This window comes from Podarcis muralis, chromosome 5, assembly GCF_964188315.1.
Source record: "Podarcis muralis chromosome 5, rPodMur119.hap1.1, whole genome shotgun sequence".
NCBI classification, from domain to species: Eukaryota; Metazoa; Chordata; class Lepidosauria; order Squamata; family Lacertidae; genus Podarcis; species Podarcis muralis.
Genome location: NC_135659.1, coordinates 24,120,767 through 24,192,090, shown reverse-complemented (window position 1 = coordinate 24,192,090; position 71,324 = coordinate 24,120,767). Strand labels below are relative to the sequence as shown.

The 71,324-nt window shown below is 42.7% G+C and overlaps 1 long non-coding RNA gene across 1 annotated transcript; it reads right to left on the bottom strand.

The window, feature by feature from the left end:
• Positions 1-10,621: 10,621 nt before the first annotated feature.
• Positions 10,622-52,204, bottom strand: LOC144327688 (uncharacterized). The gene is made up of 3 exons (XR_013392763.1): positions 51,638-52,204; positions 48,607-48,755; positions 10,622-11,003 (listed from the first exon to the last, which is right to left on the bottom strand). It is a non-coding gene; the product is annotated as an uncharacterized LOC144327688 (long non-coding RNA).
• Between the last annotated feature and the right edge of the window lie 19,120 nt (positions 52,205-71,324).

The window sequence follows — 71,324 nt, the reverse complement described above, 5'->3', positions numbered from 1 at the left end:
TAAAAACTGAATTTGAAACAGCTTTTGAATGGCAATTACAGAGACACGAGCTGTTTACAAGCAGACATCGAGATACAGAGTATCTATATATTCATACACTATATATTTAGAGATGTGGAGGTCACTTCCATGCTAACACGCAAAAGAGATTTCCTTTTGTGGATTAGCAATAACACATCCTATTCCCTGACGAATCAGTGTGTGGCAGAACCATTTTCCAGTTTCTGGATTTTACTAGTCTGCAAAAGGCTTGAATATGCTTTGCTTCATTCACAGACATGGGACTACAACCTTTCTTGGTCGATTTGCCTGGCCCAGCTGAAACTAGTAGTGACCCTGTGTTAATCTGACTCAAAAATATTTCATACTTTTCAATTTGTTTCTCTGCATCTATGTTGTGAAGACCAGGGCTCATGTCTTCTAAGTTGCCCCACAAATTATTCACACAGCGTCAGTTCTGCATTGTGTAAATTCTCTGCACATAAAACAAATCGAGACAGTCTTAACACTTCACAGAGACAAAGAACATATGCAGGGTGAAATGGTATTGAGGAAGACGTCAATGTATTCATAAACCTAGATAATGTGTATTTGAAGTTTAAAGCTTCCCTTTGAAATTTCCTTGTACAGAGATATAACCAGATGAATATAGTTACAAAATACAAGCACTTGCATCATCACGAGAGGAATAAAATAGCGTGTGCCTCTCTCTCCCCCTCCTCATTTTGTTTGCATGTTGCTTTTGAGCAAATGTTCATCAAGCAATTTATATTAAATCGCTCAGACATAATGCTTTACAAACAGCTGATGAAAATTATAATGAGTATTCCTAATTAGTCAATCATCAAGCTATAATCACTTCAGGATAAATTAGGCTGTGGGAATTAGAGAAATTCAATGCACTGAGGTTGGCAACCCCCCTCCTCTTCTTTTCAACATTGGCTGTACATAGAGGAGACATGAAAAAATATTTCATAGGCACACTTTGAGCTCAACTCTGACTTGTATCTGATAAGTAAACATGAATTGTCCAGTTCCCAGGAAGAATGTTGTACCTCCAGCCTCAATCTGTTGGTTACAAAAGGTATATCTAGGGCTTTCCTAGGATTAGTATCATTCGTCTTCATCTTTTTGAACAAACTCGCAGAGTATTTTTCATCAGCATCATATACGATCGGCACACATTCATAAATCAAAGCCTTGCACAAGTTCAGCCAATTTGATTCTTGGAGCCTGAAAAAGTTGTATTGACCTGTTATTTGAGTGCTGAATCATTCATAGGATCACAATCAGCCTGGTTTCTCACTAAGTGCTGGTTTTAAAAGTCAATGTGGTTGTATAGGAAGCTACATAGTTATAAGCTGCAGACCAGCTTAGGCTCACCTGACATCTTTTAGTTTATTATACATGTATTACTACTTTTTTCTATGTGTTAAAACTATACAGTGGTACCTTGGGTTACATACGCTTCAGGTTACAGACTCTGCTAACCCAGAAATAGTGCTTCAGGTTAAGAACTTTGCTTCAGGATGAGAACAGAAATTGTGCTCTGGCGTCGCGGCAGCAGCAGGAGGCCTCATTAGCTAAAGTGGTGCTTCAGGTTAAGAACAGTTTCAGGTTAAGTACGGACCTCCGGAATGAATTAAGTACTTAACCCGAGGTACCACTGTATCCTGCTTTTTTTCCAAAGAGATCAGCATAGGATGCATGGCTGATTTCTCTTACATTTTAATTTTTGAGGTTGGCAGAAATATGATGACTTTTCTAATGTCATCCAGTGAGCGTCATTATCGTGTGAAGAGTTACTTCACAAGTTGTTAAATTTTCTAGATGTTTTAAGTATATAGCTAAAATGTAAAGAGTAATTATACAGGTACATTCACCAGGGTAAAAACAGTAATAATGAGGGACACACACACACACACACACACACACACACACTCCAACATGTTTCAGATGACTAAGAAACAGAGGAGGCAGCACATCTGAATACTGAACCAATATTCTCTGAAGAAGGACCATTAGGGTTCAAAATGTGTTGGATTAATACATATCTCTTGTATATATCCCATTGTTTCTTGCTTCTGCTTTGAGTTCTTTTGGGGGGTTATTATTTGCCCCTTTTTTCTTGCATTGCATTCATCAGGGGGCCTGATTGCAGTTCCCTACTGAATGTACACAAGGAGGAAATTCTGGGTTTGGATGAATGTGCAAAATTCACCCCTTAGAATGAATGCAAGGACAGGCTGTTAGTAGGACCATTGCATAACCATGCAATGCTAGTTGGGACCACAGAAGCAAAAATGTTTTCATAGAATTGTTGAGTTGGAAGGGACCACAAGTCCAACCTTCTGCAATGCAGGTAGCATTTTGCCCATAAACCCTGAAGTTTACGAGTCTCATGCTCTACCATGTGCACCTATGAGAGCACTAGTATCTCCTTTATGCCATCTGCTGTACTTAGTGAGTGGCATACTATTATTTAAAAATAGGAATAATGTTAAGTAGATTTTTATGCAATTAAATTGTTATAATAAAATAAAAATAGTGGTACCTAGAAGTTTTAACATTCTTCCCAAATGCTGCATGTTTGCCTATGTAATTAGACTGAACATTGTGATATTGGCCAGCTAATATAAAAGGCATTAAAAATGCATAGCTTGAAACACATGGAAGCCTTCATAACACTGGGGACCTTAAAATTAATTTAAAAAAGAAAGAACTAGTAATGTTTAAATGTAGTATAAATGTGTATTCTCTAAAGTCGCTTCTTCATGTTTTGCTACTCAAAGCTGTTTAAGAGAAAAACAGAGACTTATTTATTTGGAATCACCTTGATTCGACTGCCTATTTACACATAATATATGACAATTTCAGTTTCTTATTTCACAGGCATGGGTCTCTTAAAATCTTGGGTTAGGGGTTTCTTCCCCCTCTAAAAGTAATTATGATTTATAATGTATTTGGTTCCTTAAGTTTCAATGAGGTCAGCATTGCAGATTAGCCTCGACTGGCTTTTGTCTCACATATGCATCAAGCATCTTCCATTCTGCCATAAAGTGGAGGAAATTTCAAGGGATGATGAATTTGGAATTTTAATAGACTGCCATTAATCTTTTGTAATTCTTTCTTCCTCCATCCTAACTGTGGATCCAGCATATCTACATTCTAGCCTAATTATAAGGCTCACTATAGCAGTGTAATTTGTCATGCAAAACAGCTGTTTCCAGATCCTCCACTGTCGAGGAATTGAAACAGGGATAGATCTGAACCCTGAGAAAACTGACATGTCATAAATTATTACGAAAAGGGCATTTTCCCTCCTGTAGGCTTGGAAGAAATGAAGGCAGATAAGACCCTTTCCAACCCCCAGCCCCGCCCCATCCGCCCATTATGAATAACCCAAGCCTCTGCTTGTCTAAATCTGCAATGAACTTGCCTAGTCTCTGCCTTAGAAGCACATCAAACATACATCCATGTCCATAAGCTCATATGATTATGATACATTTTTATTTTGCCATAGTTTCTAGGCGACGTTTCTTCATTTTGGAGATGTCATGTGTTGAAGTGGCTTGGAATTTGAAATATGGCTAGGGGAAGATTGCCATACATCATTTATGCCTTTAAAGATTCAGAGCTACACATTCATTAAATGGTAAGGGTGTCGTTCGCACAAGAACACCATTGAGCCTCCAGTGGCACAATGGGTCCATGCGTCTGGCTGTTAACCAGAAGGCTGGTGGTTTGAGCAGGGGGTTAGACGAGACGATCCCTGGGGTCCCTTCCAACTCTACAATCCTATGATCCTATCCTAATTGCTTAGTTGTACTATCATTTTCCTACTCATTGAAATACTGCCCCTCAATGAGGCCAAACTTGGTTTCACAAAATGTTTAGGGGTATGCGTAAACCTGTGTCCCCCCCGAGAAAGAAAGCCCTGGTCCTATGTACTGGTGGGTGGGGCACTGATGGTGGCTGTATGATCTGCTGCTGATGTGTGTGTTGGTCATGCCCCCTATTGTGTATTTGACCAGTTTGGAGGACCTTTATGCACCGTTGGAAAACACAGAGAGCCCCTTCACAGTCCATCGATGATGTGGACAGTGCTGGAGCAGGATTTCTCTCTCTTTTCTCTTTCTCCGTCTCCCCCCACTCTCTGTCTTTGTGTGCAACTCCCCTCACACATTCCTTGAACAAGTTCAAAGGGTCATCTGACACCTCCCATAACATGGTATTATAGATTTGGGAGGGCAATTAAGAAACAATACAGGGTCAATTGTTATGTACTGAGTTGAATAGGATCCAAAATGCAGCAGTCTGATTGGTCTTAGAACAATAGGATCCAAAATGCAGCAGTCTGATTGGTCCTAGAACAATAGGATCCAAAATGCAGCAGTCTGATTTGTGCTAGAACAATGCAGCAGTATGATTGGTCCGCAGGAGCCACCCAATCCAGCTCCAGATGGAAGTGAATCCACAACCTGATTGGCCTACAGGAAAATCCCGGAACTGACCAATCACATGCAGCCCATTGTGTAAATAATGTATATAAAGCAGATACTTTGGGGGAACTTTCATTCCTCCTCACCAGTATGAGCTGAATAAAGAGCATGGAATCCACTCTCGACTCCGAGTATATTTCATCAATGAAGACCATTGGCAATGCAAGTGAACTGTTCTTCTCCCCTGCCCTGAGGTGTGAACAGAGGATGTCTCTGTCCACCCATGGTAACTTGATGTGCGGTAGTTGGAAGAGAGTCCTGAGCAAGGGTAGCTGGGAAGAAGAAGGAGGGAGGAGGAAAGGACTGGGATGGATATCTTGGGCAGGCTGGCTGAAGGCTGCCTGCACTGCTATGGGGGACAAGCTCCTCTTGAAATGACCACGCTGTAAGGTCTGGAGTCCAGTGCAGACTGAAGGTGTAAATAGGTGAATAAACCATATTATTTCTTAGCTATGACAGTCTCCACCGTATCTCAGTTCTCCGAAGGACCAGAGGCCCTGGGTGAGTGCCTGGAACTCCACGGATACTTGCTGCAGCTTGACGGGGGGTGGCACCTAACTTTTGTAACAATATTCAGGTGCTGGTTGTTACTCCAAACTGCAACTCTAAACCATCTCAAGAAATGCTGAATGTGCCTGCTGACCTTTATAATGCATTGTGTAGGCTCTACTAGGTTAAGTTGATATATTTGAGTTTAGTTTAAAGGTAGATCTGGGACCTGCAGCAAACATCCAGCCAACCAGCCATGCCTTTCCCCAAGAAACTCCATTTCATTCTCCATCACAGTGGTTTTCAATTTAACTCCCTGCCCACCCACAACAGACACACAGTATTTTTGCAGCCAATGAACATGCTCAGTCCTCATGCTTGGGTCGTTTACCTTCTTAACATATCTGCCCCTCTTGTTTCACAGTAGACAAGAAAAATGGACTGTGAAGTTTTGGAAACAGACCCATGGGCCTCTGTGTCTCTGGATCACTACTTTCACATGTTACTGCTTCTTCCCTTGCAGAATTGGATATTTATTTTATCAGTCGAGCAAAGTTTCCTCCAAGTTTCGGAAACATCTTTCAATTTTTGCTATGTGGTATGCAGTTACGCCATTTGTAGTTTTAGTTTTTGGTCCATATGAACGCCAATGTGATATCTATCTATCTATCTATCTATCTATCTATCTATCTATCTATCTATCTATCTATCTATCTACCTACTGTATCTATCTATCTATCTATCTATCTATCTATCTATCTATCTATCTATCTATCTATCTATCTACCTATCTATTTCTTGAATGCTCAGCTTCCAGAGAATTATGTTTGTGTGATGGGGAGGGGAGGGGAACTGAATTGCTTTCATCTTGCCTTTCATTTCCACCCCACCTAGATTCATCCCACCTTTCATTTTACCTCTCAGGCGACAGCACAAAATATGGGACAATGGTCTACTGTACCCTTTCTTGAACAGCAACAAAAAAGTTATAAAATATTCTTGAGGAAGAATGATGGGGAGAGAGATTTCATTTATCACAGCACAAGCTATCTGATAGCTATACCCACCGAGAATATTTTGCTCCCTTTTCTCACACCAATATAAAGAAAGCCAAAGACTGCCTGTGTGTGTGGAGAGGACGGGCAGGTTGAATCACATACAGTGGTACCTCGGGTTAAGAACTTAATTCGTTCTGGAGGGCCGTTCTTAACCTGAAACTGTTCTTAACCTGAGGTACCACTTTAGCTAATGGGGTCTCTCGCTGCTGCCGTGCCGCCGCCGCACAATTTCTGTTCTTATCCTGAAGCAAAATTCTTAACCCGAGGTACTATTTCTGGGTTAGCGGAGTCTGTAACCTGAAGCGTCTGTAACCTGAAGCGCGTGTAACCCGAGGTACCACTGTATGAATATTTCCGCATTGTATCAAGACTATTATTATAGCTCAGCACAATCTGCACTGATTGGCAATAGTTCCCCAGGGTTTCAGATAGGAGTCCTTCCTAGCCTCATCTGGGATGGTGGGCACTGAACCTGGGATCTTCTGTTTGTAAAGCAGATGCTCTATCACACTCCTTCCAGTGTGGTGTAGAGCCAGTGTGGTGCAGTGGTTAAGAGCGGTAGTCTCGTAATCTGGGGAACCGGGTTTGCGTCTCCGCTCCTCCACATGCAGCTGCTGGGTGACCTTGGGCCAGTCACACTTCTTTGAAGTCTCTCAGCCCCACTCACCTCACAGAGTGTTTGTTGTGGGGGAGGAAGGGAAAGGAGAATGTTAGCCGCTTTGAGACTCCTTAAAGGGAGTGAAAGGCGGGATATCAAATCCAAACTCCTCCTCCTCTTCTTCTTCTTCCTATAGCACCACTGTGATGGCCTGGGATTCGGACTCGGATGCTGAAACTGAGGGATCCCAGCCTGCACAGGATCCCCCGCCTCCAGAACCAGCTGAGCCGGGGCTGGGGCATGAGCCTGAAGGGTCCTCACCTGTGCTGGATCCTCAGGTGCAGGCATCAGCTGAGTCTGCTCTGGCTCCTGAGGTGATGGAGGACCCATTGCCTGCAGGTGCTCCACTCTCAGCCCCCTCAGAGGAAGCTGAGATTGCCTCTGGGTCCGATAACCCTCCATCCTCTCCTGAGCTGCAGAGGCTCAGGGCAGAGAGGCAGAGGGAACTACGTTCCTGCAGGAGTGCTCGCCTCCAGGCCAGGAGAGGTGAGTCACCAGAGGATCAGGGCCGCCCTGTGCCTCAGGGCAGATAAAAGCCGGCCAGCCCCAGTCCCAAGTTGCGGGAGCAACATTGTTGGTTGCTAGTTCCTGCCTCAAACCTGTCCTGCTCTCCTGCCTGAGCTCCTGACCCACCCTGGCTCCCTGCTTGCAAGCCTGTTCCTGACTTCACCCAGCTCCCTGCCCTGCAGGTAACCCACAGGACCAGCACAACCACATACTTTTGCTTTTCCATTGGGTTTACTATTGCTACAGATGCCATATCTGGTTCTAAAGCTCCAGTACAATGTTTGATTTGGCATATGGTTTGATGAGCTTGCATGGCACATGTGAGTGGGAAGACCCTTTGCTAGAAAAAGGGGCTCAATGGTGGCCTCTTGACTGTGGGATCCATGGATCTTGAGGAACACAGGAATCAGTCTTATCCCAGGAATGAGCCAAAAATTCATCTTTGGCCCATGTCACTTTTGCATGTGTTGACCTACATGTCTATCATGTTTCTACATTGATCAGTGAAATTTTTTTGGTTTGTTTTTACAGCAATCTGCTCAAATTCACATTTGCATATGTATTTTAATATACATTTTCTCTCAACACACATTTCTAAATTATTGTCTCTTAAATAAGCAAATAATTCTTAAGATGTTGATTTTTTGAGCTCAGAATTGCATTTGAACATTGTAGCAAATGTGAAAGTGAGTGGATGACTACTACTACTACTTCTACTACTATTATTATTAATAGAATTTATATACTGCCCTATACCCTGAGGTCTCAGGGTGGTTCACAGAATAAAATCAAAATACAAAACCACAAAATACATAATCAAAATAAAAACAACAACCCAATAACCTCCCTACTAAATTCTGATTGTACATTAGTTTCAGAGATGCAGATCAGATCACTTGCTGTCAGAACGGCAAATATTATTTTTTTGCAAGCATCCCTATGAGTCAGACTGAGTATCATCTAAACTAATTGGCGGAAGTTCCCCAAGGTTTCAGATACAAGTATTTTCCAGCCCTGTCTAGAGATATGTGGGATTAAAGCTGGGTTCTTGCTGAGAATATTCAAACCGTCTTTATTTTCACAGAAATTCACATCTTCCTGCATGGTATTGTATGTATTGACACTTCTTCATGAATGCATGTGTTTTACGCAAAACTGATCTAAGTAACTGTTGCTTGTCACACGCATGTTATACTAACACAGTGCTTGTGCAGACTACAGGCAACCCCCCTATTTTCAAGGTGCTTACGTTCTGAGGCACTGCACACGTCAGTGAAATCACGTATATTTGGAACACCATTGAAAAAGCTTACAAACACCCCTCCCGCCCCATTCCACCCCTTTGTGACATTTTCTGGCTCACTTCCGGGTTCAGCGCAATGCGAATGTGCACATTTGTGCACATATGGAAGGCGGGTAAAATAGCCACACACAACATACATGCAACAAAGAACTGAGAGCAGAGTCAGACAAATACTATACTATTCCACAGAGAAGCACAGACCTGTAAATAATTAACTGTGAATGTGGCGATCACACAGGTTTCCCGGACGTTTAACGGTCTATTGATCCCTGTGCCACCACTGTGCTCGCTTCCCCGCCAACCAGTTACTCTCAGGTAAAACACCGAGTCCAGTCAGTTGTTAAAATTGAACAACAACAAAAACAAGTTTATTTTACAACATTAACAAGTTTATGGTTTCTCAGATAATATTCCTGTCAATATCTTAACTTTAGTTTATTTACTGGCCTATACCTTCCTAATACCTTCTGACTGGTTATCACAACTGTTTGACTGACTCCTCTTAACAAATTCTCTCACTCTCTCACACCAGACTAGCCCAACCCACAGGCTTATCTTTTCTGTCTCTTCTAACTCCAGGCTGTCTTCTCCACAACTCTAACTCCTCCCAAAAACCTCTGTGCTTCAACCTTATACACAATTAACTCTTCCCCCTGGGTTCCCATTGGTTAGTCATTTTACAATTAGTTAACCCTTTCCCTATGAACCCAGTATGATGTCACACACATATGAGGGCAAACGCCACATACCTACCCCCTTAAGAAGATTGACTCAGGAGGGATAACTTAACCTAGTTATTCTCCTGATCAATCAGCATTACATATCTAATGCAAATAAACATTTACTAACCTGTTATTATACCCTTCACATCCCATATAACATTGGTACATTGGCCCCAGATGTACGGCTTCAGTTTCTGTAATGCCCACACATTCCTTCTCGGTGGTTGAAAGATGTCTTTCTCTCAGAAGTAATTTCTTGCTTATGAAGGTACCTTTATTTCTTGTAGATTGCACAGTTGCTCCCCTCTCCCTTCCCAGCATGTTATATCGGCTTTGTCTGGATCTTCACATATTGTATACAGTGTCCAGCCTTCTGGTCTAATATAAGGCTTTAACATGTTCACATGAACCACCTTACGCCCTTCTTCCCCTTGTTGGATTACATAATTCACATCACTCATTTTGGACACGATTTTGTACAGTCCCTCCCATGCTAGTTGCATTTTATTTCCTTTGGTTGGCCTCAACAGCAACACTTCACTATCGGGTTCAAAAGTTCTTACTCTGGCCTTTTTGTCGTACCAGGTTTTCTGCTTTGTTTGGGCCGCTTTTAAATTTCCCCCTGCTATCGCTAAGGATCTTTTCAATGTATTTTGCAGATTGTATACGTAGTCTATCACTGACTCTGGATCTCTGTCTTGATACTCCTCCCAAGTCATACGGAGCAAGTCTAACGGTCCTTTTACTTTTCGTCCTAGTAACAGCTCAAAAGGACTAAACCCTGTACTTTCTTGGGGTATATCGCGATACACATAAAGAAGAGGTTGTAATTTGCAATCTCAGTCATTGGGGTTCTCTGCTGCATAGGCTTTGATCATGCGGATCAAAGTCCCATTAAACCTTTCCACCAAACTGTTTGTTTCGGGATGGAAGGTGTTGAAGTTATGTGCTTGATGCCACACACTTCCCACAACCTTTTCATTAGTCATGAGGTAAAAGAGGTTCCCAAATCAGTGACAATCTCACTAGCAAAACCTAACCGACTCATATAATTAATTAAAGCATCCGCCATGGTCTCCGTCGTTATATTTCGCAACAGGGTGGCTTTGGGATACCTGGTCGCAAAATCCAAAATTGTGAGGATATATTTGTGTCCTCGTTTAGTGGCTCTAGACAATGGTCCTATCAGATCAAGACCCAATCTCTGGAATGGTGTAGAGATTACAGGCCAAGGACACAGCTTGGCCTTTGTCTTATCCTGGCATGTGTGGGCCCAAAAGTGGCACCTGGCACCCCCTGACTACACCAACTCTCAGGGCTGGCTTTCAGTTCAAAAGCAGTGAACATGCTGCTGGAACTCACTCTATTGGCTTCGATGTGTTGCAACACCTATGGAAGTTGTTTTCTTTCCCATTTCTTGAGCAGGTACATTAGCTTCAAAGAGATAAACTCAGTTTAATGAAACAATGGGAAAGGACAGAAATAAAGTGAAATTACTATCCTAACCCTTCTTCCAAAGGCATGCCAAACGGTTTCTTGAATCAGAGAACTGCCTCCTCCTTATTCAACCAGCGAGATTTTCACTGGTCTCACAATAATGCAAAGGACATTTCCGCACTTCAACTATCTGAAGCAGTCGTGCACATTACCTTGACGTTGAGTCTCTGATAAATGATATGATTTGTGTCCCCTTCACGCTGACTAGGAGATGTAGTTTGGACTGTCGACAGCACATCTTGGAAGAAGTTGCATAGCCTTTCCAACCTAGGACAGAATGGGGAAAATATAAGAAACTGGTTTGCAGTTTCTGTACTGAACCTGGGGCACATGACATCTCCAGGATAGACATGAATTTAGTGTCATGAGCATCTTCTGGATGGGAATAGGACCCAATGGAAAAAAATATTATCAAAAGACCCTCCAAAATGTGGAGATGGCCTTCTTCTAATTATATGCAGAAATGAAAAAGACAAGCCACCTTATCTGAAGCATTGTGTTTCAGTGTGCTATGTGTTCCCTAAGCTGCACTCCCTTTTTTGCTCCTAGTGGGAAATCTTATGATGCCACTGGTCACTGAAACTTGTTGCTAGTTCTACAAATGTAGCTTGCATGGAGGTGTCCAGCCTTCTGCATTGTATTTTTTTTACCGTTTCACTTTATTTCCTTGAAAATTTCTCCCCTTTTCTCCTTTGCGATGTAGGTTTTAAAATCTAGTTTCTGGAAAGTGAGATACCTTTTTCACAGCCGTGCAACAATAGTTTCACTGTTTTAGGAAGTATACAGACAGCCAAATATTAGGGAAGCCATGTCGCACACAAGGAATTGCAGAACAAGAGCAAGAATTTTACCTCCACAGTCTTCTCCCTCCCTCCCTTTCAATCTGATCCAATGCATGCTTATTCAAGTATAAGTGTACATAGGATTGCAGCCTTACAGTGCAATCCTAACCAAATCTACTCCAAAGCAAATAATAATAATAATAATAATAATAATAATAATAATAATAATAATAATAATTTCCCCAGCCACTCCGGGCGACTTCCAACAAAGAGTAAAAATACATTAAAATGTCACACATTAAAAACTTCCAAGAAAAGGGCTGCCTTCAGATGTCTTCTAAATGTCAGGTAGTTGTTTATCTCTTTGACATCTGATGGGAGGGCATTCCACAGGGCGGGCGCCACTACTGAGAAGGTCCTCTGCCTGGTTCCCTGTAACTTTGCTTCTTGCAGTGAGGGAACCGCCAGACACCCTCACACTGAACCTCAGTGTCCGTGCAGAACGATGGGGGTGGAGACGCTCCTTCAGGTATACTGGGCCGAGGCCATTTGGGGCTTTAAAGGTCAACACCAACACTTTGAATTGTGCTCGGAAATGTACTGGGAGCCAATGTAGGTCTTTCAAGACCGGTGTTATGTGGTCTCAGCAGCCACCCCCAGTCACCAGTCTAGCTGCCACATTCTGGATTAGTTGTAGTTTCCAGGTCACCTTCAAAGGTAGCCCCGCATAGAATTGAAATCCTGTTCAATTCAATGAGGTTTAGTCACAGGAAAGTGGGTTTCAGTTTGCCTCTTTCATATGGCCTTGAGTAGTTCTTAGGTTATTTTCCCGCTCATTCGTCCTTCATACAGATGATCAAATGCCAAAGCAGCCATCATTAAACTAGATCTGGTTAGTGGTGCATTTTATTGAACCTGTGCAGTAGACTAATCTTATATGGATTTTCTGCTACTTGCTAATTCCATCACTTCAAGCAATGTAGCAACGGTCAGCTCTTATAAGCAACTTTTGATTGTCTGCTGTTATTGTTGATGGCTTTCTCTCTTCTCCCCACCACCACCAACTTTCTTCAAAAACAAACATGAAAGCAAACCAAAATGTACCAGGAGTGTTGATGGAAAAGAGCAGAATAATTAGCACTTGTACACAGAAATTTTGGGAAGAACTATTTGACACGGCAAACATTTTCTTCCCATGAGGAATAAACATTACAAACAGTTTATTCGCATGAGGAGTGAGGAAATAGCATCAAGTAGAACAAGGGTATTCATGCATTATCTTACAAGCAGTGTCATAGCTCTTATACCTACTGTGGGGAGCTTCCACCTCTACCACCACAATGTCAGGTATCTTGACCCCTGAGTCTTCTTTATCTACACACAAGTGTCTGTATATATGTATTTTTAATTCATTTTCTGCCACCCATTCCTTCAGAAGGCTTTATAACCTCTGAGGAACGTAGTTGCACCTGGATGTGAAAGGGGCTCCATCGCCTGAGACAGGATAACCTAAAAGTAGGCTGATTAAGCGGATTTTATATAGATAAAGAAAAACTGATACACGTATCAGGTGCTGGATTGCAGTTTCCACAGGCTGAGGAGCCACTGTTGCTGGCTTTGCCCTCAAGTCAACTTTCCTAATGCCCCATCCCACCCTCTTATCCTCTTATCCTCTTATCCCCATCCAACTCATCAGTCCCAATCCAAGTCATCTCTCCTTCACAGTTAACCCCCAACAGACTTTTAACTGTCCATTCTAGCTTGAACTGGCCTGATCCAAGCCACACCTACTAAAACTCAAAGAGTCTCTTTCCTCTGCCAGAACCTACCACCGAGTAACCACTGCTAAACAGGCATGTCACATTATAACAAAACGAAGCCTTGTGGCAGACAAAGACATAACACATCTTCCTTTTAAACACAGACATAACCAAAGACATACATAGCGTTTCTCCTCACTGAAAATTGCAGAGGAAGTGTGAGCTCTTCTCAGGCCTTTAACTTTTGTGCATGCCCTGTTTGGGTCTGGAACAATATGCCCTTTCTTTCTTTCTTTCTTTCTTTCTTTCTTTCGCTCTCTCTCTCTCTCTCCATTTTGGTCTGCAGAATGGCTTGCAAACTAGGGCTTCAAGTGAAAAAGATTACTTGAGGAACGTCCCCAAGCTACACACCTGTTTATTCAAAGTGAGTGAAACCCAGGCCGGATACACACATTTTATTCTACAATCAATTGCTAGCTTTTTCTACATAATCCACCCACAATCTAGATCTGTTGTATAGTTCTTGCCCATGAAAAGCACCTCTTGAGAAATGGGCTTCCTTCCAAAAATAAAAGCTCATTGATTCTGCATTATCAAGCAGTGTGTGCATTTGAAAACAGATATAGGCAGTCCCAACAATGGTGTGTGTCCCTGTGTATGTACACACCTGGCAAATCATGCTCTGGATGGGCATCTACCAAAATCATGATTGCCACTTCAGATACGTCAGCCATACATATTTATTCCAGGTCTGAGAGAAGAAGAAAAAATCCTCTCTGTAACGTTTGTGGCTGTATATGGATGCTGCATAACTGTAGGAACATTTTGGATATTTTATGGAAGTGGGTATGCATTTGGAGACGAGAGGGTCATACAGTAACTCACCAGCACTCCTCCTGGCTCTCTAGCCTAGTGGGCACCTTTTAAAAAACACCCCACTTCATTTATTTATTAATAAAATTTCCTACCTGCCCTTTACCACAAAATCTCAAGACAATTTACAACAATAAATTATACAATTATAAAACAAAATAAAACAGTTACATAAAACACAAAAAGTGCAAAAACAAAAATAATATCATATAAAACAATTCCATATATAAAAACAGTTAAGAATAGTTTTAATACAGATGCACATGGGAGGGGGGGATGAACACATTATATCATCAATATGTTCCAAATGGTATCATTTTATAAAACCAGACAAAGGGCTACCCTAAGAATATAATATAAAGGTAAAGGGACCCCTGACCATTAATTCCAGTCATGGACGACTCTGGGGTTGCGGTGCTCATCTCACTTTACTGGCCGAGGGAGCCGACGTTTGTCCGCAGTTTTTCTGGGTCATGTGGCCAGCATGTCTAAGCTGCTTCTGGTGAAACCAGAGCAGTGCACAGAAACGCCGTTTACCTTCCCGCCAGTGCGGTACCTATTTATCTACTTGCACTTGATGTGCTTTCAAACTGCTAGGTTGGCAGGAGCTGGGACCGAGCAACGGGAGCACACCCCATCATGGAGATTTGAACCACTGAGCTTCCGATCAGCAAGCCCTAGGCTCAGTGGTTTAGACCACAGCGCCACCCCTGTCCCTTAGAATATAATATACTGGGCTAAAAATTATTACATCATACAAGCAAAAGCCTGCAGTTGTGATTTCATGTGATTTATTTTAAGTCAATGGAAACCCAAGTGGAACAAATATCTTTCTTATAAAGAAAAGAGATGCAAAGAAAAAAGGAACAAAAGGAAATAAACAAAAACTTACTTAATTTGCCTGACCCCCTAGGACTTTTTCTTTGGCAATGCCACACCATTTCTGCATCTTTCTAAGAACCATGGGGAGCCAGGAACAAATATTCCTCTTAACAACAAGCAAACTGAGGTTGCGATGTCAGTGACATTCGCCCCAGGCCAGCTAGTGAATCCATGACAAATATGTGGTTTGAATCAAAATCTCTCAGGCCCACACCAACTGCCCTGTCTTCTGAAGTACATGTGAAATACTTAATAGAAGCTGAAATCACATTACTATACAATAACTGTTCTCCTACCCTCCGTCAAAAGCAGCGGAAAAACACTTCCAATTCTTTCACATTCACTTATCCCGACTTCTGAACATTAAAATGTTAACATGATGATAATCAGACTTAAATCAATTACTGCATAATTGCTGAGTCAATGGGAGCATGGTGAAATATTGATGAGTCTTAAAACTCCATCAGGATGTATTGACAACCAGAGTGACGAATGCAGCCCTTATTCAAGAGGAAAACTGGACAGCAAAGGGTTGAGTTTATACTTATTGCTGCTGAGAGCATGGGCAATCAATATGGACTGCCTGTGCTCTTTTAAGCATGGGCAGGGCTGGAATCCAAGGGTTATTTCCAATCTTTTTCATCCTGAGATTTACGTGGCAGAGATACTACATGTCATAGGGCAAAGCATTTGACTTAAAAAAAAAAAAAAGAATATCCAATTTGCAGATTAAAAATACGGGATGGAAGCAGGGCATTGTTCTTTCTGCTCAGAAAGGCATAGCTTTTCTCTGCTTAGCATTCTCTAACCATAATAGCCCCAAGCCTCGCTCGCTCCAGTGGCAATGGTTAAAAATTATAAGTCATTTTACTTGGACAGATAGATGCCAAATGGCTGCGAGGATTTTTAGCCACCTGATACAATTAGGTAAAGCTGGGCCACATTTTTAATTATACTGAGCTTTGGTCTGCTTACCATGCATACCCAAGGAGAAAGCATGTTAAATAGCTTTGTGTTGTTGGCCACTGAACATAACAAAAATAAGCAAAAATAGCAGTTAATAGATAATGTGCATCGAACAAAATTGCTGCAGGACTACAAACCCTGGTATGCTGAATGGAGCAAAGAATTAAAATGACACATCTAAAAATAGAGAAAAAGCATCTTCACCAAAAATAACAATTAATGGTTACTTCAGGTATCCCATGGCCCTTCATCTGGTTTCAGAAACAGCCAGGACAAAGTTTGCATGTCTGGTTTTTGGCTCCTCACATGCTCACCAGCATGTGGACAATGCTAAGTAATCAATGAGTTAAGTCTATAGCCTGGTTTGCATGACACAGTATGCCAAATTCAAAGTTCCAGTTACAGATGGGTAGCCGTGTTGGTCTGCCATAGTCAAAACAAAAAAAATTCCTTCCAGTAGCACCTTAAAGACCAACTAAGTTAGTTCTTGGTATGAGCTTTCGTGTGCATGCACACTTCTTCAGATACACTGAAACAGAAGTTGCCAGATCCTTCTATATAGTGAGAAGGTGGGGAGGGGTATTACTCAGAGGAGGGTGGGGATGGGTGATTGGCAGATAGCTGTGACAGCTATCACAGCTATCTGCCATCCCCACCCTCCTCTGAGTAATACCCCTCCCCACCTTCTCACTATATAGAAGGATCTGGCAACTTCTGTTTCAGTGTATCTGAAGAAGTGTGCATGCACACGAAAGCTCATACCAAGAACTAACTTAGTTGGTCTTTAAGGTGCTACTGGAACAAATTCAAAGTGTTAGTGCTGACCTTTAAAGCCCTAAACGGCCTTGGCCCAGTATACCTGAAGCAGTGCCTCCACCCCCATCGTTCTGCCCAGTCGCTGAGGTCCACAGCCAAGGGCCTTCTGGCGGTTCCCTCACTGCAAGAAGTGACGCTACAGGGATCCAGGCAGAGGGCCTTCTCGGTAGTGGTGCCGCCCTGTGGAACGCCCTCCCATCAGATGTCAAGGAAATAAACAACCATTTGACTTTTAGAAGACATCTGAAGGCAGTCCTGTTTAGGGAAGTTTTTGATGTTTTATCGTGTTTTTAATATTCTGTTGGGAGCCGCCCAGAGTTGCCAGGAAACCCAGCCAGATGGGTGGGGTATAAATAACAAATTATTATTATTATAAACTATGGCATACCAAGACTGTGTGAACATGTGAACTCCTGGAGATGCGCTTGAAGCTCTGCTTCTCCCCGGTTCAAAGTTTGTCCTCTGTTACAGCTTATGGTTATTAAGGAGAGGGCTAAACCATGAGTCTCAGCCTACACACACACTATATACATTTAAAGCACTTCACTAAGGATCATAGGAACAATATTTTACCTTTTACAGAACTAGTTTCCCACAGCACTGGATTTAGCATGGCGCAGGTGGTTCCCCTGCACAGGGTGCTGAGTCGAGGGGTGCCAAACACTACTAATATTACTACCACCTATCTTTATATGGGTGTCTACTCAAAGTTAGGTAGGAAACATTTAGGGGACAGACAAATTTTGTCCTCGCTCAGGGCACAGTGTTACCGAAGTCGACCCCTGTTCTCAAGATTATTTGTGCTATAAATGGATGGTGTGTATACAACCACAGTTTGGATGACATGCTAAGCCTAGCACATTAAAACTGGTCAGGCAGAAATTCACAGACTGTTCTCCTTTGAAAGAAAACTACATGAAAATGCTGTACAGATGGTATATAACACCAGTACAGATAGCAAGAATGTATAAAACCAGGTCAAATATATGTTGGAAATGTAAAGAAAAGGGACCTTTTACCATATGTGGTGGGAATGTAGAGAAATTAAAAAATTATGGGAAATGATATATAATGAATTGAAGAAAATGTTTAAAATGACATTTGTAAAAAAAACACACAGAAGCATTTTTGTTAGGGATTGTAGGACAAGACCTGCCAAGGAAATTAAAGAACTTATTTATGTATGCTACAACAGCGGCAAGAGTCTGGATAGCACAAGGATGGAAGAATGAGGAAACCCCGACAAAAGAACAGTGGCAAGAGAAATTGATGAACTATGCGGAGCTGGCAAAACTGACATACAAACTGCGAGAAAAGGACAACTGTGACTTTAAAGAAGAATGGGAACTTTTCACAAATTATTTAAAAAGACAACAAATGAATTGGACTCCTTGGCAGGTTTTGAATAAACATACACAAATTTATTGAGGGTTAATATAGTAGACAGATAATAAAAGGATATATACCATTTTACAGTATGCAGAGAATAACATGAGTTGAGAAATCAGACAGAGGAGCTGAGGGAAGTCTTGGGGGGAGGGGGGAGGGTTCTTTGGGGAGGGGGAGGGAAAAAGGGGGGGAAATAATGAAGATGATTTGTTTTGATAATTGTTATGTTGAAATTGTTAATAAAAAACCTAAAAGAAAACAACTGGTTTGGCAGGAGCAAAGAGGCAGCTCAGTGCCTTTTCAGGAAGGAACATTATGTATGGAGGATCCCTTTGTATGCCTTCTACAGCCAATTTGCCTAATGAGCTCAGTACCCTGAAGCAAACGTCTTTCACTGCTTCTTTCAAAACTGTGACTGGCTGAGTAAACGGTGTCTACACATTTGGGCTCTTTAGACGTAAACCATGTTCATTTTCATTTCTAGACAGCAGCAACAGAATATTACTCCCTCAAAGAGCAAAATCGAATGATGAGCGTCAAAAAGAATGTAGGGAATATGCTGTCACTGAAAAATAAGAGGGAGAACCCCCCAAGATTTGCAGAAATATCCCCCCCAGCCCCCCCACATATTTTAGGGGGAAATCTAAGAGAGTAAAAAACAAAAAAACCCAGAGAGCAGCTTCAGTGACCACAAGAATACCATTATATGCCACCCCATCTCCAAACAGTGTGGGATTCTAGGGATTCTATAGAATTCCAGGCGCTTACCCAAGGTTCATGTTTATTTCAGAAATATGTATATATGCTTTTATTTAAACATATACACAACCTGAACCTACATGGACGGGTTGCAGAGCATTCACATCTTATGAAGGTCAAGCTTCCCCGCTTAGGGGACAGCAAAAAACCATCCTCTGTGTCTCTAATTTTCAGTCTGTCATCCCCAGCTCAAATGGAATTCTGCACCTCCTTCTTCTCGCTGCTGACCAACTCCAAGGACCTCCCGCAGCCTACGTCATTCAAAATTGAAACCCCAAAGTTGGCCTGTGCCTCTGCCCACTAGCACCCAGGAAAGAAGGGCCCCTACTCCCCTTTGTCTACCAGTCTTGGCCTCTGATGGTTTCCTTCTTGCACCATCACTGGCTTTTGTCGCCTGCTAATGGCCCATCCACTTACCGTATTTTTTGCACCATAACACTCACTTTTTTCCTCCTAGAAAGTAAGGGGAAATGTCTGTGCGTGTTATGGAGGGAATGCCTACGGGTGGCATGCCTACGGATTTTCCTCCTCTCAAAACTACATGCGTGTTATGGTCGGGTGCGTGCTATAGAGTGAAAAATACGGTAACTTTGGAGAGCTAGATTGGCTCATTAGCACAACTGCATCCAGTGGGTTTCTGTGTTTGGCAAAGTTTAATCAAACCTTCATTAAGTCTAGCTTTTACTAAATCCAAGGGAAGGAGCAGGCACCCAAGAATTTAGGGGAATCTGCCCCCCCCCAAACCTATAACAATACTCACCATTAGGTAGCTTAATCCAGTTGCATTGAACCATGTGTGTACAGTGATGGACCTACATTTGGGGGGCCCTGAAACTGTTATAGGGGCCCCTTCACAACCAGCAAAAAGGTTTGGGTAACCACTTACAGTGGTGCCCCGCAAGACGAATGTCTCGCAAGACGGAAAACCCACTAGACAAAAGGGTTTTCCGTTTTGGAGGTGCTTCGCAAAATGAATTTCCTATGGGCTTGCTTCGCAAGACGAAAATGTCTTGCGAGTTCCTGCAGGTTTTTTTTCCTCCCCCCCTTTTTCCCAAGCCGCTAAGCCGCTTATCAGCTGATCCGCTAAGCCGCTAAGCCGCTTAACAGCTGATCCGCTAAGCCGCTAAGCCGCTTAACAGCTGATCGCTAAGCCGCTTATCAGCTGATCCGCTAAGACGCTTAACAGCTGATCCGCTAAGCCGCTTATCAGCTGATCCGCTAAGCCGCTAAGCCGCTTATCAGCTGATCCGCTAAGCCGCTAATAGCGCTAATCTGCTAAGCCGCTAATGGGCTTGCTTCGCAAGACGAAAAAACCGCAAGACGAAGAGACTCGCGGAACGGATTCTTTTCGTCTTGCGAGGCACCACTGTATCTTCTTCAATGGGGTTGTTTACAACAGCATCTGAGCCACCAACTCTCAGACTTTGGGATTGTTGAAATATATACAACAAGGTGAATCGTGCAACTGAAATTTACATGAGGCTAAATGGTATTTTGAACAAGTACTCGTGAACACCGTGGATATTCTGATCAGTGTCTTAAGGAATGGGTATTCTGATCTGCCTCCTATTGGCCCCCTTCTCTGCTTGTGGTACCCAGACGTCAAGATAAATTTGAGATCCAAATTATTCACTGGAATAATATGTCTTTCTATGGATAGCTTGAATTAGGTTCTCTTCCTACCCCCTTCAAGGAGCTCCATGTGTTTGCTTTGTTACTAGCCTCACAGTTGTCACTGGTGAGGAAGAGGAGGAAGATGGTTGTGAAGGATTTCAAAACTGGGGCAAAGGCCAGAGTGGCATGGGAGGTTGTTTTGGCTCAATTCCTGGAGCCTCATTTTTAATAATATGAAAAAAGAGGTCAATGAAAAAAGAAAATCATTGTTCACTCTGAGAAATAAAAATAGACAGTGCTAAGGCAGGACAGCTAGTGATCCAAACAATGCCTTTAACACCTACACTGTAATTATTATCAAACTGTTTGAGAAGATAATCAGGAGAAATCATTAAACAAAAGCTTTGGACAACGATGTTCTATCTCTCTCTCTCTCTCTCTATATATATATACACGAATGTGTGCCTGCTGCTTCATTTTATTTTATTTTATTTTTTAATACCAACTGATATTCATGAGGGTAAAGTGAAATCTTCTGCAAAAAAAAACAAAAAAAACTTTCTTCAGGTTTCTCATTTTAAATTGATTCAGGGCACTGTACTTATGATTTCCCTTTGGATGCATAGAATTTCCTTAGCCGTCAATGCCTATGTTTACCCTCTCACTGAAATTCAATTCAGAATCTCCTGCAAAAATCTGTTCAATCAAAATGTATTAGCATTCCTCAGGTTAAGTCAGGATATACCTGTACACTGACCTCTATTTTGAATCAATTTTGCAGCCTTAAATGATTAAGGCCTGAAATAAATGATTGAGTATGCCTTGAGAGAAAATGTATCATGAATAAAAAAGTTGACAGATATTTCATTTCTGGGCAAGATCTGAGCCAGATTTATCCTGCTCCGAAATATTATGAGAGTGATCGTGAGGTAATAATCTGTGTTTTCATTTTCAATTAGCATAACTCTTCATTTATAACCATGGGGGAATCATGGGTCTGCCACCTTCATATCTCCGTGGTGCTTCTTACACTCCCTCCTCTCGATCTTTCATTTCCCAGAAGCAATCACCCCCTCTCCACATGACTTCACGGGAACTAGAGGGCTATCCCAGCAACTGTGGTCCCAGTACATAGCTGTCAACTTTTCCCTTTTCTTGCGAGGAATCCTATTTGGAATAAGGGAATTTTTTTAAGGGAAACATTGACAGCTATGTCCCAGTAACAATTGGGCTCTTTGTGTCTGTGATTAACTGAAGAGAAAGGGGGAACCAGAGACATAGCTTACTGCTTGAGTGTGTGTGCTATGGAGTTTAACCCATAGTTTCACCCTACGGACCAAGAAACAGGGGGAGCATGAAGCTGTACCACAGGCTGTGGAGCAGAGTCCTGTACAAGTGATGTCACATGTGGTAATGGAATTGCAACATTCTTAAGTGTTTGTCCACACATGCATGTCAGACTCTCTAAGTATCCCTATTTTCCAGGGAAAGTCCCTGATTTACAGAAGCCATCCTGGTTTCTGATTTGATCCCAGAATGTCCTACTTTTCCTTAGAACAACCCTATTTTCACTGGATAAATGTTGGAGGGTATGGAGTTATATGACCCCCAAGCCAATGAGATAACCTTTAGAAGACATCTGAAGGCAGCCTTGTATAGGGAAGTTGAATGTTTAGCGTTTTATTATATGTTGGAAGCCAACCAGTGTGTCTGGGGCAACCCAGTCAGATGGGTGGGATATAAATAATAAAATTACTACTATTACTATTACTACTACTACTACTACTACTGCTACTACTAATATGGAATAGAACATCCCTATTTTCATTGGAGAAATGTTGGAGGGTATGGTACATTCATCACTTGTTAACTGCAGCTCAAAGAAATGGCTTGCGTGTTTTTTGTTTTGTGCAGTTTCTTCATGCACAGGTTCTGATACCCTAAGCATTTCATCACAGCCTTTCTACACACACCCTTTATTTGCTTTGTTTGGACAAGAAACGAGGAAGATTATAATTGCGGCTATACAGTGGTACCTCAGTTTAAGAACAGTTTTGTTAACAAACTATTCGGTATACGAACTCCACAAAACTAAAGTAGGTGTTCCGGTTAGCGAACTTTACCTCGATCTACGAATGGATGCTGAATGGTCGAAGGGCACCGGTGGTAGGAGTCCTCATTAGGGCAAGAGCGCCTCAGTTTAAGAATGACTTTGGTTTAAGAACGGACTTCCAGAATGGATTAAGTTCGTAAATCAAGGTACCACTGTATCTAAGGAAAAGAGAACGCAAAATCATATGGGTGGGAAAGCATTATACAGAACTATATTATCATTGATTTTGTCATTCCAAAAGTTAATCTTTATATGCCTCTCTCTTGTCGATTATTTAATATTCTTCTCTGAGGAAGAAATGACTTGCATGTTTGAGCGGGCCATGACACCATAGGCTGCTTTTTCACTTCCCCTCCATCCCCATCACTTTTCATTGGAGCCATCCTACACCTTTGACTCCCAGTCCTCAAGTACTGAGGAATGACGGGACTTAAATGCCTGCACAATTACCCTCCTCTTGAGAAAATCCACCTCTGATTGATCAGCGATCACTCAAAACACTGGAAGACAGTAGGAATTATGTGTGTAAGTTTCAGATCACTTCTGCCAAAAGAATACCCAAGGGCCAAATGCCCCCCCCCCCTATTTTTTTGTTCAAGTAAAAAGGAGGGATCATCTCATAATTACGCGAATTCAAGCTTCTAGCGAAAACTTGCGTGCAGCACTGCCAGGCTAATCTCAGAAGCTGGCAACAAAGGCATGATGTCCTAGCCCTGCCCAAAGCTGTCCTCTTTGAATGTCTTTCACCTCAGACTTCCCAGCACACAGTGTAATTAATGCACACAGCAATTTATCTTCTATCTCTGTGGGAGTTGCTACCCTCTTGCCGAAAATGGAAAGATCACCTTCTTAATAGACCTGCTGAGCACAACCCGAGGAAACCAAAGTCCCTGTGCTCTCTTGAACATACAGATCCACATATGGTGGTGCTGAGGAGCAGCAGCTGTTCCCTTCCAGTCTGCCTTGCTAGTCTCCTTAATTCAATGCAAGCTGCCCCCCCCCCCACCATTCTGAAACAGGGCCTCTGCACTCTCCATTGCTTTCTTGACAACACAACCGATTTACAATTATCTTAAATTTTTCATTGGTGGGTCTAACGAGGATGTTTTCACAGCTTGGGCTTCTATCACTTTTTCCCTCAGCGCTGCCCTGAATTTCTCTCTCTCAGTATGCGAGATACACACACGCACAAATCTCTCTGTCTCTGTTTCTCTCTCACTTTATCTATTTATCTATCATAGCTGGTAAATGAAAGGGAGCCTCATGGAAAGCCAGAATGATCTTTCATAGGATGTTCCCAAGGTGAAAGCAATGCACTGGCTGATCTCACGGTTTGCAAAAACACAGGAGAAGCATCTCTCCCAGGCAAATTTTTTCCGTTCCTAATTAAAGCATTTTCCGTACCTGTGTTCAGGGCAAGATCGACTCTTATGCTGACTGAGCATGGGAAGAGTCATTACCAGATCCCCATCCTCGTTCTCAATTGGCATTTGGTTGCATGCACAGTGTCACATGCTAGCGATTAGAAACAGTGTTTAATAAATCTGACACTAATTTTGCTGCTCCAAGGTCTGAATGTGTAGATCTTTTTGAATCCTAGCCCCCCCCCCCTTAGTTTTTAGGTATTTCTTGTGGCTTGCCTCACCTTCCCTTCAGTCTTCCTGATCTCATTCTTCTTTTCATCATCATCATTTTATTTGTATGGTGCCTTTCCATAGTTAAAACAATGCTCAAGGCGGCTTACGAGACGACCAGATTTACATAATTACCAACGTAACAAAAGTGATAAGCAATACATAAAACACATCAAAAAGTACACAACCAAATGAAAAACAATTTCCACATCAATCATAACATCTAAAACTAAGAAAGTGTGTTCTCCCTCATGGAGAGCACGGGTTGCGGATGGGGATGACAAGACACCTCACTGTTGCTGGGCAAAAGAGTTTGGCCATCTTTAAGCAGGGGCGGGCTGTTACTGGGGAGATTTAAATGTTGCCATTTATTGATTGACAGCCCTGTTTGTTAAATACAATGCACGCAGTGACGAACTTCCTCTTTTCGCTGCGTGCTTCGGATCACCTGCCCTCCCTTCCTTAATTTTAGGCTGTTTGCTTGACCTTGCTATGCCTGTCATGGGGTTGTCTGCTTTGGGGCAGGGGCCCGGTAGGAATTTTGTCCATTTGGCTGATTAGTGTGTGCCATTTGGTTTTTGCCTACTGCGTAGCAAATCGTCACAACTTGTAAGGTTGCGGTTAGGCATTGGTCTGGGAATTGGTTGGTGGAGGGGTATGGATTTGGCTGTGCCTGCCTCTCCAAAATGCTGCTGCTGCTGCAAGGGTTTTATGTTAAAGGAACCCAGGGGCTCCCCATGCTTTTGTCTGAAACCCCCTGGCAAGGGGCTAGGGCCATGCAAGCCCCTGGGAGCATTCTGGGGAGAGATGAGGCATGGTTCACAGTCCCGTCTCTTTCCCCAGGTGACTTACCCTTTCTGACTTCGCGTGGGGTGCGAATGTCAGAGCTGTCCCCGTGCGGGGTCAGTTAGTGCTACCAATGCCTAAGCAACCACTCACATTGCTGTAATTTGAATAAAGTTGTGGCCAAAATTATGCCAAAAACCTTAAACAAAAATTAAGTGTCAATTGTGTTTTTCTTTGGGGGGTGTCTTGGGGACCTCGACGCACAATACAGCATTAATATCAATTACAATTTAAAACGACATAGATAAAAAATAAAAGCAATTTAAAAAAACAAAAACGGAGCCCTCTCTGCCCAGATGGAAGGGGGCAGGCAAGGCCCTTCTGGCCCTCAGCAGCAGGTGAGCCCATCTTTTGCTCCCCCCACCTTCTTTTTTACGTATTAAGAGGATGGGATACATAGTGAGTGTGGGTCCTGCTGCAGGCTTGTTTGGAGAGCCAGTGTGGTGTAGTGGTTAAGAGCGTTAGTCACGTAATCTGGGTAACCGGGTTCGCGTCTCCGCTCCTCCACATGCAGCTGCTGGGTGACCTTGGGCCAGTCACACTTCTTTGAAGTCTCTCAGCCCCACTCACCTCACAGAGTGTTTGTTGTGGGGGAGGAAGGGAAAGGAGAATGTTAGCCGCTTTGAGACTCCTGAAGGGGAGTGAAAGGCGGGATATCAAATCCAAACTCTTCTTCTTCTTCTTCTTCTTTGCATTCTCATTTTCTTTTAAAGTGTTTCGTACACTGAAAAAGCAAACCATGAGGCCCAAGTGGAAATGCCTTGCTTTCATCTAGCTGTCACTCTCCTCCTTATGACTCAAGTCCACAAGATATTCCTACCTGATGCACGTCTGACCTGAGGAGAGGGATGACAGGATGAACACCTGGGACTTTTGTAAGAAGCAAACATTGGTGCTCTATATGGTATGATCCTGCTCCTGCGCCAGCCCAGGTAAGGAAGATGGCTCTGTGGGGCTCTCTGCTGATCCCTTTGTGCAAGGCAGTTGCATCCACATGGATATAATTTCTTTCTGCCCTTTAAAGCCAAACACACACTCTCACCCCACCCCCAAAAGGTAGCTCCCATTAACGAATGAAATACAATTAAGCTGCTCAAAACATTATCACCATCCAATTACACCATGCAACAAGAACAATAAATCACTGAGAAGAAAGCACATAGAGATCCAGTGACAGTGTTGGCAACAGGCCAACCTAATCCCGGCCTCCTAAAAACTGGGTGGTGAGGGGGGGCATCAAATGTTGGCCTCACTCCTCTCCCTCACACAAGACAGTGATAGCCTGTGGGCTCCATGTCAAAGTACTCTTGCAGCTCACTTGGTATGAAAAGTTGGACCATCCTGGTCTAAACAGAGTATTTGAGGTGAGGAAGACTTATAGGAATGGCCAACCACTCTTATTAAAAGCACTGCAAAGCCAGCAGTTAAATAACAACACAGCCCTCAAACTCCACAGCTGAGGAATGAGGGCAGTTATTTAAATAAACCAATGTGAGAAATTTACCTATTTTCTCTCCTGTTCCATCTGTCTTTCCAAGTTCCATCTCCCAACCAAGATCACACAAACCTTTATTTTCTTAAATCCTGCAGGGAAATTTGCCCTCGCCTCCATTTAAAAAATCAAATAAAAACCAGTTCACCTACTGTCTCTGTGTCTGTCCCTTTCTTTACTTCAGTGTAACACACTTCTCATGCAGCATGAGGTATCCCCCCTTGGCCATTTTTCATAAGCGCACACCTAAAATTGAACTGTGCAAAGGAGACGTACAGAGAGTCAGGAGCCGCTCATTAACAAACCCAGGTTAGTTACTTTGTAATGAGTGAAACGCCTGTGCCAATCTTGCAGCGAAGGTAATACACCCATATGAACAATGGCTGTTGAGTCTACCTTGTTACAACAGACTGCTGCTAGCAGGCCATGTGAGAGGATTTGGCCTTAGGTTTGGTTGGCATGGCTTGGGCAGCCAGAGAGATAATGAGCTAGCACACTTATCCAATTCCAAAAAGCCTCTGAACGCGATGGAAGACAGGAAGGTTTAGAGTAATATGCCTGGAGGAGCTTCCTTTTATGTGAAACCAAGTGGTTTGCTTTCCAGATTTAGGCAGAACCGAATGCACTTCCTTTTGCCTTTCAGGGCTTTTTGATCTTATTGGCCGGATCCGGTAGCAGACCCACTCTATTACAGGAAATTGGCATCATCTGGTACGTGTATGCAGAGTACACTTGTCTGCGTTTATGATTACAGGAGTCAAGCTGCTTGCGCGCATATATATATATATATATATATATATATATATATCACATTGAAAATGTGTATCTTTTGATGGGCTGCCAGCAGCGTATAGATATATAACCACTACGGCTACGGTGCATCATAAAATTTTATTTCCTGTAGATTTGCCCTGCCACAGAACATTTACTCGCTGTCAAAGAAAGTAAAAAACATGCTAACAGCCTGAGGTTCCCTTTACAAGCATTGAAATTTCTGAAACCACCCCACAGCTAGTACTTTTTCATAATCCTCCTTGCAACACTTGATGTGTGCGATTTGCGACGTGGGGAAAAGAGAAAGGGGGAGCGGAGCTTATCTTTAAAATACAATATTTTGGAATGGATCTCTGGGGTTTGCAGACTATGGGAGGCATGATTTAATTTGGGCCGTCTTTGTGACATTTAAGCAAGAAGCTGTCAGATGGAATTGTATGCCTCACTTTAAAAAATAATAATAAATGGGAATGAATCTTCCCGGAAAAGGACACTTATGTGGTTTATTAGATCTAGGCATTGTTAAATTCCAGGATCTCTCTTCAGCTGGCATGAATGTGTAGAAACTTTACTGTCAATGTTAAATTTCATTTCATGTCTCCTTTTTTATTCTTTAGTTATGCATTAAAATAAAATAAACTGCCCCATCTAAGAGAGGAAATACAGAGCAAACACTGACACCTAAAATTTGACATCTCCACCAAGTACTATCAAGCAGATCAGTGTGTGGTAGAGAGGAGGGAAATCTGATACATCTACCAGTGTTTTTTCTTTAGAAAAAGAGGTGCCGGAACTCACCACAAATGCCTCCCTTGTTCTCTTGTAATGGCAAAGATGCCCACCTGAGAGGTGCCAGAACTGACTTCTGGCAAGTTCCAGCTGAAAAAATGTCCCACATTTACCAGCATACAGACCTATTAATACTGCGCCAAATTAGATCTCTTCAGCAGACTACAACATTATGAGATATACAAAAGAGCTCTAGAACCACAACTCCCCCCCAAATCAGACAGATCCCTGGTTTCAAGGGATTTCATTGTCACAGCTCTGCGCTGCTTCTAAAAGCTAAAGGTAAAGGGACCCCTGACCATTAGGTCCAGTCGTGACCAACTCTGGGGTTGCGGCGCTCATCTCGCTTTATTGGCCGAGGGAGCCGGCGTTTGTCCGCAGACAGCTTCCGGGTCATGTGGCCAGCATGACTAAGCCGCTTCTGGTGAACCAGAGCAGCACACGGAAATGCAGTTTACCTTCTCGCCGGAGCGGTACCTATTTATCTACTTGCACTTTGACGTGCTTTTGAACTGTTAGGTTGGCAGGAGCAGGGACCGAGCTATGGGAGCTCACCCTGTCACGGGGATTCGAACCGCCAACCTTCTGATTGGCAAGCCCTAGGCTCTGTGGTTTAACCCACAGCGCCACCTGCGTCCCCTCTGGGCTGCTTCTAGGCTGTCACAATTTTGGGATGGAATTTAATCACATACAGGCAAATGTAGGTTGAGCAATTAAGATTGACTGGGAGGTCTTGGGAAGAAACCTGCTTCGCCAAAACAGTGGTCCTTTTGCTACAAGGAAAATGACAGGAAAAAGCACCGGTAGGTGTGAGGTAACACTTGCTTTGACACAACACCATCTAACTTCATGAACCAGTCCATGTTTTCTAATTTCCCGGCAAACAAATCAGGATAATGTTTGTCATCCAGTTTCCACAGAATGAGGGGACAGCTACTACCTACTTCCAAGGGGTGTGCAGCACAAAAATAGACACAAGGGAGGGTCATTCCACATCAAATCAATGCAAAAAAACAATGGTTTTGCCACCCACCGTCTCGGATTTTGATGAAACATGGTGATAGATAGATAGATAAATTTATTGCAGCCATTGGCCCATATCGGAAACAATACATCAGAATTTATCCATAAACAATACAATTTAAACAGTTCCAAGTTAAAACACCCATATAAAACCAATTTTACTTCAGTTAAGTAAGCACTATACACAATAAGCTCCCTCTATGTAAACCGCAATTCAAATCCATCAGATTTTGGGGGGTGATGAAACTTGGTGTACACCCTGCTCTTATGGTTGAAAGAAACCCCCTTAATTCCCCCCCCCCCTATCACAAATGGTATCAATTTTATAGCACTTCAAAGTTTCATGAAATCTGCGTTTCTGTCCCTCTTGAAATCCTCGGCCTTTTGAGAGCCAGTAAGGTGCAGTGGTTAAGAACGGTAGATTCGTAATCTGGGGAACCAGGTTCACGTCTCCGCTCCTCCACATGCAGCTGCTGGGTGACCTTGGGCTAGTCATGCTTCTCTGAGGTCTCTCAGCCCCACTCACCTCACAGAGTGTTTGTTGTGGGAGAGGAAGGGAAAGGAGAATGTTAGCCGCTTGAGACTCCTTTTGGTAGTGATAAAGCGTGATATCAAATCCAAACTCCTCCTCCTCCTCCTCCTCCTCCTCCTCCTCTTCTTCTTCTTCTTCTTCTTCTTCTTCTTCTTCTATTTTTGTACATTTTATTTTTTTTCTCCATAACCAATGATCAGATCTCTTTGAAATTTTACACAGAGGTCAGTAACATGAGGAGGATTTGAGGGGAAAAAACACACCAGCACTCAAAAGATTTTATAAATACCTAAAAAAAATGTATACCGTATTTTTCACTCCATAAGACACACTTTTTTCCTCCTAAAAAGTAAGGGGAAATTTCTGTGTGTCTTGTGAAGCAAATGCCATGGAGGAGGGACGGGCAGCAGCCATGGCTCCCTTTCCTTCCCTCCTCCGTGGCTAGCTTTAAAGCAAGCAAAGGGGGAACAGCTTACACGCATGTAAGCAGCTCTTGCTCTGCTTGTTTTACAGTAAAGCGGGAGGACGGACAGACGGCAGCCCCTTCCGCCCCTCCTCCTAGCTGATTGTAATGCAAGCAGAGCCGCTTACACACTCTGCGCAGCTCTCATCACAGTTGATTACAAGTTCAATGTTCCTCCATTTCTTTGTAGTAGCCTCAGTATCACATGCAAGTTTTTCATTTTTTCTTCCCTCAACACCATACACTCATTGGGAAAGAAGTATCTTCTGCCAGTTATTGTCTGCGGGGGTTGTACAATACCAAGCATATGAGGAAACAAGAATCGGCATGGCATGGCCAGCAGAATGAAGGTGAAGGTCCATTAGGGTGGAGAAATTTTACAAAAGCATCTTCCTCGTCTTGATTAATCTCGGATATCATTCCAAAGTACCACAAATGATCATGCCTGCAAGCGACAAAACATTCAGGATACAGATAATCTGCATTCATAGGAAGTTTGGGGAGGCTCCTGAGGTTGAAAGTGAGGGAGGGTTCTTTATTAATGCTCATTCTTCTTGCTTCAGTTGTGCCTGTAGAATTGAGTGGTTTAAAGTTGTGGAATTTGCGAGTTCCAGTGAGTGTGTGCACATCTCTGAAACGGGTTTCGAAGGAAGAGTGGATTATGTCTATGTCTTGCCTTGCAATATAATGGAATTTGACCTTGTGATTGGGGGGGGGGGGATTAAGGGGTTTTCTTTCAACCATAAGGGAAGGGTCTACACCAAGTTTCATCAAAATCCAAGACAGTGGGTGGCATGACCGTGTTGAACTGACGTGGAATGCCCCAGGAAACAACAAAGCAAGGCGAGAAATACGGAGGAAGGGGCAAGCAGGAAGGAATATGTGATTATGTTAGTTAAGCTTCATATCAAAAGATATACCTGCTGGCAGCTGAAAAAAGTCAGGAGTTCCTGGAAGAAGTCACTTAAAATTACATCACCTGAAAATATCTTGGGTGAAAGGGGGACTGAAATCACTGAGAGGAGGACTGAAAGCCGCACAGAGTGGCTGGGGAAATTCTTGCAGACCAAGAATATCAGGTGACAGCAAGCACGGCACATTTTTTAGCTGGGGCAATTAGAATTAGCTCTACGACATGCTATTTTATTTCTTCATATCTTATGCTAATGCGCTCTGCAATCGCTATAGGAGAAGTAACACATTTCTAAAAGTTGCGGCGTGGGAATGATGTTTGAGTTAACTCTGATTTCAGTTTTCCAGAGAATTTAAAAATCATAATATTTGTACTTCTATTGTCATTGTATCTTCTTTTTTCTTTTTTTAAACAAATCATCGCTACGTACGGAATAAACACATCCAGTTCCCCACCGAGATTTTTCACTGCAATAGACATTTATGACAAGCAAATTGCCAGGAAAACATTTACAATGAATATAATTTTCATGTTAAATCAGCATGTGCGCATATATATATATATATATATATATATATATATATATATGGATTTTACAGTTTTATAGCAAGAGACTTGGGGAGCATGCTTTCCTTCTGAGAAATAAAGGAATGGGATAATTGCTGAGCTGCCGTGAACCATTTGGCAGAAAGCTACTCTCAGTCTCTGAAATCCTCCCTGTGGTGAGTTTTACTTTTTATCCTAAACCCTGAAGCAACTATTAGTTGGTAATAAAGTATTAGTCTGGAAGAAAAGAGGCCCTTATCTTGTCACCGGGCCAGTTGGAAACAGAGATCTGATTGTTCCACGCTGAAGGAGTTGCTGGAGATGTGGGAATGGAAGGCTAATTTCAAAACAACACAGTTGTGCTTTGGAGAATGAGAAAGAGGACGTACCTGGAAGCTAGGTTGGAGAGGATTTTCTGAATGGAGAGACAGCAAATTGAAACCTTCAGACTGAGCTGCTGACTTGGGGAAATGAAGATGGTGGCTGCCACTCTCAACCACTAACCACTTTATCTAGCACTTCTCTTTACAGTGCTGGTTTTCTGCCACAGGGCAGGGGTTGAAAAAAGCACACACACACCCTGAAAAAGCTCAACAATGTAGGGTTGTCCTTCAAAAAAAAAAAGTGGGAGTTCCTGCACCTATTTTTCTAGGGGGGAAAGCACTGCTTCAGGGTATGAGGAATACAGTGCTACCTCAGGTTACATACGCTTCAGGTTACATACGCTTCAGGTTACAGAGTCCGCTAACCCAAAAATAGTGCTTCAGGTTAAGAACTTTGCTTCAGGATGAGAACAGAAATCGTGCTCCGGCGGTGTGGCAGCAGCAGGAGGCCCCATTAGCTAAAGTGGTGCTTCAGGTTAAGAACGGACCTCCGGAACGAATTAAGTACTTAACCTGAGGTAAAACTGTATACAGAATGTGAGATCGGAAGGCAGCATGGAGATATATGAAAAGATGGATTTACATGGTCCTGGTTATTTATCTCTGCTTGCAAAAAGAAAAGGCACAAAACCCAGCACAGCCAATTGCAAACTATATTTATGATTTGGACAGCTCACTAAAGTTTTGTCAGTAGGTAAATGCCTTGCAGTTACTGAGCTGAAATATAGGCACAACAATCTAATGGGAAGGAATCGGAAGAGGTGCTCTTATTTATAGCTAGGGGGGGGAAATGTCAATATGACTGGGTAGGCATGTGTGCAAGGAAAGCTTGAATATATTGTGAGGATTTTGGTAGTCATGTGTTGATGTATGCTTTATGCCCAGAGGTGCATTGCAGGCTGAGACCCTATCTGCCTGCGGACTGTCTCGCCAGAGTGGTGCATGCTCTGGTTATCTCCCGCTTGGACTACTGCAATGCGCTCTACGTGGGGCTACCTTTGAAGGTGACCCGGAAACTACAACTAATCCAGAACGCGGCAGCTAGACTGGTGACTGGGAGAGGCCGCAGAGACCACATAACACCGATCTTGAAAGACCTACAGTGGCTCCCAGTACGTTTCCGAGCACAATTCAAAGTGTTGGTGCTGACCCTTAAAGCCCTAAACGGCCTCGGTCCAGTATATCTGAAAGAGCGTCTCCACCCCCATCATTCTACCTGGACACTGAGGTCCAGCACCGAGGGCCTTTAGCGGTTCCCTCACTGCGAGAAGCCAAGTTACAGGGAACCAGGCAGAGGGCCTTCTCAGTAGTGGCGCCTTCCCTGTGGAACGCCCTCCCACCAGATGTCAAAGAGAACAACAACTACCAGGCTTTTAGAAGACATCTGAAGGCAGCCCTGTTTCGGGAAGCTTTTAATGTTTGATGTATTATAGTATTTTAATATTCTTTTGGAAGCCGCCCAGAGTGGCTGGGGAAGCCCAGCCAGATGGGTGGGGTATAAATAATAAATTATTATTATTATTATTATTATTATTATTATTATTATTATTATTATTATTATTATTACTACTCTTCACCATACCTATTAGTAAGGGCTGAACCATTCATTGTCAAGGCGGGAGGCAAATTTCCCCCTCTCTGCAACAGTGTCTCCAATTAGTATTTTCCTCAATGGTCAATGTTATCTATTAACTGATACTACTGCAAACCTTTTTCTTCATCTGTATAGTCCTGAACTGTGGCCCAGCATCAAAGTCGTACACCTGAACTCACTTTCTAGCTTTTTCTCAATGCATACTTGGAACCACGTGATAACTAACGGTACAGATCCAGGGCCCCTCCGGACTTGTGTTTTATGTGGGTGTGGCGCTGTGGGTTAAACCACAGAGCCTAGGATTTGCCGATCAGGTCGGCGGTTCGAATACCCACAACGGGGTGAGCTACCGTTGCTCGGTCCCTGCTCCTGCCAACCTAGCAGTTCGAAAGCACGTCAAAGTGCAAGTAGATAAATAGGTACCGCTCTGGCGGGAAGGTAAACGGTGTTTCCGAGCGCTGCTCTGGTTCGCCAGAAGCGGCTTAGTCATGCTGGCCACATGACCCGGAAGCTGTAAGCCTGCTCCCTCGGCCAATAAAGCGAGATGAGCGCTGCAACCCCAGAGTCAGTCACGACTGGACCTAATGGTCAGGGGTTCATTTACCTTTATTCTGAAACATGTTTTTGACACAATAATGGTGTATTAGGCTTTTCCCGCCTTGTTTTGTTCTGTACTGCTTCGCCAATACTACTGCTTTCCAGAGAGGACATAGCACAACAGAAGTGGGACAAAAGTAAACTAGAACATGTGTAGTATTAAAGGGGGGCATTTCAGCAGGAAGTTACTGCAACTGGCACAAAATGCTACAGCATGATTGCTGACAGGATTGAGACCTTGTCAGCATGAACACCTCTGCTCAAAAATCTGTATCGGCTGCCCATTTATTACTGGGCCAAATTCAAATTCAAGATTCTACTATTGGAGCAGTTTCCTTGCAATATGTCCCCCCCCCCCCCAGTGTTTTTTTCTGTTACGCATACCCCTAAACATTTTGTAAATCTAAGTTTGGCTTTATTGAGGGGCAGTTTTTCAATTTGAGTAGGAAAATGAGAGTACCCCTAAACGTTTTTTTTAAGAAAAAAGCACTGTACACACACACACACACAACCATTTCAATCTGTGGGATTGGCACTTTTACAAGTGTCACATAGTGTTTGTTCCACGCTTTCAAAGGATCAATATTTCAGTGTGGCAACACCCACACTTTGGAACTCCCTGACATCATCATCACCATCATCATATACCACAATCAAAAGATCTCAGGGTAGTTCACAAGATAAAATCTGGACAAAGTCCCTCCTGCACAAAGAAGCTATATTAGATGGGCTTTGCATTTTACAACATTGAGGGTCATAGTGTGAGAATTCCTCAGAGAATTCCACCACACCAGTCACCAGCCTTTCTAGACAGCAGGAAATATCAGAAGAAGTCATTGATAAGAAGCAAGCCTACCAACACATGAACATACAGTATGTATTTTAATATTTGTTAGTTAATATCCCACAATTTTTTGGGCCGGGGGGCAGAAATAGGCTAATTTGAATGCATGCTGAAGTATGTGTGAGTTTCTACGAGGTGAGACATAGTGATTACAGCAAGATACTTTATTGAGCAAACAGAACAGAGCAACAGGGGCAAAGCAACTAATAATGTACATATTTCTGAAGGCCTGGGCCACTCACACTCTCAACGTGATTGGCTGTCTAAAACCCCAAGCTGCAAATCATAACTCAGAGCTTAAGAGCCAATGCCAGCAACCCAAACCCTGACAATGCTAGATGATTGGATATCATGTATCGAATCAGAACAGAGGGGCACATAATCCTAGTCCGGACCACTGAGTACATAACACATACTTTCTGTAAACTGCTTGGTTTTTTATGATTCAGCAGTATATAAATCCCGTTTAATACATAAAATCAGAGAAAACAACTCAGTACTTGCTGAAAAGGACAACTTCTAGCAGCTCTACAGGGGTCCAACACACTTAGTAAATTGTATACAAATTTGAGCATGCCCCACTAGACAGTTTGTTCCAAGCGAGTTAGATAAATTGCTCTGAATGTTGAGAATGCTTATTTTAAACGGCGCAAGAGTCTGCGCTGAACAAATTGTATAATAAATATGTCAGCACTGATAAATTACAGTGTTTGTGTGTGTTTTGCTTAGCATGTAGCGCTTGCCTCCCATCCCCTTGGATCATCCTCAACATGGGATGCTGCTGTTCTTAAGGATGGGGGCAAAGAATATTTGAAAATCATTCACATGCTACAGTAAGTAACCACCAGCTTAATCCCAAATTAATGAGCCGTATCTGTGCCTGATGTTTGAAAGAGCAGAAACAAAATTGCATTTTGATGTTGGGAAAACCATATCATTGCGGCTAGATAATCCTTAGCAAATCTCAAGATTTTTTGATTTTTTTTAATTCACTGTTATCAGTAATTGTTATTGGCTTTTATCCGAATGTATTACACGTGCCTGAAATGTTATTACAGTGTTTAAAACAGTGGCTGCTTTTTGTGATCTATTCTTGCTTGGCCAGTTTAGCACTCTAAAGGTAGTTACAGGTGTGGCAAGTTGCAAGACTCATTGTGAATCACTGAAGCCAAAAGCTGACCATCTTTATTTTAATAAGGGGGAAATGACCAGGAGGGGAACCTAAGCCTCAAAGTGGTGGGTGCCACCCGCCCAAGAACCCCCCAGAGATGACATGGGACACAGAGGACCAGTCTGGGGAAGGGACAAAGGGACAAGCTGGGAGGTGATAGAAGCAGGAGGTTTGATTGAACATGGGGAAGGGGGGGGGGTCAGAAGGAGAAAGCCATTCCAGGACAAGGATGAGTGCCAAGGGTCGCAGTGTGAGGGCAGACTCTGACAGAGCGGAGCCAGACACTGCTTCAGCAGCTGGACAGCTCCCCTTCACGGAGCTCTCCTCCTCTACTGACAGACAACCAAATCATGAGGAGCCTTGCACATCGCTGAGACAGAACCAGAGGGAGATCCTTTTCCCTTGTAAGAGTCTACGGCTGCTTGGGAGACGGCTAGAGTAGGAAGGAGGGTCCAAATGTCAGCAATGTCTTCAACTAGGGCAGATTAGTCTAGATAAACTCCACTGTGTTTTTTTATTATTTTTGTGAATAAAAGCTAATTGCAATTCGTGTCTTGAGTCCTTTTCCTGATCTGTGGATGAATCTGTGTTCCTGACACTACTCCAGTCTAAACTCTCGACATCCAGTAGGCATGTAGAGTGTTAGAATTTAGAAGCCAAATGAGAGCCAAATGAGAACTTGGCCGTTCCTGTTTATTTGTTTGTTTGTTTTTGATTTGTTTTGTTTTGTGGGTTAAGTGATCTTATGGAATTTTACTGTTACTTGCTCAGAGATGCACTAAATAAACAACCACCTGGAAAGGGCCACTACTTGTTTCCTAGTAACACACATTCCATCATTACACAACTGAATCACAGTTGTATAAGCATACCTTTAAAAAGGAAGCATGAATCATGCATCGCAAGGTGTAGGTTGTTAACGGCAAATAGCCAGGTTGAAGTCAGCAGAAAGCTGTTTGTGATACCTTTAATTCTGGCAGAGAGTGGGGTGAAGGACCACGCTTTTCTTTTGGATGCTGAGAGTGGGAGAGATGGGTAGCTTAATCACAGCACTTTAAAGAAGGAAGTAGGTTTGTGATCTGTTTTGCTCCTGCTGGCTTTCTTTCTCTGGACTGGTGTTTTCCTCTAGTGTACAGCTTTTTATATTCAACCCAGTGTCCAACCGTGAGATCTGATAATATTTTTAAGACTTTAAAATGAAGGCTTTAAGTTTCTGAAATGATGGGTTTGAATCTGAATAGGATGTGTTCCAAAGGGCTTTTATCATCAACCATAATCTTCTCTTATTTTTTGAAATAATGTTTTCTTCTTTTTCCCCCCGTATAGGAAGTGACATTTGTTACTCAACAATTATATTCCAATTCAACAAAACTAGTGACGTCCCGCTCACCCAACATCAAATTACAAACAACTGAGGTTTAAGGTTTCATCTTATCTAATTTCATCCTCTCTAACATGTTTCTTAATATATTCTGCTGTTTCCTTACACTTGAAACCCCGCTGTGATCTTCGCATATGGGAAATATCAACCATAATCTTCTAACAGCAAAGGGAGGAGGAGGAATGAGAGAGCTAGAAATTAACAGAACTAGGAAAAAGGCATACCTCACTAGCAGCAAAGGCGCAGCTCAGGTCACTTCCCCAAACCATGCCCATTGCACAATGGTAAAATTCTCATTCATTGCTCAGTCCACTCTTACCTCTACCCCCTGCCCACCTGTGGAATGTGTCACCTGGAAGGTTACCTTACCCAGAAAGCAATGCAGTCCTTGGGCTGAAAGACGTTCCCCACCGCTGCTTGAGAATAGCCACACTCCCATGTCATTGATGCATTGTTTCAACAACCAAAAACTTTGTTGCTGAGGTATACCAGCGTAGAGTTCAGGAGGATTGTTTTGTAGTAAGTGACATGACAGAAAAGGAAGAAAGGAAGGGGGGACAAACAGCGCAGCCTGTTTTCTTTCTGTGTCATGTTTACACGGGTTCTTTCATAAATGTGCTTTGTTCTGTTTCATAAAATTATAGGTGATGTTGGTCTGGCACGAAAAACCCATGTTGCTGTGTTTCTTTCCTAAATGATTGCAGACTGACTGCTTAATGATAACGTACGAGGTTTGGGCATCAAGACAACTAGTCGGTAGCTGTCTGTGTAATCTCTTTTTTCTCTCCTTTTCGTGGGTGAGAATAACAGTTGCCTGCCTCCAGTCTCTCAGAATCCCTTTAATACCCTGAGATGCAATTTGCCTTGCCCCCAAAATTCATTTAGCGTGGTTAGGCACTCTTCTATCACCTTTTTACCTGTTACCTCACTACCTTTCAACACCAACCTCTGTTTTTCACCCAAAACAAGCCTGCACCAAAATTCCCATTTAAATACTTATTGGTAAATCTACATTTTTCCTCTCAAAATACACCTTTCTAAATATATTTGTCTTCAAAATATGTATTTCCAAACATATCTTCTCTCAAAACAGTAGATAACTGAATCCCAAACCTTCATTGGTCTTGGAGGTGTGGATCAAGTCAGTTCATACTGGAATTTCTCAATTTAATTCCTCAACTCTAGAACTCTGGAAGCCGCTAGAGTCTTTCTGGCTGTGATGTCATAATGTTTGTGTCTCCTGGACAAATCAGGTTGACCTGTCTTGCTTTACTGCTTACATATTATAAATATTAAGTGGTTTCAAAATCCTTTTAAATTAATAAAATTAAATGTTCTAGGGTCAACCCACCCCCATTCTCAATAGAAGTTTTGAAGAGAGCTTATGGTCCTTGAATGGTACAAAACAAAGCCTAACTGGTTAAATTTCTGTTATGTCTGTTGGCCAACCAGTCTTTCATTAGATGTATTGGGGGATAATATTCAAGAATGGTTGACTGGGGAACTAATCAAGGGGAACTAATGCTTGGCAGAAGGTCCACTGACAATTAGGAACCACTCTGTGTTTTTTAAGTGCAATACCAATCAGAGCAAATGACACATGTTCAATAAAGGGAAGGGATAGAAAGGAACAGTAGAAAAAGCAAATGCCAGATTTTGAGAATGAACACTTCTAGCTGAAATTCTGTTGGCGTAGATTCAGGAGAGAGGGGTGCCCAAGTTGTTGGGGCTTTGTCTCCTAAGAGTGTCCGGCTGTATCTATTTGTATCCTGGTAAATAAAAGCAAGTGTTATATTTTAAACCTCCAGTGCTTTTTACTGCAAAGGAAACTAAATACTGATACCTGTGGACATTCTCTTTGCTCAGGGAAGTGAAGAGCATGTAATGATTCCATATGGAAAGTGAAGCATTAACAGACCCTTGTTGCTCAGTTTGAATGCTAAGCCAGGGAGAAAAAGGGGGATATTATACCAGGGCATCATTTACAAGATGTTGCAACTTTAAAACCATCTAGGAATAACTACCATCTCAGCCAAAGGCTTTCCCCCCTCATGTCGACAACAGGAATGTGAGGAGACTCACATTGTGTCAGGTGTCATTGTTTCTGAGCCTCAGCTTGACACGATGGAATGGGGGGGGGTAATAACATCTGCATGAGAAACGAATGGCTGAAGGCCTGGCGCCGACAGAAAATGCTGCTGCGGTAAGATATGCAAAGAGCAACAGCCCCACTGAGACAAACCCATTGCAACCTTTCTGAGCTGGCCAGAGGAAGGCTTGGCAGTGACATCTTCGAGAAGGCTGCTTGCTGCTGAGGCTCCGGCTCATACCAAAGCGACAGCACAAAGGTTGAGGGCATCTAACAATAAAGAGTTCCAGACAGTAAAGAGATCACTTTGTGCTCTTTGGAACAAAACGTTGCTCTGCATTGGAAAGAGTCCCATTGGATTCCACTGGCTCCTGCTCGATGGAAGCCATGGCAACAAAGGAAGCAGTTTGCCCTTAGGATTTCAAGGGTTTGGACTAACCATAAAAGTTACCCTCATTTGGAAATGAATGCCTACTGATATGGGTGGGGGCAAGATGAGAGCGGGGGGGAAATCTGTGTGCAATATCTTCAGCCACTGAATACTTGTCTCCATCTAGAAGTATTTCCCAATACAAAGTGGAACCTCAGTTTTCAAGCGTTTCAGAAGCCGAACAATTCGGAACCCAAACGCTGAAAACCTGGAAGTAATTGCTTGTTTTCGAATGTGCCTTGGAAGTCAAATGGCTTCTGAGGCGCGTTTCTCCATTTTTTTCAATGGATTTTGCAGACCGCCAATTGATTCTCAGTTTTCGAATGTTTTGCAAGTTGAACGGTCTTCCGGAAAGGATTAGGTTCGAGAACCGAGGTTCCACTGTACATAGTATTGTGAGTTGGGGGGCAGGCGGGGCTGTATGTCTGAGTTTTCCAAAGCAACTACTCCATTCCCAACTTAAGAATGGAAAGTGAAATACAACAAAAGAGGTTTAAGGACACTCTCAAGGCAAATCTTAAAAAATGCAGTATAAGGATGGAAAACTGGGAAACACTGGCCTGTAAGCGCTCCAATTGGAGAACAGCCCTTACCAATGGTGTCATGGACTTTGAAGAAGCACGAACTCAGGATGAAAGGGAGAAATGAGCTAAGAGGAAGGCACGTTTAGCAAATCCTCACTGTGTTCAACCCAGAAACCTATGTCCCCACTGTGAAAGGACGTGTGGATCCAGAACTGGCCTCCACAGTCACTTATGGACACACTGTTAAGACCATGTTCATGGAAGACAACCTTACTCAGCCACGAGTGATCGCCAAAGAAGATGCCCGAGTCCTTTCTAATTCCTGGCTGCAAGTGCTGGAATGGCTGGGCAAGTTTCTTGGCAATAGCCTAAGTATTGGTTGTTAAGGTAACAGAGTAAGTGGCTCTATGACAGAGGACAATGGGTGGGTCTCCCTCCCTCCCCCAAGAGTTGAGGTTTGTGAGCTAGGAGGTGGAGACTGCAGGCTGGGCAGCTGAGAGATAGAGCCATGCCTGATTTCTGGTAGAATCCAAGGCTGTGGCTATTGGGATAAGTAAGACTCTCCTGGGGTTTTAATTCTGTGAACCCCTCCATCACAGGCTCAGGTTGAATGTGTGTGTAAATAAACTGCCAAGAGGAAGAGGGACAACCATTGAAAGGCATCTTGAAAAAATAGGGCTGAGAATGGGTTGATGGGTGCTTGAGCCTGTTGAAAATAATTCTGAAGAGTTCCTATGTTACAGAAGTACTATTTTGCAATACAAAGAGACAGAGTGGAGTATTATGTCTGGCTTGCTTCCAAATACATTTGGACTGAGTGGTTCAAGAGGGCTTCAAAATGAATTATGGGGCCATTTCTTTAAATAAAACAGATATAATTACATGTTTCCTTAAAAGATATGAGACATAGCAAGAGTATGGGACAATTCAGAATTGGGAGGGCAAAAATCAAAAGGACGGAAGAAGGATAACAAACAAAGGAGGAACAGAAAGACAAAGCAACCTGAAGCACTATGCTCTTCAGCCATAAAACTATCCATAGCTGCCCAATCATTAAAGCAAAAGTGTGTGCATGTAACAAGGATATACTTATGGCCCCTATGCATAGTATGACTTTTGTTAGGCAGCCAATGTTATATTAGGGTCGTTGTTCTGTCTTTGATAATGCTCATTTTCTGCTGAGGTTAAATCAGTTTAGACACCATCTAGTCTTACATTGTAATTATTATTTTTCTATCAGTCAGAATCATCTGCCAATTTATGGCATCTAGTGACATGCATTAGAAACCAAACTGATAGCAACAAACAGTCCTGAACAGGAAGATCTTGGTGTGTATTCCCTACTCAGGAGATGGGGCTGATTACAAGGGAAGCACATTTTCTCAAGCCCAAATTCAAACCCTGCTTCGGCTCAGTCTTCCATGGGCAGTGAATGGATTAGTTCTCCCCCCCATTCCACTTTCCTTACAAAAACCGAATGGTGTATTAAGGAGAAACGTTATTCATGTTAGCTCCCAAAATTCAATTGTCTTTTCATTACAGGCATTTTATTAAATATGCTATGGTCTGATGATGTGTGTACAGATGAATATATATGAGAAAATGAGAACAGAAAGTAGAACGGTAGAGTTGGAAGGGACCACAAGGGCCATCTAGGCCAACCCCCTGCAATGCAAAAAACTTCTGCCCCATGTGGGCCTCAAACCCACAACCCTGAGATTACGAGTCTCATGCTCTACCAACTGAGCTATCCAGCAGCTAGAAAAGAGAAGAGGAACTGCTGGGTTGGACCATCTAGGCTAGGGATAGGAAGCTGTTACTCTCCAGATGTTGCTAGACTTACAGCTTCTGTCTTCTTTTCTTCTTCTTCTTTGGCGATCACTCGTAGCCGAATAAGATTGTCTTCCATAAACACGGTTTTAACAATGAGTCCATAAGTGACTGTGGAGGCCAATTCTGGACCCACATGTCCTTCCACACTAGGAACATTGGTCCCCGGGCGGGAGTTGATCACAGTGTGGATTTGCCAAGCGTGCCTTCCTCTTAGCATGTTTCTCCCTTGCATTCTGAGTTCGAGTGTCTTCAAAGTCCATGACACCTTTGGTAAAGGCTGTTCTCCAACTGGAGCACTCGCAGGCCTGTGTTTCCCAGTTCTCAGTGTTTATACTACATTTTTTTAGCTTTGCCTTGAGAAAGTCTTTAAACCTCTTTTGTTGACTACCAGCATTACACTTTCCATTTTTAAGTTCGGAATAGAGTAGTTGCTTTAGAAGATGATAATCAGGCACCCGCACAACATGACCAGTGCAACGAAGTTGATGTTGAAGAATCATTGCTTCAACACTGGTGATCTTTGCTTCATCCAGTACACTGATATTAGTTCACCTGTCTTCCGAAGTGATATGTAAGATTTTTCGGAGACACTGTTGATGGAATCTTTTGAGGAGTTGGAGATGGCGTTTGTAAGTGGTCCATGTTTCACAAGCATACAGTAAGGGTGGTAGTGCAATAGCTTTGTAAACAAGCATTTTGGTTTCCCTGCGAATGTCCGAATCCTCAAACACTCTGCACTTCAATCAGAAGAAAGCCGCACTCGCAGAGCTCAGGCAATGCTGGATTTTGCCATCAATGTCAACTCTTGTGGGAAGATAACTGCCTAGGTACATGATTTCTACTCTGGTGGGGAGTTTCCTTTCGACAAAATGTAGGATCATGGCAATGAAAATAATGAACAGAGTTGGGGCAATAACACAACCCTGTTTAACACCTGTTCCCACTGTGAATTGTTCACTTTGAGAGCCATTGTTATCTGTGATTGTTGCTGTCATATTATCATGGAGGAGCCAAATGATGTTTACAAATCTATCTGGGCAGCTAATTTTCAGAAGGACAATCCACAGGGCATTACGATTTACAGTGTCGAAAGCCTTACTCAGGTTGATAAACACCATATACAGAGGTTGGTTTGGCTCTCTGCATTTTTCCTGAAGCTGTCGAGCAGTGAAAATCATGTCCACTGTCCCCCTAGAAGGCCAAAAACCATTTTGGGATTCAGGAAGGGTCACCTCAGATATTGTTAAGAGATGGTTTGCTAAGATCCTTGCAAGAATTTTGCAGGCCACAGCTAATAGAGAGATGCCTCAATAGTTTCCACAATCAGTTCTGTCACCTTTTAAAAAGAGATTGATAATTTTGGCATCCCTAAAGTCTCCTGGGATCGCTTCTCTTTCCCAGATTTTTTCGATGAGTTTGTGAAGTTGTTGTGTAAGTTCAATTCCACCCACTTTGAAGATTTCAGCAGGTATTCCATCAGGTCCACTGGCTTTGTTGTTTTTCGTTTGGTTAATAGCTGTACACAATTCTCCCAGATTTGGAGATACTACAAGCTCATCTCTAACTTATTTTTGCGGAATTTGTGAGAGGACCTCAGCAGCTACGGGGGAGTTGTGGTTAAGGAGATGTTGGTAGTGTTCTTTCCAGCGCAGTGCAATAGCTTCTTTATCTTTTAGAAGTGTGGTACCATCTGCTGAGCGTAGGGGGCATATGCCATGATTTATTGGCCCATAGATGGTCTTTGTGGCTTTAAAGAAACTCTGTGCATCGTGAGCATTGGCTAAGTGCTGGATCTATTGAGCTTTTTTCATCTACCAGGTGTTTTTTAGTTCTCTGGTTCTTCTTTGAACCTCAGCCTTAGCGTTGGCATAGGTTTTTTTCTTAGTGGCAGTTTCTATCTCTTTGCCAGATCTGAAATGCCTTCCTTTTCTTGTCAATCGTGCATTCAATCTCACTGTCATTCACCCAAGGCGGTAAAGTCAAAGGGAAGGAGCTAGACAAAGAATGATCCAAGAAGTCCTCAACGGCACAACAGGCGGATGATAACAAGCGATATATTACAATGGCTGTGAAGGCTGCAGCAGATAGGATCTATCGGTTCGTTGTCACTACTCATGCCATCAGAACAGAGCCCTACTGCGAAGACAGCTCCTGTAACATCTACTGACCACACTGACTGGGACTAATGGGAATTGGAAGTCCAACAATGCCTGGAGGACCACAAGGTCACCATCCCTGATCTAGGCCAAAATCCTACCTCCAACATTCTGTGCATTCACAAGCAGGTCAGACAGGTGATCCCCTTTCTCTGTTGTGTGTTCCCAGGTGCCTCTGTAGGAAGCACCATTTAGCTATACAGTCAAACCTTGGTTCTCAAACGGCTCCATTTTTGAACGTTTTGGCTCCCAAATGCCAAAAACCCGGAAGTAACTGCTCCAGTTTATGAACAATTTTTGGAATCTGAATGTGCCATGTGGTGTCCGTTTTGAGTTTCCCTATTGTATTGAAGCTTCCACTTTCTGTTTTTGGTTGTCAAGCGTTTCGGAAGTCGAACGGTCTTCTGGAATGGATTACGTTCAACAACCGAGGTTTGACTGTATCTACAAGCTGCTCTAGCTTTTAAAATGATGGCTTGTTTAGTTGGCAGTACAACTACTAAACTAGACATTCCCAATATATTGTACACAGGAATGTAAAAGAAGGGAATGCAGGTATTTAGGTGTTGTTTCAAACACTACTAAAATCCATTTTGTTCATTGTGTCCACGTTCATCCCTATAATAATTTTGCACTCTTGTAAGAAGCTCTGCTCCCACTCCTATGTAAATGGCTAGATTTTAAAAAGGGGTCTGAAAGTCACATGAGGGGGATTTGGTGCCAAGAAGATGCCTCTAGGTCACTCAGCACATTCGCTGCACAATTCCTGAAACTTTCTGCACGGCCGTTTCTGCTTCTTATTTATTTATTTATTTGCAGCTTTCCATAAAACATGAAAATACGGTATAAAACAATAAAAACGATGAATTGACTAAAAAGCTCTGAAACACAATCATGTACATAGGAAGCAGCCTTAAACTGACAAAGACCATCGCTCCATCTACCATCGTTTGTCAGGGATACATTGCCTGGGATCTTTTGTATGCAAGGCAGATGCTCTGCCACTTAGCTTTGTGAATTGTGTCGGGGAGCCCTCTGCATGAAGAGTTTATAGTCGGCACCACTTGCTTGGCCTCGCTACCAAAACTATCAATGTCTCTGGTAGAACCCCCTGGAAGGATTATTCATCAGAATATCTAAAGCCATCTCAATCCCAAACCCAGGTCGAAATCCAGATGAAATGGATTGCATGCATAGAGTTTGGATTTTAATCTCCTCCAATTCATTTTCTATATTGATGTGTGTGGTTTCCCCTCACCCCACCCCCCAGTGGCGTAGCGTGGGGGGTGAAGGGGGGCCGGCCGCACTGGGCGCAACATCTGGGGGGCGCGCTCGCACTCACAGCTCTCTGTCCCTACTAAAATCCACGGGTTAGGGGGCGCAAATTACTTGCCTTGCCCCAGGTGCTGACAACCCACGCTACGCCACTGCCACCCCCTACTCCCTGCCATCCCAATAGGCTATGATTCCAGAATTAACCGTGGCTGGGAGAAATGTGTATCTTTGAAAGAGAGAGGGTTCAGCTCTCCTCATCCATGTCTTTGCTCGTCAAACTCTATGCACAGTTGGAGAAGGCCTCAAGTGAATCTTCTACCCTCACAAGTAGTTTGATTTGCCACACTGTCTGTCTGTCTGTCTGTCTGTCTGTCTCTCACTCACACACACACACACACACACACACACACACGGATCCCTACTTAGTCTATCTCATTTCCAGAAAAGATATCTCTTTGTGTTTGTGCATTTAGTTGCTTTTGTACCCAAGGCTCAGAAAAGCAGTCTCTTATGAAGTTAACCTAGCCTTTGAAGTATAGGTTTCACAAATTACAATGACTGTTCAGATTTTGTTTTAATTTCATCTGCTTTGAAGTCAGGTCCTTTTGCTGTTTCCCTTTTTTTTGGCATCAGATACACACTGACATATGGTTAGGTAATATCTTCTATAATAATTCATTTCACAGTTTACATTGCTAACCACAGTCTGTGTCCAAAAGGGATTAATTCCACACACACCGCACACAGTGTTTTCTACAATCAGACATTGTGGTTTCTCTCTAGAACTCATGAGAATGTTCACTTTAAATTATTCAGAGCTAGATTAATATGTATGTCTAGAAGGAACTCCTACAATGCTGGGGTGAGTTTGAGAGAACATAGATGCAAAGATGACTTGTTCAAGTAAGTAAGTAAATGAATCTGGCTTCTCTATTTAATATAAAAAATAAAGAAGTCACAATGTATAAACACAGTATTTAAACACAGTTTTCTCAGACTAGAATTAGTGGACAAAAAGAAATGAAATTGCTAAAATTCCATTCATGATAAAGCTTAAATTCCTTCTCTGCAGTGTTCAGTGGACATTTTCACAAGAGTCAGTAAGGATAGTCTTTCATCCACTTTTGTAAATCAAACGAAATAGCTATATTAATGCGAACTTATGTTCAAATGACTTTTTTTGCTTAAAAAACTCTCTGCTTTTCCTCTGTTGCTTTAACGAGATTCAGAAATCTCACACTCAAAAAGTACTTTTAGCACTACTCATAAAAAACATCCTGCACTAGGGATTTCTGAATGAGTAGTTTCTAGAACAAAATCAAAGCAGAAAATCTGTGAAAATCTGTGAAAAATCTAAGGGGTGTGCAAGAATTTCCTTTTTTCTTTTCACTCTTCCATTTGTTTTAATTATTAAACTCTCCATTAAGTTTGCTATACATCCAATGAAATACAATCACTCATATTTGTGGTCCTAGAACCAGGAACCCACACAGGCCTTAAGCTGAGATACCTTGAATTATGCATTCTCAGACCTCTATCACTTTGCAAGAACTGCAGGAAAAATCTGAGGCATGCTAGAGCTTAGCTAGGAACTATTTATGTCAAAACTTTCTGGAAGATCTCAAACGCTTAGACTAGGACAAACATGCCATCACACGCCACCCCAATCTCCCAGCGGTGCGATATTCCAGGGGTACCAGGCATGCTTATCAGGGTCTGTGTTTCCTTTGGACAATGAGGCACAGCAAAGACTGTAGTGTCTTTATGATGTATGGCTTATTTACACATATATACAACCTGGGCTTACTGCAGATGGATTCAAAACATTACACTCAAAGCGGGTTCCGTCTCTCTCACAGCTGCAGTACTGGATCCAAACTGCCAACCCCCGTTGTACTTTGACTCTCCTTTGTCCAGCTCACAAACTGCTTGCAAAACCCCACCACCACTATTACATTTAAAAAGGTAAAGGTACCCCTGCCCGTACGGGCCAGTCTTGACAGACTCTAGGGTTGTGTGCCCATCTCACTCAAGAGGCCGGGGGCCAGCGCTGTCCGGAGACACTTCCGGGTCACGTGGCCAGCGTGACAAGCTGCATCTGGCGAGCCAGAGCCGCACACGGAAACACCGTTTACCTTCCCGCTAGTAAGCGGTCCCTATTTATCTACTTGCACCCGGGGGTGCTTTCGAACTGCTAGGTTGGCAGGCGCTGGGACCGAACAACGGGAGCGCACCCCGCCGCGGGGATTCGAACCCCCGACCTTTCGATCGGCAAGCCCTAGGCACTGAGGCTTTTACCCACAGCGCCACCCGCGTCCCCTATTACATTAGCCCACTGCAATTCTGAAAGTCCAACTCCCACCTCTGCAATGTCTTTTGCTAGCAACCCAGAGACCAGGGCTTGGCTCCACCACTCTGTGTCCAGCCGAGAAGCTTGCCTTGTTGATGGCCCATCACCTTGTCTACTCTCTTACTGATCCATCTCTTCAGGCTATTACTTCATCAGGAAGCTAGCCTGGATTTTTAAAAACAGGACTTAATTTTAAAACGCTAAATTCAATGTCTGGCGCCCCAGAATTAGGAGGAGAGTCCAGGAACCCCAATAACTTATAACACTATGTATTTACCTGCTTAGTTTGTGTGTCTGCCCAGTTCACTTCTGTTGAGTTGATGACAGTGATGATGTTGCAGCAAATAATTACTGCCTGAAAGCAGTGTTGTAAAACGGTTGAACCTCAGCAACTGCTGGTAGGAAGCATTCGGCCACAAATCTGTCCTGCTGGGAATAAAAAAATGCAGTGAAGCAATCTCTTCAGAGCCCCTCTGATGCACAGAAGGGAACAGAAGTATGTAACATTAGACTCTGCAATGGACAGGGAACATGAAACTTCTGAAAAATCTAGGCCTAGTATAAAACTAGGAACCTGGTCTCCTGCCTTTGGGCAGCAAAAGACTTAAGTACTTTCCTTATGCATGCCAGACTTCTGCCCTAAGACCCAGTAACCCAATCCCAGTGTGGAATTGTAAAAGAAATAAACAACTAATATCTATAGCTTTTTTATATTTTATTGATATCACTTATACAGACCCGCCAAGTGTCCCCGTTTTCTAGGGACAGTCCCAGATTTACAGAAGCCGTCCTAGTTTCTTATTTGATCTCAGAATGTCCCGCTTTTCCTTAGGACAATTTTCATCAGAGAAATGTCGGAGGGTATGGAGTCATGCAACCCCCCGAGCCAAGGAGATAAGTAACTCTACAACCTTTAGAAGACATCTGAAGGCAGCCCTGTATATGGAAGTAATTGTTAATGTCATGCGCTGGGCCTCTTCAATCTTGGGGGCAATTTGGCGCCTCTGGTACTGGAAGAGTACTGTGGTTTTGCTTATTTTGTAAATAAAAAGATCACAATAGCCAGAAATATGTATTCTGTAGAAGTAAATGAAATGTAGTCTGGAACAGAGGCAGAGGGAAGGGGAATGCACAAAAAAATAAGAAAAGAGAACAATATGATTCCCAACACATTTCAGGGAAACTCCTTTTCCTAAGGGGAAAGTTCCTTAAAAAATAATAATCTCTGCTTAGGCCAGCCACAGGCCACAATTTAGCTTCCCGGAACTCCAGGGTTTCTAGAGGCATCTGCAAAAAAGGTGACAGTTCAGATAGGCCATAGGAGCAGCTTTCTCTGAAGCCAAATAAAATCAAGCTGCTCTAAACAGAAAGCTTGTTTCATTGTTCTAGCAAGCTGGCATACTCTGTAATGTTTTCTCTACCAGGCAGACGATTTGCAATTGGCTTGATCCGCATCAATGGAAATTACAAATAGTTTGCTGGAAAGCTGCAAGCCCTATTTGCATTCCTCTTGTTCGAAAGGCTGAAAACATACTGGCCATAACAAAATATTGCCTGGTGCACGGATTTAGCAGACAAATGTTGGTCTGGCAGCAAGCTGGGTACAGTGCTCTCTTTTCGTTTTGCATTATAATTGCTGAGGGCACAGTTGCAGAATCTGTGGAAGGAAGCAATGGCTGGCCTGGGAATATAATACATCATCATAGCAATAAGCAGAGCGTCCCTGCCCCCCCCCCCCCCCCGCCAAAGCAGCTATTGCCTTGCTGAATCCAACTACGGTCTAGCTAGCCCAAAATTATTTTGGCAATAGCAGAGAGCCTAATGTACCTGGATGCTCACAAGCAGGATTTGAAGGGAAATGCCATCCCCTGTTCTTTGTCCTCAGCATCTAGTAATCTGAGGAACAGCACCTCTGAAGATGGAAATGCCATACAGCTATCATAGCAGGGGGGGGGGGGTGGCATGTGGTTGAATATCAGTGCCTTTTTGGACCTCTTGAGTGCCTGTAGTTTTCATTTTGCTTTTCATCATCACTTGCTTGATCCTTGCCTATGTTCTTGCTCGCCAATGGCAATGTGGGTGACTGCAGAAGGGAAATTTTGTTGTTGTTGTTGCTGCTGCTGCTGCTGTTGTGGCTTTATCTGGGCCTCACAGTTTTCAACAAAGCCTGTCTGTTATGGTGGCATATTTTTACGTAGTCCTGTTCAGATCCTCAAAAAAGTGCTCCTGACCCTGTCTTCCATACATGAAGATGTAAATAAACCTCTACACGTGGACTACTGTCCAGTGGTACCTGGTTTACGAACTTAATACGTTCCGGAAGCCCGTTCTTAAACCAAAACCGTTCTTGAACTGAGGCGTTCTTTCCCTAATGAGGCCTCCCGCCTCTGGTGCCCTTCCACCATTCAGCTTCCATTCTTAGACCAAGGTAAAGTTTGCAAACCGGGACATTACTCCCGGTTTTGTGGAGTTTGTAAACGGAAAAGTTCGTAAAGAGGGCTGTTCTTAAACCGAGGTACCACTGTATATGTTTGGGCTCTTCTGCATGACTGGGAATGCTGTGTACAGTCAGGTTTACTGATTATGTGTACATAAAACCCATATATGGGCAGTGGTTCATACCTTTTGCTAAATGTGGAAATTTGTAGTGCAAGCAGCCGCCATGTTTTGAAGGTCTGAACAATAAACGAGCCTTCTGTTTCTCAAACAAAAGATCCAAAAGTTTCCAAACAAGCAATTTCTCTCATTCTCTCTCTCCTGATATAGTTTTTCTTTCTTTTCCGTATTTGTTAGTCATCCCATAACATGGTTCTCTTGCCAATGTACAATTAAATAAATTTTAAATTTACAAAAGGCAAAAAATACAAATAATATAATTCAAAACAACAACACCCCACGACAACAGCAATAACCTCAGCAGTTCAACTCTGACTAATGTAGGATGCCACATAATAAAATTACCACACGATGATTTTAACATGCCAGTTTGGAAGTTCCAATAGGTTGTTTCCACCCTTGTGCAACATTGGTGAAATTTCTTCCACCCCTTCCACTAGGGACTTAGAGTGCAAACGAATAAACAATTTAAAATATAAAAAAGATTAAAATGTCAAAGGAAACAAGCAAAAATGTAACTGCACAGTTCTAAATGCAAAAATAAGTCTCATCAGCAGAACAACCAATTTAACAGATGCCCAGCAGAAACGTAAGATAAATAATCCAAACCCTCAGATATTACATCCGAAAAGTAAGAGGTGTTCACTGACGATAAATAAATAAATAATAAATATAAATAAATAAATACCCACCACACAAAAGCTGGAGTGCTAAAGCCGCTTCCGTCATTTTAACAAACCAATCTGTTGTGTGTTGACCAAGCGAGGAGCTGAGGAGCAAATGGCCTCTCTCCTACTGCAAAACAGGCCTGTGCACCTCTAATTCAAAATTCACATTTAGAGGGTAAAGAACTTTTTTTCTTTTCCTTTTGCTTCCAGGGCTGGCTGAGGAGATTCTGGTGCCTGAGGCAGGCAAGATGTGTCCCATCCTTTGCCAGCCGTGTACAACCAGACTGGCGGTCGAATCGTCTCTCAGCGCAGGCTGAGACAAGACAAGGTCATCCACCATACCTGAGCGGCAGCTATGGGGCTGTGAAGCCAGCTGTGCTCCTTGGGGAGAGGGACTGACAGTTAAACTGCTATGGCAATTGTTGCTCTGTAAACAGAACAGCGGTCTCCTAGCAACTCTCAGCAGCCTTAACTACTCTTCCCAGGATCCTCTGGGGGGAAGGCAGGGTCCTGCCCCCACCCCAGGGTCCCAGTTCTTTAGAGATAGCAAATCTGTGTATTACTATTAGGTAGAAGGAACAATAATGCTGCTCCTTTGAGAAAAAGGAACAAGTACCTTCCCCCTATTTCCAGACCTCAAGGCAGGCTGGGAAATGAAGGCACAGTAATATTCTAGTTTCTATAGGGGCGTAGGAATTCGTTCTTTTTTCCTTTTTCTTCAAAATACAGTCCTACCTCGGGTTGTGAACATAATCTGTGCAGGAGGCACGTTTGCAACCCGCAGTGTTCGCAAACCACAGCGCTGCATCTGCGAACACACGTGATGTGATTCGGCGCTTCTGTGCATGCACAAAGCGTGATTTAGCATTTCTGCGCATGCGCGAGAGTTAAAACCCGGAAGTAACCTGTTCTGGTACTTCCGGGTTCAGTGCTGTCCATAACACGAAAACGCGCAATCCGCAGCGTTCGCAACCTGAGGTATGACTATATAATCCAGCCCCCCACAAAGTCTGAGGGACAGTGGACTGGCCCTCTGCTGAAAAAGTTTGCTGACCCCTGTGATAGACCCAGATCCTCCAAGTTTTCCAGGGACATCCCTGATTTAGAGAAGCCGTCCTGGTTTCTGATTTGATCCTGGAATGTTCCGCTTTTCCTTAGGACGTCCCTATTTTCACTGGAGAAATATTGGAGGGTATGGAGTTATCTGACCCCCCCCCCCCCCAGCCATGTGAAAGCAATACTGTATAGGGAAGCTTCTTTTTTTAAGTTTTATTTATACTTTTCAAATTTATACATTTCATCAATTTTACAATCAGTTTAACCTTTCAAAGTTTGACTTCCTTCCCCCCCTTTTTGCAGTTCCTTAAATTTTTTAATATCTTCTGCATATCCAAATTCATTTAATTTGCTCATTTAATTATCTACTTTAAATATATCCTCTTATGAAGCTGCAGGTTATTACAGTCATCCTGCCAATGTTTTTATCTGTTTGCAATTTATCTGTAAATATTCAATAAACAATTTCCATCCTTTTATAAAAAGTTTGTTATCTTGATTTCTTATTCTTCCAGTAATTTTGCCATTTCAGCATATTCCATAAGTTTTTGTATCCTTTCCTCCTTTGCTGGGACTTCTGCTTCTTTCCATTTTGGGGTGAGTAGCATTCTTGCTGCTGTAGTAGCATACATAAACAAATTTCTATACAATTTAGGCAGTTCTGCCCCTAAAATTCCCAAAAGTAAAGCTTCTGGTTTTCAGTTTTTTTTTTTTTTTTACAAAGGTTATTTTGAACATCCTTTTCAATTCATTATATATCATTTTCCAGTAAGCTTTAACCTTACTACAAGACCACCTCATATGATAAAAAGAACCTTCTTTCTCTTTACATTTCCAACACTTGTTTGATTTATATTTATACATTTTTGCCAGTTTACTCAGTGTTAGATACCAATGATATATCATTTTTATATAATTTTCTCTTAGACCATAACATGCTGTAAATTTTATATCCATATTCTACAATCGTTCCCATGCTTCCATGTTTATATTATGACCAATATCTATTGCCCAGTGTATCACTGATGATTTTACTTGATCATCCTTGGTATAGGGAAGCTTTTTAATGATTAATGTTTTATTACATTTGTATATATGTTGGAAGCTGCCCAGAGTGGCTGGGGCAACCTAGTAAGATGTGTAGGGTAGAAATAGTGAAATTATCATTATGGAATGGGATGTCCCTATTTTCATCAGAGAAATGTTGGAAGATATGTAGATCTAGACAGAACAACTATTTCTTCTACACTGTACAATAGGAAACAGTCTCAGTGATATGCCATGGAAGTCCAGTTGTCCTTGGAGAGCCCATGTGAACCTGACAGACCTTCTGGCTGTGTGGATTGTTGCCTTAATGGGCCCTTTGATCCCACTGTGACCAGAATTCGCCACTGTTTAATCCAGATCTGCTCCACCTGGCTTTCAATACAGCTTTGGCTTTTGATCCTTTCTTCTGAGCCTTGGCTTCACACTTCTAGTGACTGGTGTTTTGGCTCATCTTCCAGAGCTTCCTTTTTTGGCTTCCATCTTGGACTTGTCTTCAGAGCTATGATTACAACATAATTTGCTTCTGGACATCGATTTTAGCTCAGCTGCCATGGAACTTTGGCTGTCAGTTGTAGCCCAAACCAGATCTTGGCCTGTTCAGTTTTTTAAAAAAATACCTGTTCCCAAATCTATGTACATTTTATTCTGCTTCTTCATTCATATTCCCCTTACTCTGTCCCATTTCTATTCAACAGCCCCTTCCAAAGCTAGCTTAGAGGCTTGCTTGACTTCTCCTACCTTCTGAATTTCAACCATCACTTCAGGAATCCCTGTGTCTTCTTAGAGAGCATTTATCAAAATAAGTACTTAGCTTTCAAGCCTTTGGCCTTGTAGCTCCACCAATTTATATTCTAACAATCAAGAGAGCATTTGCATTTGTGCCCCAAGGTCTGGCTCACAGTGTTTTCGAGCAAACAGAAAAACAGAGTCAAAACCAAGATTCCTGGACTTTATTCCTAAACTACATTCATTGGCTTGCTGTGTTGCCTCAGACAAGTTATTTGATGATTTTTCGGAAATGATGTCCTATTTGTTTAGAATTACAGTACATGACCAAACAACCAGGGGAAATTAATTCTGGGTTAGCAACATTGGACTTTTTCTTGCGGCATTCCAATTTAAAGTTAAATGTTTTGGTGGGTTGATTTCATAAAGTTTTGCAACTAGACCAAGTGCTAGTTCAAACTTAATTGCCTTCAGATCACTCCATTTCAGATCACCTGATGACTTAACACTGTGTGAATTGACCTCGCTGAAAATTTTGGGCCCAAGCCAAACAAAACAGCAAGGATAATATGCAATGTCTTTGAATGAAAATAATAAATAACCCCAAGAAGGTATTAGAATCATGGAACTGTAGAGTTGGAAGGGACCACAAGGATCATCTAGTCTAACCCTCTCCAATGCAGGAATCTTTTGCCCAACGTGGAACTCGAACCCATGACTGAGATTCAGAGTCTCGTGCTCTTCCGACTCAGCTATATTTTGTTTATTATTTATTTCACCATTTATTTTTGTTTCACAAAATTTATATACTGCTTGTTTGCAATAAAACCTCAGTGTGGTTTACAACAAAGGGGGGGGGGACACATTATTGGTAAAGAGAGAGAGTTAAAAACAACTATTTAAAATTATTTTAAACTATTAGACCATACTTCTGTTAATGTATTGGCTTGAGATATGCAGCAACTTCTAAATAATGATATTAATTTTAAGAGGGATCCTTAAAAGTCTTCTAATCTAGCCTGTGATTCTCGGGGCTTCTGTGGATTTCCAGTGCAAAGTAATGCAGATCCCTGCAGTACTAAATTCATTTTTAATTGTAAGTGCAGATGCCCCTGAGACTCTCTTTTCTATGTGCATGGTAATCATTCCCTGGGAAAGAGCCATGCATACATCTTGTCATCATTCAGGCACAACCCCCAACTGCCTGGGTTCTGCTCAACTTTAGGTATGTCTAAAGTCAGGAAATAATGGCATTAAAACATGGCAAAAGTTATCCCTTGCAGAAGGTTCTTAAGCATAATATAGCTTATATATCACATGATTTACAATCTCGTTTTCCAAATAGGAATATAATGAGCACAATCCACAGAGCTTTCAGCATGTTCATTTCTCAGTGATTCCAATGTGAGTGTTAAGCATGTGTTTAGATATTTCTGATTGAAATGAATGGGGCTTCCAAGAGTTTCGCTCTGAGTGGGTTACGTTCCATATATTTGTCTGACAGATATGTTGTAATTGAGTCGGTAATGGGATTTTTAGATAGTTCTATTTGTCTTTGCGTATAGCTGGGATTTAATTCGTGAGTTGTATCTATTCTTGTGCCTGGAAATAAAACTGAAGCATAAGAGAAAACCATTAATATACAGAAGAATTCAAAACACTAGATTCTATCATGCAAACTGTGTATCTAAACATCTACCTCATTTCATTCCTCTTGAGCAGAATATGTCACATATTTAAAGCAGAATTATTCCCATGAATGTAAATAATATTTCTGCACAGAGAGAAGTATTAAATAACTAAGTTTGCTGGTGGGCTTTTTTGGGGAATGTGTGTGCGTCTTTTCTTCTTCTTTTATGTTCTTAAAGAGTTTGTGCTGGTTGTTGCATCTGCTTTGGCAGCAACGAGGGAATGGATTTCTCCATTTGCTATTCTCCTGGTATCCTTTTTCAAACAGGTATGGAAGCCTTAGATGTTTCATGCCAAAGGCCATAAAACTTATAAACATGACAGCCAGGATGGTATTTTTTTCTGTGTGAAGTGCAAAGCTGGCATGGTGTTTGTGTTCCTTTTCAGTTCATGAAAGGGCTGATGTTTCTCAGGTGGTCCATAAAGTGAGATGGTTTGGTAGCAGACTGAGGAATATGCTCAGCCAGACATTCTGGAAACATAAGCCAAACAGTCATTCTTTCCAGCCTATTATTAGACTTGCTCACTGCCAAGCAGCCTGCTACTTGGGAACCAGCTGGTTATCAGTTTCAAAGCTCACCCAATTTCTTTCAGGAGTTCTTTTGTATGCCTCTGGAAAGACTACCTTTTTTTTTTTTTTTTTTTTTAGTGTTCAGGGACATCGTGAGATTAGATCTTGCCAGAAATATTGCGTGTGCGTGTGCGTATGCTCAGACTACTCAGCTTGAAGTAAAAACAGAAGAATTATGACCCAGCAAGCATCCATACTGTTTTATCATTTTTGGAATTGGTTAGAAACAGGGGGAAAGTAACTAAAACAGACTTGTGTCTAACTTTTACTTCATAATAGTTCTGTTCCGTTCAATCCTCAGAAGTAAGCTCAACTATGTTCAATTGGACTTAACTGCCAGATAACTGGGTATAGGATGGCAACCTACAATGAGGAAAGAAAATGTAGGCTTTTTGTGTCAAAAAAAGAAGAAAAAAGCCTCAATGTCAGATTGAGATTCAGTTGAGAAGACAATAGACAGGGGCGGGGAGGAACCACATTTTAAATAAGATCAAACAAAATGTGATGCAACTTTTAAAACAAGGGTAGATAACCCTCAGCTCATAGAAAATGTTTTGGAGCACCACATTTGCCATTGTGTTTTATTTTGTTTTATTATGTTTACTTCTCCTGTGGGTCCCTTTGTATCATGCAATTATGTCAAAAAGATTTTTGTGGCCTCATAACTTTTTGAGGTTGTTTTTTCCCCCCCAACTAACTGCTTCCATAGTTACCCCACTGTGATGCCAGAAAGTTTTAGTAGCTTCCAAGACCCCTCAAAATTTGTCTATTATTATTATTATTATTATTATTATTTAAAAAACAAACAAACTATAATTCCAGTGGGTCCCTGCCTGTGATTCTGTGATGCCCCCCCCAAATGGGACCCCCTCCCAGACTCTCTAAATGCATCCTTAAATATACATATATTGTCCTCACCCACTTTGACACTTCAGCCACACCTACTATGACATGCAGCACTTGACACGGAAAAGGTCTCTCTGGTTTTGAAATATCATCTAAAAGCGGACTCAGTAAGTGCTATCAAAACTTGGGAAGATAAATTTCCTGAGATCTTTTGACATCTCAGTCACAGCTAATGCAGCCATTCAAAATGGGACTGAAACATAAAGATAGATTACATGTCTTGACGAAAGCTACCAGAGAGCTGCAATTTAAACGTGAAGTTCTCAAAACCCACAATCAGTAGGTGAACTTTAGATTTTGCAGGATTCCTGAGTCAGTGGAGGGAAATAGGGGAAATGATACGGGAGGGTTTCTGCTTCCTACCATTTCTGTTTCTCCAGCGGACTTTGAGCACTTGCGCAGTTTCCTTCAATAACAGCTTCCCGGAAACAGAGAAGAGCTATGCAGCAGGATGACAATTCTAAACCCTAAGTTAGCCTTGGGAATTTTTTGATGGGGTGACTTGCTTCACAAGCATTTAGTCGCTGTTGCTGGCAACACATTTCCTAATGAATGGAAGAATCATGCTTCGCTTATGCTGTTAAGTGGTACACAAGGGTACGGGGTTTAGCACTGATGAGCAAATTGACTGAATAAATTGAGACATCTGAGTGATGAACAGAATTTGGCTAATTTTGGCTTTTGATATATACAGTGCATCTTACACACAGTGTCGCTCAGCACAGTGTTTCAGAAGGACTTGATTAGGTATGCATTTTACATAATTGATAATTCTATGAAGATTTGTCTTAATAAATGTCGATATCCATATCCAGTTTTGGCTATAATATGTACTGTATTTTCTAGTCTATCCCTCCCCCCAGTGTATTTGTCCTTTTAAAAATGCTTTGGGGACTTAAGCTATGAACATATGTGGTACTGGCTACTTGGTGCTGTTCTCAACCTGGACGAACTTCTACTAGGTCCACTACCATCTTACAACAAAGCTTTTTTTTGTTTGTCTGCAGCCACCCTGGTATAATGTATAATGTTTATTTGCAAAATCAGTGCCCCTTTCAAATGTCCATACATAGGACATACAACTTTCAAAGCATGTAAGCTGGGATCAAGAGCTGGAGTCATGTATAGGTCAGTGATTAAGAGACGCCTGCTTCTTGGGAGAAAAGCAATGACAAACCTAAACAGCATCTTAAAAAGTAGAGACATCACCTTGCCAACAAAGGTCCGTATAGTAAAAGCTATGGTTTTCCCAGCAGTGATGTATGGAAGTGAAAGCTGGACCATAAAGAAGGCTGATCGCTGAAGAATTGATGCTTTTGAATTATGGTGCTGGAGGAGACTCTTGAGAGTCCCATGGACTGCAAGAAGATCAAACCTATCCATTCTGAAGGAAATCAGCCCTGAGTGCTCACTGGAAGGACAGATCGTGAAGCTGAGGCTCCAATACTTTGGCCACCTCATGAGAAGAGAAGACTCCCTGGAAAAGACCCAGATGTTGGGAAAGATGGCGGGCACAAGGAGAAGGGGACGACAGAGGACGAGATGGTTGGATAGTGTCTTCGAAGCTACCAGCATGAGTTTCACCAAACTGCGGGAGGCAGTGGAAGACAGGAGGGCCTGGCGTGCTCTGGTCCATGGGGTCATGAAGAGTCGGACACGACTAAATGACTAAACAACAACAACAAATAGGTCAGTGATAAAACAATAAAGCACCCGATTTCGGTGAAGTTAACTCTTTATTCAAAGAAACAAAACAGCTCAGTCCTAGTGGTCACAGCAACCCTTTCCAGTAGGTCTTGCCCCGTTGAGGCAGTTGCAAGGACTGAAGGTCTCCACCTTCCCACTGCTCTCCCTCCCCAGGTCCTTCCCAAGCAATCTGAGGCTCCGTCTAGTCTCTCTTCATTTCTCTGCTGCTTCTGGGAGACCAGCGGGGAGGGGAGCTAGTCTCAGCAGGAAGGGGAGACTCCCTGGATTCTTCAGCAGCTTGGCTCCACTCTGCTTCTTAACCCCCTTCTGCTTCTTCCCCTGAGTCCGGACTGCTTTCTTCCCCAGCCTCTTCCTGCTCACTAAGCCCTGTTTGCCTCTTCAGCTTCTGACTTGTCCTCCCAGTCTGCTCCTTCTTCTCTCCCTGACCACTGGTTGCCATCCCTCCACCAATCCCCTTGCTCCGAGCCTTCTTCCCCTGGGGGTTCCCTTGGAGGTTCCCCTGCTGGTCCTCTCCACCCACCCAGTCCATGATAGCTGATAATATGCCTGTGCTGTATCTATACTGACTTAAATGTTCTGCTGTACATCTTACGTTACTCTGTCTAGGGATCCTGAAACAGGTTTGGAGAGATGGTTTGGGGAAACAATGTTAGGAAATGGTTTTTCAAAGCCGTTCCAGAAAATATTTGTTTCCCTTCTCTGTAGAATCATCTACAGAGCGTCCATGCATGCGTGCGTGTGTCTAACAAATCATCTACTCCAATCCTCTGCCCTAAAGCAAAATACTTTATGTATCTCAAGGATACACAACAAAGGCCTGTCCAATCTTCGCATCAAGAAATCTCCCAAGGACCTCCCAAGGCAGCCGACATCATTTTTGAACTGCTCTCATATTTGGGGAAGTTTTCACAAGCGCCATTTCTGATTTCAGCAGGAGGGTGAGTTGGGAGAAATTTCAGAAAGGCGAACAGGATTCTCAGCGAGGCTTAAAAGCCTGCTCTTGGATATACAGTATTTATGATTAATACACAAAGCAGTGTATTTGAAAAGCATTTACTGTGATTAACCTTTTTTCAGTACTCAAAAGTAAGTCCCACATATTAAATGGGGCTTATTTCCAGGTACGTAGATAGTGGATTGCAGTCATATCTTCATCACTATAGATATTTTTTCAACATAGTGCCCCCTATTCACCAAGCAGCCATAGCTGAGGCATCATTGGAAGGGGTTGCCAAGGAGGCGGCGGATCCAGCATCCAAGTAGTATATGGCAGCTGTTACTACTACCATGGCTGTGGCAGCGAGCGATGCATTCCTTGGAGGCTGGATCTGCTCCTCACGTGAATCCTGCTGCCTGAGGTGGTCACCTCAGCTTGCCTCATGGGTGGGCCAGCCCTGGTAAGCATACATGTATTCTGATGCTGGACTAAGGCCAGATAGTTCATAAACTATCAACAACAGCCAATGCTGCCAGCTTTGATGGTGTCAATCACCTGTATCATGCATATGTGTTTGGATTGCTGATTCCAGAATGTCTACCTTTGCTGAGCCCTTAAACAGGTAATGAACACTTACAGTACAGGAACCTGCCTTTTGCAGTCTGTGAGGAACATAGGAAGGAACATGTTGGGGCTATGTGCATAGGGTTGTTCAGGCAAAGGACCCATTCGGATGGGTGTCTTTGTGTGGATGGTGAAGCCATGGCCAAATAGGATGCCTGAATTATCATCCAAACCTGGGCCAGGTGTATGTGAGCCAGGATACAGAACCAAACAACCACGGACAGAAAGTCTCTACAGAGGGTGGTGAATACATCACATGATATCATGGGCTGTTCCTTGAGCCCGCTAGATGACATTGCAAGGGATCGTTGCCTTAGGAGAGAGAGAAAAATTATCAGGGATGACTCACACCCCGGCCATCACTTCTTTAATCTTCTACCCTCAGGCAGGAGATATAGAAATATAATCAGCTGTACCAACAGGCTAAAAAATAGCTTCTATCTGTGGGCTGTTAGGCTGTTGAACAGAAAATAACATATCGCAATTGACTTGCGAGGTGGTGTGTTGTTCGATAAGAGATTGAGTATGGGGGGGGGTCGTTTAATTTCACTATACACAGGTTGTACAATGACAATAAAGGTATTAGTATGAGCTTTCGTGTGCATGCACACTTCTTCAGTATCTGAAGAAGTGTGCATGCACATGAAAGCTCATACCAATAACAAACTTAGTTGGTCTCTAAGGTGCTACTGGAAGGAATTTTATTATTTTGTTTTGACTATGGCAGACCAACACAGCTACCTACCTGTAAATAAAGGTATTATTATCAAAGCAGCACAATAAAGGACTTGCATAAGAAAATACCCATTATGGCTGCAGGAGCAAAATCCTTTGCTTAATGTGCTAGATTAAAAACAACAACCACCACCTAACGTACCCAGTGCTGAATGGTACGGATCTGAAAAAAATGAAGAAGAAAAGGGAAGAGGAACGATTCCTTCAGCTTTTCTATCTCCACAGCTAATTGTTACAAAAATCTCTCAATGCTCTACTATGTTCTTGTATCACTTGTCAGATAGCTTGTCCTTTTTAATTGATTTTTTTCTTCCTTTGCATTTCCCGGGTTAATGGTTTATGCAGTGAGCTTAAAAGGGAAAGTAGGTTTAATGACCCTACTGAGATATAAGTGAGATACTAGTGAATATTTTAAACTGGCAAAATGCCTGCCATTATGATTCATGGGGTGGGTGGGTGTTTGCAGGGAGAGTTGCGCATTGCAAGGGTCCTTGGGATTGCAGTATGCCTATCTGCACCCTACAGGATTCCTATGAGACACAGTGGGGCCACTTAGCACAATGGTTTGCAGACAGATTTTGTGCTCACCCAAGTACTATGCTCAACGTTTACCCATGGGAGCAAGTCCTAACTACTTGATTATGTTGATACCTGAGTTGATGGGGCGTCCTGGGTTTCCTGGTTTGGGTATTTTGGGTAGAAGATTCCTGGTTGAGGTTCTGCTGGTGTGTTTGAAAGGATCAGTTCTTGGATGTGTGGCTGTAGCTCCTTAACAATCTTGTTCAGTTCTTTTTTGTATTCCTGTGTGGGGTCTGAGTCCAGTTTTTTGTAAAAGGCGGTATTGGAGACTTGTCTGTGAGCCTCCTGGATGTAATCAGTTTTGTTCATGATGACTACAGCTCCACCCTTGTCTGTCTCTTTAAGTATAATGTCTGGGTTGCTCCTGAGATTGTCTATGGCCCTCCTTTCAGCATGGTTTAGATTTTGTTGTAAGCGATGGTGTTTTCTGGTCACATCAGTTTGGATTCTGTGGCGGAAGCAATAGATATACAGATCTAGTGTGGTATTATGGTATAGTGTGGTATTAGATTGTGTCCCCTGGTCTCACATCAAACTGGCTTGGAAAATAAGCTGAGCTACCCCCCCCCCCCCCAAAAAAAAAATATATCCCAGAAGTAGCTTATTTTTTTGAGTCAGCCAATCTTCAGATGCAATGACAATAGCCCTTGAGAAAAAATACATTTCCCAAAAGCTACTAGAGTCTTTAAACTTGAAGGACACCAGGGCATTCCAGGCAGCAGAGAAAGGGAGAAAACTCCCCCCATTTCCTCTCACCATTGCTGGACTGAAGAACTGCTGCTTCTCATCAACCACATGGCTGCATAAGCGGGATTTCAAGGGTACGGTTCAGAGGAGATTTTGAGGATGGAGTTGAGGAATTCCAGATTTTAATTCAAACTCAGAATGCCCATGAGCAATATGAGTTCCCAAAGTATCCATATCTGGGTCCAAGCCCAGTGTGCTTCACCAGCATCTCTGTTTATAAACAAGTGAATCTGTACATGCTACTTGGGTGAGAGGTAAAGCTTCTGCCAATCCCTGGTGAGATGCCAAAGAATCAAACTTGCTTCTACCTGCTTGGCCCCTATGTGGATTCTTTTTCACGGTCACACTAGAGTATGTCAGAAGCCCAGTTCAGATGCTATCCCACACACATTGGGCTAATGGGTGGAGGGGAAGAATGAGTTGAACCTAGATGTGTCACCAGCATCACCATACTTCTGCTCCATTCATCTTTAGAGTCGTACGTCGGAAGTTGTACAGAATCCATTCCAGAAGTCTGTTTGACTTCTAAAACATTTGGAAACCAAGGCGCAGCTTCTGATTGGCTGCAGGAAGATCCTGCAGCCAATTGGAAGCCGTGCCAGACATTCGGGTTCCAAAGAATGATTGCAAACCGGAACACTCACTTCCAGAGTTGCGGCATTCAGGAACCAAAACATTTGACTCACAAGGCATTTGTCAACCAAGGTATGACTATATATGGTTAGGGAAAGGTCTGAAGGAGAAATAGGTGGATGTTCAGCCCTATGTATAGGTGTAATTCCTGAACAGGACTAGACTGTTGAGAGAGTGGGGTGGGGTGGGGTGTTGAGAACTGCCTCTGCCTCTATTTATCCATCTATTGATGTGAGTGACAGTGAGGCTGGCAATCAAATGTTTGTCTTCTATTTAAATCCAGCCTGGGGAGGAATACAAAAGCGAGATTTCTCCAGCTTGACTTTCGCAGCTGCATGACCTTGATTTTCTGTGTTTGAGAAGGAATGGAAGGATCCTCTTGAATTGCCCATTCATCATTTATACTAAATGGAGTATTTGCTTGAGTGAGGAATGCAAGAGCAGGCTGTCAGCCTTCCAGCTCATTCAGTTTAGCTTTTCTAAATTGAGTCAGCAAATTAAGTTAAAAGTGTAGATGGTAATTTCACAATGCAAATGTCTTAACTTGTAAGTGCACCATTTTGGTGCCCTCAATCAAGAAAGGCCTAAGAAATGATCAGAATCGTAGACCGATCTTGCTGCTTCAGCAAAATAAGAAGTGCGACGGATAGTCCCCAGAGTTTTCCCGGAAAACACACACACACACACAGAGAGAGAGAGAGAGAGAGAGAGAGAGAGAGTGCATGTATACTTACAGGATGATTCTCTGCACATCAGTTGGTTTGTGATGTTTGTGGGTGTGTTATGTATCTTCCAATTTTTATCTTCACACACATCATGTTTAGACCTGCACCTACTTGTTCACCTAAAAATGTGCAAATGAAACAAACATGCACACTAGTAGAGAATACAGATGAAGGTGTTTGCAAACATGCTTCACACCGTGTAACTATAGATAGTGATGACTGGTGCCCATTGGGACTGGTAGGGCAGAAGGCAGGGAGCCTAACAGTAGGTGGCGCCAGAGCCAATGATGTGCAGAGCCAGCTAATTCTAGTTTTGTCCCCATCTTCCTCCCTGTTGAGTTTCACAAGTGAAACACTGAGGTAAAGGAGGAAGAAGATGACAGCTACCCCCTGGACTGGTTGTAAGCTAAAAGGCAGGTGGGGGACTGGCTGTGGACAGGTTGGTGGGATAGTGTCCCATTTGCCCCTATTGACCAGCCTCCACTGACTATAGGCTTGTTCACATGTTTCCCCCTCTTCCTTCACACAACTAACTATAGGCTTGTTTACATTGAGCACCAGTGCAAATCTCTACATGTGCGCAAGTGTTTTGTAGAGGTCAACTAGTGTAAACACAAGCACACAGATTATATGCTCGTTGGAAGTAACTTGTGAGCATCTCTTATGTCTATCCTGGAGGTAAACCTGTACAGGAGCAAGTATTGTTCGACACATTGGCTGGTCCAGGTTTGCCCTATGTCTGTGTGAGGGATCCTTCTATGTCAGCTTAGCAGTGTCAGCCTTAAATTATCTATCAACCAAAATGGCCTTCTTGGGCTGCTTATGAAATCTCTCTAGGCAGGCAGAAGGTAGTACTGCTACAGCTCTAAGAGCACCCTTGTCCTAAGTAAACAGTGAGGAATTAGCATTACATCTCTGAAGGCCCAGAAATTTAACCAGGCAACAGCTTAACCCAGGATCTGTCCAGTATATTATTCAGATAAAATCCCTCTGAGGTCTTCCAGCTGGGGAACCACCATTGGAAATGCCACCCAGGTACCATCCAGATGTTTTGGACTCCATCTCCTCTCCACTAACATGGGGGTGATGGGAGCTGTCGTCCAAAACATCTGGAATGAAACAGGTTTGGGAATGTTGATCTAGCTCCTGTAGGCAATTGTTATACTCCAGATGAAAGGGACTTTCCTGAGAAGACCTTAGCACATGAGGTGGGACTCACCATTGCTGCTCCTTCATGGGATCTAAACATGTGAATTGACAGTCCTGAAAAGCATTGTGGTGTGATATGAAAATTTTGTGGTGTTACAACTGTGATGGACCATTCACACATGTAAGGAAATCATCACTTGCCTCATCTACAAGACATCTCTTGTTGCTATAGTCATCAGTTGGCCATTGCCACACACACACAAAGTGGAAGCCAAGACAGGCAAGCAAGCAAACAAACAAACATCAAAAATATCAGACTACATGATTGGACTGTTTTGGAGGAAAGGGTGCAGTAATGTCAACAGGTGCCTGTTAGAGATTTAGATTTAAGTAAATCTAAAAAGAAGAAAATTGATCTTCCCTTCTTGGATAAAACTGGCATTATCGTGACTATGAATAAAATTACTGTGTACAGATAATTAGCAAAGAACTAGGACGAGACATTGAGTTTTTATAATATTTGAGCACCTTTTTAAAATGTGTGAAATTTGGTCAATGATAATTAGCATGCATATTAAACCATATTCGTTTGCATGCATTTAAATCTGGAAGATAATATATTGCACTGTTGTACTTCTGTAGTGTTTCAGATCAGTGTGAGAAACTGAGATATGAAAGCTAGGAGCTAAATGGCACCTTAAACCTAGGTTATGGGTGCAACAACGGAATGTCCAAGTGTGCTTTTTTATAACAAGAATACAAAACTGAAAATGAATGAACTGCACATAAAATATGATGTTCATTTTTCATATGGTCTAGTCCCTCCCCTTCTCACCCCCCTAATATACTTAAGGTGGTCTCTTCTCCAGTCTTCAGAGTGTAGCTGGAAGCGGGGAGGCAGAAAAAGATCCTCCTTCCCTTCCACTCTGCAGCTTTAATCTGAAATCTTAGGCGCAGTACTGCGTCCAGAGCTAAGAAACTGCTTGCGCTGATGAAATACCCTGTCGCAAAATGTGCCTAGAACATTGGGAGTTTCAAACACTGCTTCAGATATATCTCTATCTGCCTGCCTCTTGGCCTAGAGCTACTGGTGTGGGGGACAAATATAATGGAACCATCTGACATAATGCAATATAAAATTTATGTTTACTCCAAGAGATTGTAAAATCACAATCCATGCTAAGAAGGCCTCTCCTCCTTCTGGAGGGGAGGTGTTGTGGGTGGGAGACGATTCCCGCGTCATGCAGGGGGCATTATGCCCCTGGTGTGTGGAAGGGCAAGGTGTGGCCATCACCTACCCCTTCAAATTTGGGTATTCCATTAAAGGAATCCGGCGGTCGTGGATCCTGTCTGATGCCTGTGTGGCGGGGAGCCATGTCACGACCCTCGGTGACATCTGGGGAGGGGAGAGCTTATAGTTGTATTAGCATCAACAGTATTAGCTCCCCCTACTGGTGGTTAACCCCTCTTCAGACTCACCCCTCTCCGAGTGGGTGGAGTCTAATGTTCCGTGGTCCAACGCCTAAGCCAATACCTTCTCACTTGCTGTAATCAATAAAGTTGTGGCCTTTTCTTGCCCATTAACCTTATACACCGTGTCCACGTGTCTTTATTCCTCCAAGCGGGGATCGGGTCCTCGAACCACAACTTGAATGCCTATGAAGGAAATGCTTCAGATAACTGGCCAACAAGACAAAAAGGGGGCTCTTTCTCCCATGTTTCCTGAGCTCCTGAATGCCAAGCTACATAAGGAAATGTCTCCGTGAACAGACAGAAGTCCAGGCAATGACACGAGAGCAGTGGCCCCCCACACATTGGTGGCATCTCCTCGCTGTAAGGGGCAATGTTAGCTAGCTAGCAAGCATCACCATTTAGGAAACTACCCCCTGGCTGACAGATGAGATGTCAGCAGAGGCACAGCAGTGAGACTGTTTTATTGACTAGTCTGTGATGGATGGCCATAGTACTAGTGGGAAAGAGACCAAGGGCAGTTTTCCATAGTGGCAGTGAATTATGTAGCAGGGGATGATGGATGCCAAGAGCAGCCACTTAAGAGGGCTCTGTCTAGCAGACAGGCAAGCATCACAAGCACTAAGAGGTCAGCGCATCACAGTAAAAGTACATTTTGGGTTTGCTCCGCTTGCAGTGTCAACGTCTAATGCTCTGTCTCCTCCAAGGACTCTTTTCTCACCTATTAGATGTTGTCTAGATGTGGCTGTATATCAGCCTTGCCTCACGCTTAGAACCAACTTGTTTCTAGCTCCACACCCAGTGAGTGATGTTATCACCCAAAATTATGCAGTCACAGACCGAGTTTGCTTTATGGAAGTCATTCCTGACTTCATCACATGCTCCAGACTTTATCGCCTCTTTCTTCGTCAGCATGTGCTCTGATTCAGCTCTGAAACATTGTCCATTAACCACCACTTGTGAGTGGGTTAAGCCATTTGCTGGAGCTCCCTGCCCTAACCTTATGGCTCAGTTAATCCCTGCACGAGTGGGGAAATTAATATTAGAGAGGGTGAGTTTGATACCAGGAGGCTCACTTGTTTTTCGTAGGAAGCTTTGTCCATAATGTATGAACTAATGTCATTGGGGCACTGGCAAACTGATATAATGGGCCTGCACATAGAAAACCACCTGGGCCTCTTTTCTAAACAGGTCAAGTTCTAGGGTCATGCTCAAATATATTTTAATGTTACAGCCCTCAGTTTCAGAATTTCTCAGTCTCTGCTTGACTGCTGTGAAACCACAAGTTTCACTCATATTCTCAAAAATGCTCTTTCTGATGGCGGTGAGCTATGGGTCGTATCCAGCAAAACTGTCCCACTTGTGAAAGGACTTCCACCTGCGCAATGAGACTTCCTCTCCCTTTCCTCTTCCTGCATGCCCTTTGTGCCCAGTGACAGATTTACGTATAAGCTAAACAAGCTATAGCTTAGGGCCCCACTCTCTTGGGGACCCCCAAAAAAATTAAAGGAAAAAAACCTGGATGTACATTTCCAAAATATAAGATAAAAAACAAATAAAAGAGAACCTACATACAGCAACAGTGTTTCACTATTAATATACTTCTTAATTGTATTTCAGTTCAACAATTACTTTTATAAAATACATACAGTGGTACCTCGGTTTATGAACTTAATCCATTCCTGAAGTCCGTTCTTAAACCGAAACCATTCTTAAACCAAGGTGCGCTTTCCCTAACGAGGCCTCTCGCTGCTGGTTCCCTTCCACAATTCGGCTTCCGTTCATAAACCAAAGTAAAGTTCACAAACCAGAACACTACATCTGGTTTTGTGGAGTTCGTAAACCAAATAGTTCGTAAGCAGGGCTGTTCTTAAACCGAGGTACCACTGTATTTTATTATGTGCAAATGGCTTTAGATACCTATTAGGTCCATAAATTACCATATAGCATATATTCAACACAAAAAAACAGCAACAATTTGTTGTTGACAAAGGGCAGATGGACATATAAAGGGTCCCATTACCTTCAGTAGCTTAGGGCCATCAAACCTAAATCCGGCCCTGTTTGTGCCCCACAAATGTGCTTTGGAGGGCGGGGGGGGGGGGGGGAATAAAGAATAGATTTTGGGGGCACACAGGAGGAGGAAAGGAAGCTCTTGTGTTAATGGAATGAGTTTGTTGGATGCACCCCAAGTCACCGGATGAAGCTTTCTTTAGTTTGGTAAATATCTTTTCTATTTATATCAGTGTTCTCCACTGAGTGTTTTTATGTATGTTTGTGTATTCCCCCCCACCCCTGGAAATATTGCATGTGCTTGTTGTTCCACAAATCTTAACCCCTATCTTAGGTGTGTTTGTTTTGGTGGTGTGGAGGTGGGATTGAATTTCGAGGAGGCTGATTCCCATGGTTGATCCCAGGTACTACAGTTCTCAGGAGGTGCTATGAAAAGATACATGTGCATAGCACCACTGGTGTTCATGTGCAATCATGGAATCAATTCTGAATTGAGCCAACAGGAGTTTTCCCATAGCAGGGGTCAATAACATGTAAAAAAAAGTTCAGGCACATATTGAGTTGTGAGTGAGTGCTTAGGCACCACCCCTCTGGTACCTTTTCTTTCTTTTCTCTTCCCAAGGTCTCTCTCTCTCTCTCTCTCTCTCACACACACACACACACACACACACGCACACACACGCACACACAGAGAGAGAGATAAAGAGAAAGCACATGCACTCATTGCAAGGGGTCAGGGTAAGAGCTGAATCTAGCAGAATTGTTCTGAGTCTTGAAAAGCACATAGAGTTGAAAGAGGAAGTGGGAAAGAGTGGCATCCTTCCAATCTCCTCCTTCAACTCTATGCACTTTTCAAGGGAGAAAATGGCAGGCACCTCATGACCAAGTTGGGGTGGTGGTGGTTTCAGACATTGCAACAGACCTTGGCACTAGAGCAGTGGTTCTCAACCTGTGGGTCCCCAGATGTTGTTGGACTACAACTCCCATCATCTCTGAGCTCTGACCTTGCTAGCTAGGGAGTTGTAGTTCAACAACATCTGGGGATCCACAGGTTGAGAAAGGCTGCACTAGAGGAATATCTCAAGGGTGAAATTGTACTTACAGCCAACACATTCCTGACCCTGTCCTAGGGATAGCCAACACGAGCAGTATTGTTTTGTTATGGTTGTTTTCTTTGTTACATTTCCATTATGTATTTTTGTGTTCCTCGGATGAACGGCGAAAAAGAAATTCTATAATATAATTAATATGATATAAATTCAATAAATAAATAAACAAATCGTAGTCACTGAGAGCCTTATGTATAAGCTTAATCCTTAAAGAAGACCCATTGATTTTCATTACTGAGTTGAGATTTGAATCAGGATCTACTTCATCTAAGACTGTAGTCCTAGATACACTTACAGTGGAACCTCGTGTGACGTACCGCCCTCCTTACGAATGCTTCGGGTTACGAGCTCCACTAACCCGGAAGTAGATGCCCCTTGTTGCGAACTTTGCCCCGGGATGCAAGCGGAAGTCGTGCACCGGTGGCCCGGCAGCAGTGGGAAGCGCCATTAGCGAAAGCCCGTCTCATGTTAAGAACGGTTTCAGCTTAAGAACGGACCTCTGGAATGAATTAAGTTCGTAAGCGGAGGTACCACTGTACTTGGAAGCAAGTCTCACTGAATTCAGCCCAGGGTGTAAAACACTTAACCCAACACTCGATCTTGAACCACATCCTCTTCATTCAACTCCATCACTCACTGAATGAATGACTTTGCATCATTGTGGCTTGGATGATGAAGCTTCACTGTTTACATAACAGACAGGAGGATGACCCAGAGATTTAGCAGAATTAAGTGAGTGTATCAACCACAAGACCTCAGCAACATGATAGCTCTTGAATTCAATACAACTTAGATTACATTCAATAAGTTTTTTTAAAAAGCCCTGCGGTATTAATGGGCCTCGTAAAGTAGTTTCCTGTGGGATATATGTTACTTCCACTCTTGTTAAAAGTTCTTTTGATAACTTATTAATTACTCTGCTGTTAAAGAGCCCTGCAGTGCTTCCCTTGATGCATTAAGTATGCAAGTCCTTCTGGAAATAGGTTTTAACCTAAAGTAATTTGAACCCTGGCGGTTTGATGTGCGCCCAAACTTGGAGGGCGATATAAAACATGCAACCTTTTGAAAACAGGCAAGAGAGGAGAAACAGGCAGGGCGTGTGTGTGGAGAGGAGAGAAATTGTGTGAGAAAATAAAAATGAAATATTCATTTGTTGGGAGTAATAAGAAATGGCAAATGTGAGGATCCAAACAAAGACGTTGAAAAGTGGATGTAATTTGAGAAGAGGGAGGAATGCTTGCCCTGCAAATTCCAGCCACTCAACATAGGATGCCCATTCTGAGTTTGT